This window comes from Sylvia atricapilla, chromosome Z, assembly GCF_009819655.1.
Source record: "Sylvia atricapilla isolate bSylAtr1 chromosome Z, bSylAtr1.pri, whole genome shotgun sequence".
Taxonomy (NCBI): Eukaryota; Metazoa; Chordata; class Aves; order Passeriformes; family Sylviidae; genus Sylvia; species Sylvia atricapilla.
The window spans coordinates 50,011,440-50,083,528 of NC_089174.1; the positions used below are offsets into that span (position 1 = coordinate 50,011,440).

Consider the following 72,089-nt stretch of genomic DNA (forward strand, 5'->3'; position numbering starts at 1 on the left):
TTTGACTCTGTCAGTGTTATTGTCATGAGAGAGAGTGGAAGTTAAAAGAAAGAGGAAAGTGGCCTATGGCTTCAGAAACATCCTTTTTCTGCAAAAAGGACTGAGTATGCAAAAACAAAATAGTAAACAGTATGCAAAAATAAAATAATAAACAGTATCCCCAAAAGAAGATTGAACTCTGTAATCTTTTTTTAAATAATACTTGAAAAGGTAAGAGAAAGGGGGAAAAAAGGTAGAAGCCAAGAGCGTAAGTGCAGAAGGGCATGGTGGGATCTATTAGGAAGGGAAGAAACAGTGGCTGGGTAGAAGCAGTGACTAGGAAGAAACATTGGTTTGCCTTCCCCGGGCAACTCTGTACTCCTGGAAATGCTATATGTAAGTACTGAGTTAGCACGGCTAGCACTCTCACCAACCTGGGAGTCCTGTCTTGGTGGCTAAAGGTCAGCCCTGTTGTTTGGGGGGTACAGTCCCACTCAAGGAGATGTATAAGGGGTATAGTCTATATTTCTTGCTTGGTAGTGGAACAAGATGTTTCTCCTCCCTAAGCGGGAGATTGTATGAAGCCACCATCGCTCAGGACCTCATGGGCTGGTCCAGATCTGTCTGGATAGGTGGAAACAGGAGACAAGGAAGGAAATCAACCCTCAGACAGACATGTTGGCCACAGCCCTCTCGTACATGCGCTCCAAGATGCGGTGGATGCTGGCAAAGCCTGGCCGGTCAGCAGGCAACTTGCTCCAGCAGAGGCGCATCAGGTTGTAGAGCTCCAGGGGACAATTGTCTGGGCAGGAGAGGACATTCCCATCCCTCACGTAGTAGATGACCTCCTCATGAGCCATCCCGTAGTAAGGCTGCATGCCATAGGAGAAGATCTCCCACAGCACCACTCCGTAGGCCCACACATCAGACTCCGTGGTGTAGCGGTTGTAGAAAATGGACTCGGGGGGCATCCAGCGGATGGGGATGGCATCGTTCTCATTTGCTTTGTAATAGTCAGCTGAATACATGTTCCTCGAGAGACCAAAATCAGCAATTTTCACCACCATGTTCTCCCCCACCAGGCAGTTCCTGGTGGCCAAATCCCGGTGGACAAACTTGCGCTCAGAGAGGTAGGCCATGCCAGCAGCGACCTGTTTGGCAATGCAGAGCTGGCTGGTGCAGCACAGTGCCAGGGGGTTGGAGAGGCGAGGCCTGGTGTCCAGAGCGTCCTGCGCCAGGCTGCAGAGGTTGCGGGGCGAGCGGTCACGCAGGTACTCGTTCAGATCCCCGTAGGCCATGTACTCGAACAGCAGGCACATCGGCTTCCCAACCGCACACACGCCTGGGACAGGACAGACCACACAGGTCATTTGGGTAGCAAAGAGAGAGAGTTCTGCTGTGCAAAAGCCAAAAAGTCCAAAAACACTCACACAAAAGGGAAACTTTCAGTAATGCAGAAGGAGAGGTGACCATGCAAATGCCATTCGCTTTGCATCCATCCATCATGCACTCTGCCTCTTTTGAAGTCCTTCATCAGAGATCTAATGCTGAGCTCCATGGGTGATGTTAACAAGCCATGCGCATGTCTACATGCAGAATTTTTGTCAACATCCCAGGTAAAACACAGTCTTTTGGAGCTATATTTAATTAAGAGCCCAGTCCTGCTTAAGCTAGCATTAACAAAAACATTGCTTCTTCCCAGGTGCAACTGCAAGGACTTACAGGAAGTAACCTTTAAAGTTATGATCATGTTATTTTTAATTCTTTTATTTGTTGTGATCATTGTATTATTACAACAGTAATATTGCTGTATGGGTGACACATAAGCAGGAAGGCTTCAAAAGCATTCACAAGGGGCGTGTTAAAGGGTTCAGTGGAACACTTGAATTGCAAAGAAAATCATGGCCTTATGGATTTCTCTGTTTTTAAACAACTCATGCAAAAAATATTGGTTGAGGAATTACTTTTGGCATGGCTGATATTCAAAAATGAAAGAAAGACAAATCAAAAACAGACAGCAGGAAAGAGACTTTTGCCATATCTGTTAGATGCAGAATACAGTCCCACTGAAGGGCATATGCTTGGCTCTTCATCAGCTTTATTGGCGAGGCAGCATTAACCACACTTGCATACACTTCTGTTCATAAAGTTATCTTAATATCTGTGTGCCTGTCATTAAGCTTCTAACCAGCTAATGTCAACATTTAAAATGTACGTGTTTTGCTTTTTTTGGGCCATCATTTACCAAGCAGTGATGCAAATTATTGTGAAATCTGAAATTCTGGTTGATGACCTAATATTTGAATCTTTGAGGAAAAACAAATGGCTGTTCCAAATCTGATGATATCAGGATATGACAAGCATGACAAGTGTATGTGAGAGATTCATCATTTAAGCTGTCTTCAATTATGTGGCTGCTTCTCCACAGCCCCATGATGCAACATTATTTTGTGCCCGCACCTTTGCCCTTTTCTGGCCTAAAATGTGTTAACTATAAACACAAAATTTAGTCCAGCTTGGTGCATTTCCTGCTTTTCTTTTCTGTAGCAAAAGTACCTGTATTAACCCAGCTTCCCCAGAACTGTGTTTTATCAATTTCGAATGTTGTGGAGCTTCCTACTGAAATAAATTAAGATCTCAGATGCTCCTGTTCATGAGAACCAGATCTGCATACAACAACACAGAGCAGGATTGCCAGATAAAGGTGGACAGCAGCATCTACTTCAGGCAAAAAATTACAATTTTCTAAAAGAATATTTTTGGTCAGCCTTAATAGTTAAGCCACAGTGCCAAGACTTTCTAAGAAAAATCCAACAAAGAAGGATGTCCTTTCAGATAAGAGTGGAAGGAAAGGAAGAGACCATTTTTGTGGCTGGTTTTTTTTTTTTTCATTTAATTTTGTTTTTGTTTTTTTTTTTTTTCAAGGCTATTAAGTATTCAGACATCACAATAGTAAGTGGGACCTATAAAACTGACAAGGCTTGTGCTATTTCTTTTCAGTACCCACAAAACCCACAGTTCCAGGGTGTTTTGATGTGGTGCACCATCCTGTTAAGGTAATAGATGCTTCACTGAGATACCTAAAAGTTTGACAATGTTTGGATTGTCAAATTCTGCCATAAGAGCTGCTTCCCTCTGAAAGTCGGCCTGCATGTCTGCAGATGCTTCCTCCTTCAGCATTTTCACTGCTACCATGGTGAAAGGTTCACATGGCAGCAGCCCTGGCGCCCTGCAAGGAGAGGGAAGACAGGAAACCATCAGTGATGAATACATGCACACTAAATTTAGATTCTGTTTCTGATGCAAAAGGAGAAGCTGACCAAGAAAAAAAAGGTTGGAAGGCCTCAGAACCAACAGAAAAAGCCTTAAAAGCCAGTTTCATCTCTTGGGACTGCAACACACATTGAATATTACAGAGATATTTAATTTGGTTCAGGAGGGGCTAAATTCAATATAGTTTTATGATTACTGGTCTTGCTGCTTACAGACTCATTATCGTGTCTGGTAAAGACATAAATAAGTAACAGGTTGGTAAGAAGCAACTTCTCCATAGGCTGGAGATCACATCAGAAACTTAATGGAGGAGAGGATGGACACTTCAGTCCAAAAAATTCCCTTTTGGTGTGTAATGGTGGAGTTAAAAATAAACCTATTTTCTATGAAATTGATGAGATCCTCCTTTCCCACACCTGGCACAATGGCAGCTTCGGTATATCTGGCTACTGTTAGAGTGAAAGTAACAATTAGAGTAAGTGTATTCCCTCGGTTTTTAAGGAAAATAGCCTTTAGTTACTGTTCTCTGAGCATGTGTGTGTGGCATGTTTGTACCTTTAACCTTGTGGTTTGTACTTTTAATTCAACAATTTATAAAACCATTAGGTAATTTTATCTGGATTTAATGTAGTGTAGCTGAGGTCTAGAAAACAGTTAATATTTCTACAAGATTGTGGAAACACATGACAGAACAGAAGGGACAAAGCAAACCTGTGTCTTGTATGAAGAACAAGTTAATATGTGAATACGCAGGTTTTGGCACTGGTGAATCTTCAAGTAAAACTTACAGACACAAATCCTTAGGAGACAGAACCCTGACTTAGAGCAACAAAGTTGTTTTCTTATGCACAGGTCCCTACACCCTCAACAAGTTTAATTAGATGGCTTGCCAAAGATTATGGGGTAGCTGTTGCCAGAGAAGAGTAAGTTTCCACTCTTCAAACATCCACCAAACCTCAGATGTACATTTTGTTTCCAGTGCAAATTCTTCCCAGTAGCCATGCAGCTAAAACACATTCTGTAGATGTAGCCAGCCAGAGCCTACGGAGCGTGGTGCCCATTTATATGTCATGTTACTACACCAGCCTGACTGGCCTCCCATTGCTCGAATGACAGGTTATTTTATTGCTCAGTAGCAGCTAGAACAGACTCCAATTTCCAAAGCAAACTTCCAGCTACCTTGTCTTCTACTTCAGACACATGGCAGTTGCAGCAGTTGCACTTGGATGCTGTAAATGTCAAATGTCACTGAATGGCAGGGTGTCCATCAAGAAAGGAAGCACAGGTGGCTAAATCACAGCTGAGACACTCAGGCAAGGAGGTCTGGCATACCAGCGCAGAGGATCAGATCCCACACTTGTCTGCTTGTGCTGCCTCCATTACAGCACAATGTCTTCCTTCTCTTCCCCTGTGCTGGCAGCAGTTTCCAGTCTTGTAGGAGGGGAGGAGTATGAGTAACTACCACCTGCTGTCAATTCTCAGCACTAGAGCCAGCAGCAGCATCCTGAACAAAGTAATTGAGAATCTGAAAGTAAAACTAGGAGGCCTTTATGTCTTCCAAATAGTCTCATAGATTACCACTCCCCTCTAACTAGCAGACCCAGCAGAGTGCCAAAGCAGGGGTAGGCAGAGCTCAGTTATGCCTACTTTGGAGACAGAAACTCACCCCAGGCTGACGTACACAAAACTACTCCATTTCACTGAATCTTGTAATGTAAACCCGCCTAAATGTGACCAAGTGAGGTTAAGCACACAAAGTCTTTTAACTGGCCTTCAGGCAAAAGCCAGAAATTTCACCTTTGGTAGCTCATGGTGATACAGTACAGTTCTTAACAGACCTGGGAAACTCACACTAATCTGGCACAGAGGCAGAGACTATCTGAAGTCTTGGCAGACAGCTATTAAAGCTGACTCCTTTCATGTCCTGAAGACAGTCTTTGCACCAATGACAGGGGCACATCTGCAAGGTAGCAGTAGGAAACTGCTGCCTCTGAACCTGGAAAATTCAAATGAAGAGCCAGAAAGGGGAATGGTTTTTTAATAATAGGTCAATTCTCTTCTAGAACAGGGAAGCATCAAAAGAAATTACCTTATGTAATCTCTCTTGCAAATAATTAAAAGCTGAGGAGAAATTTACACTGTTTGTGCACAGGGTGGGTGGCAAAAATCCTTTGCCTGCTTCACCACCAATGGATTTGTGCACCAGAGGCATCAACTGGCATTTAAGTACACACTGTTAAAAGAACTAAGCAGTGGTGCAGTTAGGAATTTCACGCCGAGCCTATATAAAAAATGTCTGATTAAAGCTCCCAGTTAGGTTTTCTTTCCGAAGAAACTATGTAGTTTCTATGTCATAACTGTTTAAAAAAACAAGGAGCAGTCTGAATCATTTGTTTGAGACTGTGTTCTGCTCCCGTCTTGCTCACCATAACAATCAGGTAGTTTCTCTTAGATCATTAAACAATGCAATTAACATCTACAGAGTCTGGTGGGAATCTACCTTTACCCCATCCTTTGGTTTAGTTAATATGTGAGCAGGAGACTGTTCTGAATCAGCAGTGGCGGCTTATTGAGGGAGTTGGGGAAATTGGGGTTTTGTTAATTAACATCTACACTATTTTTCAGCTATATATGAGCCAGCAAGTCAAAGAAATACCCTTTGTAGATGGAGAGAACATGAGGAGCTTCTGTCAAGAAACTCTGACTGTAGGGACAAAGCTGTCCCTAAAGAGTGACAAGTTGTGCATTTGTAGTGTAGGTCTACCAGCCTACTAGCAAAGACTCCACATCCAGGCCTTTAGGCAACCCTGATCTTTAGGCTTAGCCTGGACCACACAGCTCCAGCTCTGGGAGAAAACTTGTGTGCTGGTCTGCACTGAACTGCCTGGAGCTGGTGCTCTGGTGGATTGTGGGGCCAGCATGGTCCTCCCAGAAGGAGAATCAGCCACAAGGACCCAGCTGGAACAGACCTGAGCCTGAATTTTGTTCTAAGCATGGTTACTTCCTTATCCTTCCAAGTGTAAATCCGTTCCTGGTGAAGACAGCAGCCTTTCAGGAGAAGCTAGTAAACGATAGCTAGACACTTCCTGTCCCAACATGTTGCTTGACCCAGGAGTGAGTAAACACTGAATCAGTACTCACAGCAGCCAACTGGCAAAGACATCTCTGGCACTGAGTGCAAAGCTTTGTTTACAGAAGAGTGAGAAACATGAGAGCAGGAGAAGTAAGAAAATTGCTAAACTTAGCTTCAGACGTCCATTTAACACACACAGAAAAGTACATTTTATCCTTCTGAGATGGGAAGGCAATAATTTGAGTTTTGATCGTTTCAGTAACCTGGATAAATACACAGCTTGTCATAGTGGATCAGCAGTCTGCATTGATCTGCCAGCAGTGCACAGAAATGTCCATAGCTTACTATAAGGAATTATAAAGTCTTGGAGGCACTTTTGATAAGAGATGGTAATAAAAAGAGGAGGTCCCTCAGAAGTAATATTTCTGTAGCTCCTTCCTTGAGCCACAGAGAGCAAGCGTCTCTCAGGATGTGGTACTCCCTTTGCAAATGCTAGATAAGGTGTGATGTTTTCTTTTTTATTCCCATGTCTTTTTCTCTCAGTTTCCACTGACAATAACAAATAGTCTTAATTGAAAGAAATTACAGAGCTGAAGTGGATGAAATCCACACATAACAGGTCTTCATACCACTTCGGCACTTGCTTAACTAGCACTTTAGTAATATTTGAATGCCCTTCGAGAAGTCGTGCTTAATATCCATGAAAGCGATTTCAAGCTCAGAAAGGTCTGTGCAGCACTCAAATTGTATTAGAACTCCCAGAGCAAGGCCAAAGCAGCACTTGACAATAAGAATGTCTGTTCTGCTCACACACAGCTGAAGTCACCTGCAGCACAAGCAGGAAGGTGCCCTGCACCTCAGGGCAGCCCAAGTGCTGTGCTGAGGCTGGGACAAGAGCTGCCCTGTGCCGTCAGTGTGTAGTGCCCCAAGCACAGCTCTTGTACAGTTTCTATAGCTTTGTTCTTGTTTCAAGCTCAGATATGTTTGGTCATCCAGGCTAACAATTCATCACAGGCTAAGCATCTGTGATGATCCCACTGCGTGCCCTTTGAATTTTGCTATTTTTAGTTCTCTCTGTAATAAAGAAAAGTATGCCTGCTTCTCTTCCATTAGAAAACAATTTATCTCTTCATTAGAAAAAAAAAAAAAAAAAACAACAACCATCACAGCTATTGAAACTGTTCCCCAGCTGTAACACATTTAACCTGTATGGAACTAGTTTTCTAGCAAGTATATTAACTGCTTAACTATAAACATTATGACTGCTTTTTGCAAGGATAGTCCTCTGCTTTGTCAGTCAACAGAAGCATTTCACCAACAGATCTTGGCCTATGGTGGGACTCTGGTCTTTCCCTAGGTTTTTATCATGTCAGCATATGCTACTCCAGATACAGGTACAAAATCAGCCATGCCCCATACTTGTTAACTGCAAAGGACAAAGATAACTACCCTTACTAAGCAGGGAACTATACAGCCTGTACACTTTCTTCTAGGAATTTAGGGATGGGACTTTTGGAGGAAACCGTTACTGACCACGGATTGTCTTGCAGAAATTATAGATTCTGTCAAGAAAAACTAGACATTTTCCATCCTCCTCATTTGTCAATTAAAGATTTTTCATATTTGTGAACGTGCACAATCTCAGCTCCCATGATATTGTCAGAACTGAGCTATCATGTGATATCTCAGGTTTGAAACAGGTAATGATGGCTGCAAAAATCCAAAAATAAAAAGTGAGAAACTAACTAAAGGGGACACTGTAGAAACCTAGAGATAAGGGAATTCGTGTACATTACTCAAACACTGATATCCAGATAGCCATGGAGCCAACAAAAGATTGTTATGGCTGGAGAAAGGGCCCATACAGAGGTAGGGCAACATTTTTCTGAAACAAATGTCCTTGTTCTGCCTCCTGGAGATAAGGATAACACTATACACCAGAGATGCAGGAATGAGGACAGAAGAAGGCAGGAAATGCCTTCTTCCCCTGCAGTGGGGGATCAAGAGCACCCAAGACCTTCAAAGCCCCCAAACGTTGTCCAGATAGGTCTGGAAGAAGGGGCTGCCCATAATAACTCACTTGTATAGAAAGTTAGCTTGAGGGCACAGAAATTTTACTATAAAAGGGTATCCCCACAAAACCTGGGCACATATATGCCCCAGAACCCTAAACCTCCTGTCAGCAGAATTGATGGTGGAGGCAGGACAACTGATTTCTCTTTTTTCCCTTCTTCCTTTCTTTCTCTCCTTCCATCTTTAATCCATCTTTAATCCATCTTTCATCTCCCTTCCTTTTCACACTACCCCTTTATTCATAACCCACTGCCCCCTGCTTATATACTAGGTTAAGGACTATAAAATATCTATTTGCATGGCAGGTGTGTAATTTACTAATAAAAATTTGTACACTTTTGCAGATACTCTGACTTTTGCTTTCCCTTTCACCCATGAGCATCTACAAATTTTGAGTGTGCATTTCCCATTAAAGCTGGGACACCACAGATACACAACTACCCCCCATGTCCGCATTGGCCTATGCAGGGAAGTTTTTTAGGGGATTTTTAGTTTGGCTTGATTTTGCCACTGAATCAAACTGAAATTTGGTTGGGATTGAACTGTAGCAGGACACAATGATAATGTAATCTGTGGTAATTGCACAGATCAATATTGGTGTTACAGTGGAGATCACCATACACTAACAATTCAAAAATGCTGGGAAATTCAAGAACTTCACTATAGGTCACATGTCATAGGCAGTACTTTTGGCTGAACTTTTACACCAGACTTTAGTATGAGTAAGGCATTACATCTACTCAAGAGTAGAAAAGAGTAATTTGTGGCAAAAGTTTAACAAATACTGACATATAGCAGTGGACAACAAAAACAATTATTCAAACCTAAGGGTTGTGTACCACTTGGTGCACATGTATTTGAGTGGATGGATGGATGGATGGATGGATGGATGGATGGATGGATGGATGGATGGATGGATGGATGGGTGGATGGATGATTTCCAATGCCAATTTTTCACAAGTACTTTCAAATAAAGAAGACTCACAAAGAGACTGCTTACCTGGCTTGGAAGACTCTACCAAATGCTCCCTCCCCAATATCTCTCACATATTCAATATTGTTCCTGGGATACTCCAGGCTAAGCAATTTTGGGTTGAGCAGAAGAGGCATGCGCTGGTACATGGGGTTGGGGTGCAGCCGGTCCAGGAGCAGTTCAGAGGGCAGAGTGGTGAGAGTTGGTGTCTCTGACTCTCTGAAACAACAAAGTGATTTTTGGTCAGTGTGAACACAGCCCTTAACCAGGAGATGACTAGATACATCTCCTCCTGAGCTTATGTCCTTCAGGATGGAAAAGGAAGGTGCAGCAGAGCTACTTGATAGAGCTTTGCAGCAAGGTGTCATGCCATGTCCCTAATCACCAGGCCACCTCCTGGCACTGGAGTTCAACAGAACTTACACTGGGCTGCCACAGGCAAAGAGAGGGCTGCTGTCCCCTACCAGATGTTCACAGGACTTTACTTTTAGACAGAAGAAAGCCTTTTTTGCTAAAGCGGCATTTCTTGCACTGAATTAGCAATATTGTAGCAAGTTCCAATCTTTACCTTTTCTTGTTTTTCCACTGTTTTCGATGATGGCAGCAAACCAGGGTGATAATGCCAAAGATCACTGCCAGAGCAAAGCTGGAGATGATCGAGATGATAACGGTCATGGAGTATGTAGGGGAAAATGGAGGAGGAGGGGGGAGATTTAGAGTCTCTCCATTTGGTTTTCTTGTTCCCAGTGATAACAATGCTGTAATGCAAAAAAAATCAGAGAGTTATGCCTCTTTTAGATTATTGAGCTTTCTCTAAGAGGAATTTACAGAGTTAGCCTGTCATTCCAGGAATTACTGACACAACCATATGACCACATGAGAGGACCATACTAGGCAACCTTGGTTTGCAGGAAGCAAAACCTATTGGTGCTTGCCAGATGTGAAAATCCAAGATCTTGTAAGACCGATATATAACTTCCATTAAGCTGGCAAAACAGTTTTGGTATAGAATATTTGAAAGAGTTACAAATGGGAGGTCACATCTCATAGTCTCAACAGTACTCAAATATAGTAATGTCTGCAGTAGGAAAGATCAGTGGTGCACAATGTAAACCACTATGTATCGTGTGTCCTAAAAGGAATCTGCAGGGAGGAGTGTAAGACCAAGTAAGTACAGTGTGATACTTTCCTAAAATATCCTCTTGTCCCCAACAATCTTCATCTCAGTCTCTCGAGGGGGAAAATATGGAAAACTAGTTTAAAGCACTCTTGGCTGTATTATTAGGGGGAAAAAAATCACATAACTCTCTGTAGAGTAGTTTCCAAGACATTCTAGAAAATGCTACTCTCTGCATGCAATGACTGAAAACCAGAAAGAAGTTTAAAGTCTTCTTCTTCTTCTTAATTGCCGACTAAACTGAAAATCACTTGTTTTCACTTATGTCCATGGAATCCCTGTTCCCTGTGCAGGGAGTTTCCAAATGCAGTCATTATTTCTAAGCCCTGAAATCCAGAACCTGGGGATCTTGGATGCAATATATTTCAAAACATTGGTCTGTTCTTTAACCAGAAATAACAGGAAGACTTAGCTTCAACGTCAAAGAACAAAGATTCAAACTTTTTTAGGTTTATATTTAGTTAAAATTGGGGGAAGTTATTACTGAAAAAATCACCCTAAACTAAACAACTTTGGAAAGCAGCCTGAAACCCTACCTTCTAAACAGTCTGAAAAATAAATTTTTAAGAATTCCACAGGACATTGTCTTTCATCTTTGGGATTTATATAACCTAGTGCAAGGTGCTTGATTTGCCTGTCTTCATTTTCCCCTCTTCATGGGGCACATTAAACTTTCTGGTTAAAAGTGCTGAGAAGACCCAGACCTAGATGAATCCAGAAGACAGAAGATTGGTGTATTCAGGATGTAAACACCTTGCACGGCTACAAAACAACCACAGTGGCAGAAATTACAAAGTGCTATTGCCTACCATCTCCACAGGGAGACACACTGCAGTATTCCCAGATCACAGCTGGATCCTTTGTGTAGCACCAGGGACGCTCGTTCTCACCTCCTGGATTGCGGCAGTAATTCTCAGCATCAAACAGCTCAGGGAAAACCTGGGGAGTCCTTCTGTGCATATGGGGGGCCTTGGGGGGGACAGCAAATTGTATTAGTGTTTCAGCATAATTTTCTCTACTATTATTATTAAAACAAAATTTAAAAAACCGCCAAAGGAGTGAAGAAGGCAGAGCCTTGAAACAGCCTTTCAATCACCTAGAATGACAGAGAATGCATTTTGACACAGTAAGGGGAACTTGCAGACTGATATACGATAAAATTGTAAAACACCAGTGAGCTCAGGAATTAAGGCAATCTGTTCACCACTCATCCCTTTCACTGAGACTGGGCCGCCTGACTCTGAGAAACTCCTTGGAAAAGCAAACCTCGAGCACAGTTCTCCATTTGGTGGATCTCATACTGACACGCACCTGATCACTCCACTTCTGGCAGGGAATTCCAGATGCTGTGACATTGGCTGTGCCCTGGTAAAACTGGCCATTGCCACTGTAGCAAGTCCCTGGGAGAAAAAAAACCAAAATAACATGGGGTCAAGGCATTTCAGACCATGTCCTTCAGCAGAGATTCACAAGGATAAAGCTCATGTCATTACAAGAGACCATCTGACAGTATCAGATCTGAAGCACACAGAAGGACTTGACAAGACAGGAAGGGTACTGCTTAACCTCTTGTTTACACTGTAATGGATTTTGCATTCAATACATACATGGAAATCTGGTAAAACTTCAAAGAGGGCACTGCAGCTCTCTCAGATTGAGAAAACAGGCCATGTGCTGGTGATGGTTGAGCTGCCACTACCTAGTTCACAGTACATCATGCAGAAAGTGCAGGGCAGAACCACACTGAACCCACGCAAGTCAAATCAAGGCAGAAAGCAAATCACAGCACTGGTTGCATGATTCACAGCCTGTGTTCTTACTGGGGCACTAATTGGAAGACACTCATGTTTGTCAGGTTGGTGGCAGGGAGCTGAGATTCATGAAGGTGCCCTTCTCCTGCTTCTGTACAGTGCTTATCCTCTTTGATTATTTGGAAACAGTCTTGGGTTTTCAGTATGCATGGAAACCATACCCTGAAGTATGATCTGAACTATGATCTAAGGAATGGTATCAGTATAAAACAATGTTCTTTATAATGAAGATAGTGTAGTCACTGCATACACAGAGCTTGTTCCAGCTGCAGAAAATCTTGAGATTTTACTGCAGGAATATGCATTCATGCCCTCATAGGACATATGTCTGCACATACACCTGTCCTCATAGGAGAGTTTAATGCATGCTGGCATAATCTAGGAAGCAGACAGCAGAGGGGATACAGCCTTACACATTTCAGTACATAGTAGTTAATCTCTAAACTCAGCTGAGCCGAGGCTAACACTGGAACAGATGGCATATATTAGGGTCCACTGCATTGTTAGCCTTGGTAGAAAAATTAACAAACCAGGAAATTCTTTTGTCATAATTTTGTTTTCTATAATTTTATTTTCTAATGTGTATTTCCTTGACTAATACATAAATACAATTTATGACTCCCATCAGCAGTACAATAGCAGCCCCCACATGATGGCAACTGTAGTTCTGCAGAGGTATGAAATCTTGTTAAGCTGTCCTGGAACATACTTGTGTACCTGAGCCCAGAATTTTATTTGTTTCATATTCAAAGGCGAGGAAAGCAGTGCCTGACACATGCCTCTTGACAGAGCTACTAATAAACATGAAAAAGGTTTCTTCCAAGATCTGAAATAAAAGTCAGTGGGACACCTTAATAGATGAATGTGGACAGCTTTAGGGGCAAGAGCAACACTAAGAAAGAACCTCTGAATCCTTCATGCTCTGAAAATGCTTTCATAGACTGTCTTGCTACAATCTAGACAATCTTACTACAAACAGGACAGAGGGAATAATATGGCTGGTCCATCTGGGCATTAATGAATAATTTGATAACAAGCTAGAAAACAGTTCAGTTCATGCTCAACAAACCCTTGTGTGCGTAACAATAGGTCTAAAGTAAAAAAGAGGGAGAAATATTACTAAAATCTTCCTGGTTCATGACTGAATATTGCATATCTGTGCAATGCTACTCTGGGAAAATGCTGTGGAAGCTGAACAATAAAGGTCATGCATGCACAGGAGACAGAGGATATGTTCTTAAACATCTGTGGGGAGACTGATGTCATCCCATAAATGCTCCACTCATATGCTGACACCCCTCCCTTGTTGTCCATCCACGAGGGCAGGGATGGCTGCATTTGGAGGCTGTAGGCATTGGCCCAGAGGGTGCTGAAGCCCTTGTCTCCACATATCCATCAAGAGGCCCCTAGGTCTTGGGTTGTCAGGTGGAGCCAAGGTCATTCCATGAAAGAATATTCCCCAAAATCCTTGATATTTCTTTTTTTAAACTTTCCTTGTCTCTCCATGAAGAAGGTGCCTGACACTGCCAAACCTTCAGACCTCACCTGCTTGGATGAAGTTCAGTGTCTGAGCTTAAAACTGCAATTGCATATGCGTGGAAGAGTTGAGTGTGCGTGTTTTGGCCATGACCAGCAACAGGGTGGGAGCCTGATGGAAGTCAAAGCAGCACTGCAGGGAATGTCTGGGTCTCACCACTGGTCATGGGAGGCTTATACAAGAAACTGCCAGAGTTCAGAGGCGATTTGAGGAAAGCGCTGGGAGCTTAAGGTCTTGCAAGGCCAGCCTGACATATGTTATGTTAATATATAAGGTGGGGACAGCCTCAGAATCAGAAATGCAAATATGGATAGAAGGGAATAAGAAGCAATGCATAGAAAGAAAAGGAAACAACTGGAGGGAAGGGCACCACCTAAACCACCATGCCTCTCTCACAGAAGTTACCAGCCCATTGTCTCCCCGACTCCAAAGAGCTGGAAATGTGTTTCCCCATGCCTTGGACAGGGAAACCCAGGCATTTCTCAGTAATAACCTAAATTCAGCCAGCCAGTACCAGCAGAAAACACAAAAATATTGTGCAAATGTCAGCTTCAATGAAGAATATCATGTCCATTTCTAAAAGCATAGTCTAGAGAAGTCTACTTACTGGTTATGTTCTCCTTCTTAAAATCTGTAAAAAGACAAGACAATGTGTAAGGAGGGATTGTCCAGGATGCAGTATCACTGGATGCTCACTTAGAAGCACATTACAGCAAAAAGTTCCCTCTCCTCCAGTGCTTCAACAGCTTGTTTATTTGCAAAGACACTTGAGTGGAAATTTTGCCATCATTAAGGCTGTTTTTTGGAATTGTTATGGTCTTCTAAATAAAGATCCAGGTTTTTTTGCTTGAGGGATTTTTCCCACACCCCAGTTGCACAAGAGAGGCAAACAGCCAAAGCAGCTGCCAGTTTCCTGTATAGGTGCTGACAGGACACACCATTGCCTTTTACTTTAGTTGTAAATTATGGATTGTAATCTCTTTACCCTCTCCCTTACCAAGGACACAGCTCTCTAGACAATCAGCAGCCTGTCCACCTTACCAAAGAAGGGGATGCGGGTGCAGGAGCTGGGATTCTGGTGCAGGCTGGGCAACCTGTTGCATTCAGGAAGAGCGAGCAGCATCAGCCCTGGCTTGTAAATCCCCTTCTGAGAGTTCTCCTCCATTGACAGCCATTCCTTAAAGCAGTAGAGATCCTTTACAGCAAGGCAATTCTCTCTACATTGTTTTGCAAAAAACAGTGAAATACAGCTGTCAACGGCTTGGAAAAAATAGCTGCACTTAGCAGTGATATGCAGGGGTTATGCAGGCTCCATTAATGGGGTGACACTTCTTTAAAGCCAGTCTGCCTGGCTCATAAACCATACAGGAAATAGCATGAAATTCAGTGGCTTCCTTTAAGGAATATACAAACCTACATTTTTAATGAAGCAGGGTTATGCTGATGACACAACACACACCAAGCTATAAGGAGTTCATTCCTATCTTTTTCTACAGCTTTTTTGACATCTTCTATTAATAAACATCATAGAATAATAGAATGGTTTGTGTTGGAAAAGACATCAAAGATCATCTAGTTCCAGCTCCCTCCCATGTAGAGGGGCACCTTCCACTAGATCAGGTTGCACAAAGTCCCATCTAACCTGGCCTTGGACACTTCCAGGGATGAGGCATCCACAACTTCCTTGGGCTACCCATGCCAGTGTCTCACTACCCTTGCAGTAAATAATTTTTTCCTATTATCTAATCTAAACTTATTCTCTCTCAGTTCTAAGATATTCCCCCTTGTGCTGTCACTACATGCTCTTGTAAATAGTCTCCCTCCCATTTCTAGTGTTAGAATTTTTCAATATGTTCTAAAAATCTCACATGATTTCTATAAATTGACACAACTGAAGTGTCATCTACTAAAAGCAAGAGATGAGCTGCAATTCTTAAATTTCTTTAATTAAACATTTGCATATACTTTTGATCTCACTGAATAAAATATATAATTTTTATTGAGTCTACCAGCAACTTTAAATCCATTTTTCTCTGTAGATATCTGCAGTAAAAGCTTTAGATTGCCTGGTAAAAAGTGACCTGTCTCCCACCTAATGTATTACCTCCATAACAATGTGAAACATTCACTGACAAGAACTGCTTTAGATGTTTAAATGGGCCTTATATGAGAAATTATTTGTGAAGAAGGGTGAGAAAGAACCTGCACAGAAAAAAAAAAAAATACACCATACTGGGAAGTTTGTGGGTTTGTTGTATTGGTCAGTTTATCAGTGATTTGCTTATTTATAACCTTTCTTGAGAGTCTAGGTTACAAAATCAGCTTTGAGGTTGTGTGCTGTGCAAAAGAAAAGAGATTTATTTTGCACAACTCAGCTGAAGCCTTTCCCAGATCCACAACTTTTCCAACCATCACACGATGCAGAAAGAGAAAGATACTTCCAGGGTCTGAGGTGAAGGATTTAGCCAAATTCACTGCCTAGTGGGTTGATGCAATCTCTTTAATTATACAACTTTTTTGGCAAGATTAGATGGCCATGAGTTTCAGCAATGGCTAACAAAATTGCAAACCCTCTAAAGCACCTCAAGGATGGAGGCCATTGAGAATTCTACCAGAGCAACAGCTTTTCTGCAACTGTAATGGATGCTCTTCAATTCAACAGGCTGAAATCATCAATGCCCAGCTGCTCTGTGCTTGGTTTTAGTCAGTCTTGGTTTATTCTTTCCTCCCTTCCATGGAAGCCAGCATGCAGCCAGATGGCAAGTTTATCTTTTTTATGTTAAACAACACGTGAAACAGGAATGACCTTGTGAAGTAAAGAAATATGTAGATAAGGAAAAAGAAAAACTTGCATTTGAAGCATTGTCTGAGATTTGGGAGATCTGGATTGAATTAGCTCTGTTCATTCCTGGATCCTGCGCATCCTTAAATAAGCCCTTTATTTGGTGTTCAGTTGCAAAACACAAAAGACCATTCCTCTGCAATGCTGCCTGCACCAGGGTTAAAGAAAGATTATTTGCACCCTGGAAGAATGGTAAAGCAGCCAGGGGGGCAATGGTCAGGCACTTCTAGCTGGGTTCATATGGTTGTAGCGCCTGATGCTGAGCAGGGAGAGCTTGCTGAGGTCACATTGCTTTAGATTATTGTTAGAAATATTATGTCATGTAAATGACAGATGGACAAAGAACAGTAATGGCAGAAGACAGCAAGTTTGCCAGTAGTGTTTCTAGGGATCACAAGAGACTATGTCAGAGTAGGCGGGGACACACAGACCCAAACAAAGAGAGACTTTCCCAACACAAGACTGTTCCCTACAGCCTGATCACTTCCTATCAGCAGTGATTGAAATAGAAACTGGGGGTACTTCTGCTATTGCAGTAACAGCCAGCGACAAGAAGCAGATGTAATCAAGAATTGTGAGACAAGGCATAGCTTTCCTTTAAGAATTCTATTCTAAACGATTTGCATCTAAGTTTACATTAAGTGAACTTCTCCCATGTGGTTTTCTTCTGTTTCATTTCATCTTGTTTTACCCCTCGTTACTTTCATAAAAGCTTTACTCAGCTTATCAGTTGCTGTTCTTGACAGCTAGCTTCCAAACCTACCTTTTAATGTTCCAAACGAACATTAAAAAAAAAAAAAACAAACTAGCATGGAAAGAGAAAAATTGGTGCAGAAGATAAACAATAAGATAAAAATATATGGACATACCTGGAGGGAAGTATGTCCCTCAAAAACTGGGAGAACTCTCCCACATATGAAAGAGTTAAATTCTCACTCATTAAGTATTTCAGCTGAGAACTTGTGTAGTCTAGCCAGCCTCTGCAGAAAGCTATAAAGTTGTCAGTAAAAATAAGTTAAGAGAATTGGAAAGTAACCAAGACCATGTGAAATCTGTTCAAGAGCCCCCAGATCTCAGCCATTAAGTAGTATATATTAGATGTCTGAGTTATCAAAAGGAGTATTGGGCTCTGGAAGAACTGCTGTCCAGCTGAAGTTCTCTGAGGATGGGAATTGGGAAGGATGCTATTCAAGGACTTTTCTTATGAAGGAAGCTGCATGAAAATTGAGGGGGAAGGAGGGAGAAATAATTAATAAAAACCAGCATTGACTCAGGGAATTGAAGAAAAATGGTTCTAGACAAGCCCATTAACATTTAGGCATGTTTGCAAATGTTGTAACTGTTCAGGTGCATCAAGATCAAGCACATATTTATGTTGGTTTATATAATTCTGACTTTAGTAGTGCCCCAGAAATACAGATCTTCAGTTAAATCACTGTGGGTTCTGGTCCTGCAGGGCCAGTCATGAGCAGAGGTAAATGAAGCAAGGCTGAGATCTAACTGAAATACCTCGAGGAGCTTTGTGCAAAACCCTCAGCTGACTAAAGAGCTATGCATGTGTGGCTGAGATATAAATACTGCCACAGATCTTGAAAATAAGGCAGAGAGATCATGTGTTTAAGGGGACAGTCACAAAGCGCAGAATAGTGCCGTAGCAGGGAGGAGCCTGCCAGCAAAAAGCAAATGTAGGACTTGGATGCAAGACTATCTCTGGATACTAACACATAATCTTCTTTTGTAGGATATAAGCCACTCCTGTGTTGATGGTAGAATACTAAGCAGCATAGGTACCAAACAAAAAACTAAATGTATGGTAAACATTCACACTGAGGTTTTCCTCTGTGCCTTTGTTTTAGAGATATTAAAGTAGAAACAACAAAAAAAGGTCCTGACTACAAAAACAACATGCTGCTGATTGTCCTAAAAAGCCCCTACATAACTAGAGAAATTACTACCATTAGACACCTGGCCCAAGTCCAGCAAGCAGTGTGCTTGCTATGTCTGTAGAAAAGATTTGTATTTTATTTGAGACAGTAGAGTCTGTGCTGCTCTTCTACTAAACAGAAATCTGAAAAGTGTTTAAAAATGTAAATAAGGTCTTCTTTCAAGGAAGACAAGAATAGAGCAGTGCACTTTAGGGAGTGATGTCAGCTGCCCATATGTGAAATGGGTAATGACTAGTTTTTAGGGGCTGAATATGTCAGGGGAAAAAAAAAAAAAAAAAGCTTCACTCTGATGTATGTGTTTGGGGCTGTCCTCTGCAAAGCACACCAAGGAATCATAGTTACATTATAGCTAAAAATAACAAAACTTGGACTGGGCAGAAGAGCAAAAGCTATGTGCAGAGCTTCGAAAAAATCTGTTTTATTCTAGTCAAATAATCAGGGAAAGAAATAACATTTCATTGCAAAGAGGAAAGAAGGAAAGTTTTCCCCATGACCATGGACAAGGAGGACAAGGTACAACGAGGGAAGGACTGCTTGGGAGGTTGCATACGGAGGCAGAAGTGTCTGTCACTGGGATGTGGTTACAAATACCTGTCAACAGTAGATTAGCTATAGTAAGAGATGTTTTGGGCTCCTCAGGGTCCCTGTCAGCCCAATTTCAATGCACATTTCTCTGCATATAGAAGGATACAATAACCACATTGGAGTTTTGGTTTATCAGGTATATTTACACAGGCAATATGTCTGGTCTCATCATTTTTTTCATAATTCTGTCATAGCAGGAAATACTAAACTATTGGCATATTGCCTTGGCCAGATTTGTTGCATCTTCTGAAGCCACATTTAGTCAAAATTCCAAAGAAGCAATTACTCTTTTCTTTATAGTAATAAAATATATACATACTGGCCTAGAAAGAGTTAACAGATAACAATATGTTAATTATTGAAACTATTTATGTAATTCAAATGGATATTCTTTTCAACACTGTCCTCCAAACGCCTGATATAATATAGAGGTCTGGACTTCAAGTTCAGACCATACCCTAGCAATGTGCACAGTGAGAGCTGAATCAGTCTGTGTGTGCAGAGAAGAGAGCAAAGGGAAAACCTGTGCAACCCTAGAGGGCCCAGCTCCCCTCAGCTTCACTTGCTACTGCAAGCCTGGACAGTCCCTCACCACTCCCCTGCTGCGTACACATCCCCATAAAATGAAAGTGAATATGAGCATGTTTTTCTTCATTTACCTGCACACTGGTTTTGGAGCTGGCCCAGCTCCCGAGGGATTGCACTCTTGGAAGATGTAGTTACACAGCAGAGACTCAGCAGCCGGTTGGCAGAATGAACTCACCATTTTCAGTTCAGTCCAGGCAGTGTGCACAAGCAGCTCTTGGGTCTCCTCTGGGTCAGCATACGAGGAGTTGAAGAAAACAAGAGCATTCTTCGCCAAGATAGCACTACACACCTCACCTCTGTATGTGCTGCAGTAGCCTGTGTCACCCTTGTACAGTTTGCTGTCAAGGACAAGAGCACACACAGAGTAAGCTCACAGATCTAAACAGCTGCATGAACACAATGGCCCTGGTTTCTGAATAAAGTGGTATATGTAAGGCTAACAGAGGGCAGAGGAGATGGTAAAGGTTTATAGCCACTCAAACCAGCTAATATAATCCAAGAATGAAACTTCTGCAGGGTACCCTGGTGCTAGCAGCGGTGAGCTCCAGGTATGAGGGTCTGACCAAGAGTTGTTAACATTGTAAATGGACTAAAGACTGAGTGAGCACATGGAAGCACGACCTAGCATTGTCCCTCACCCTGCCCCTCAGCTCTAATGGGAAAATATTTTACTTTCCTGCTGCCCTGAAGTAGGGATCAGCCATGCTGCTTGCTGCAGTCCTGTGATAACTTAGGATTTTTTGCTCTGCTGTCTAACAAGAGTTAGAATTTAAGGTAGACTTGATGAGCAGGAGCCAGGTAAGTTCAACTCATCACATGCCAGGGAATTTTTCACAAGATCAGACCAAACTCCTGCCTGCTCTTCCTCGGCTTCTGCACCACTCCTGACCCTGCCCCTCTGCCACACATTTAGCTAGGGAACTCAGAGACAAGGAAGAAAGAAGTCTCTGTTCTTTTCTTCCCAGTGTTTCTCTGCAAGGTGCATTTTCTCTCTTCACCACATCTCCCATTTTGCGAAGTCCTGCCATATAGCATGAAGACTGAGCAAGAGCAATAAAAGCCACAGTAGGGTCATCTTCTTTGAGGGCCGTTTGTTTATCTTTCCCATGTTATTTGCATCTAGAAGATCTCTTACCCACTCCCTTCCTCCCTTCCTCCCCGTGGCCATCAAAAGGGAGCAGCAGGGTAAGAGCAATACACAGGTCAGCTGTGCTTCCAGAAGGTCCCAGGGGCACCCAACAGCAGCCAGGTCTGTGGGTGAGAAGGTACCCTCTGCCAAGACAGCCCGTGGGATGCAGTGTCCTTGGTACGGGAGGCAAAGCTGGGAAAAGAAAACAGGCTCCCTGTGTGTGGAGCATGGCCAAATCAGGGCAGGGAGGAGGCCTGGGTGCAGCTGTCCCCACTGCTCATTCGGTCAGTGTAACTGGGGTCAGAGAGTTCAATTCACAACACGCCAACCATTTGGAGCAGTCAACAGAGCTATTTGTATCTTTGCCTTTTATTTCTTTCCCTTGTCCAAATAATCACCCATTGTTAACTCTGGGGTTTCTTGCTGGTTTTTTGTTCAGAAAACTGGAGGTACATGGACAAAGGATTACACATTTCTGTTCTTCAGATGTTGTTCTCTGCAGATGACACTCCCTGGCTCTATTTTAGCTGCTCTATTTTGGGCTTGGTATGATTTTTTTTTTTTTTTAAATGTTGCCATATGAGATAAAAATACAGGGAGGCACTAATCCCTCGAGGTATACAAAAATCACTGTGATGCTCTTACACTGCATCATCCCAGGCTCCATGAACACACGAGTCCACCGGCATGCTGCACTAGTCTCATAGTCCATGTCATTTCTCCAGCGCACAGCAGTTTCCCCCAAAGCAATGCACTGATCCCAGAACCCTGCTAGAACTGTTCTTGGCATGGCAGGGGTAATGTTATTTACATTTTCCTGATGATTTCCATTGTGCTTAATCTGAAAGTTGCATCCTTCCTGTGCCCCAGGGGCTAAAGCAGACAGGTATGCATGGGGCAGATGTGCTGTTGACTTCAGGGGCCTGCAGAGGCAGACTGAGAAGAGCTAACAGTGCTAACATTATGTTTCCTTGCTTTTCTAAAATATGCAAGGAGACACAGACCAAGCTGCAATGGAGAAGTAGTAAAAACATGTTTCTCACAGCAGTTTGTCACAGAAAGGGAATGTCATTCAGCAAATATTAAGAACAACTATGGGGACAGTTGGGCTGAGCACCTGATCTGTGATATGTGTCCCCACGCCTGTCATACCTGCATGGGTGCAGGTGTAAGGCATAAATCCGCCATCATCATTAGATGATCTTAAGTGATCTTATGTGATCTTAAGTGACTTAATCACTTTCAAATTTCCTGAATCAACGTTGCAAACTCCTGCAATGGAGACAAGCCTTTGCAGGGAATCTGTGTCAGCAAAGTGGCAAAGCCATTTGCTCAGACTTTCCCAGGCTCTGCTCTTTTCTATGATGGCCAGAAGGCCCCAGCCCATCTCCCATTCTCATTTTCCTTCCAGACTAATCAGCCAGTGCAGCATGTAGAAACATGAAAGGATTCTAAAGAGAAAAAGCCAGCTAAATAATTCAGTCCTGGAAAAATTACTAAGCAGAAGTTCATTTCTCATCACATGTAAGTGGCTTTACTCATCCATAACTCTGCTTGGAATAAATATAACCTTCTCTTGCCCTCATCTGGTGAGCACCAAACCAAATACATTTATTAACTGTGAACAGGCAGGAGTTTAACTTGTAGATAAGTGTTGCCCTGAAAATTTATAAGGTCAAGGGAACTGTGGATCTGTAACTGAATAGAATTTCCTTCAGAATATTCTCCCCACTACCATATTTCAAACACCCTTACTGCTGGCTTGACTCAAAACCATCCTTATCTACCCTAGCTTAGTCTCCAATTATGCCTCTGTAAAGGAGCTTAGTGATCCTTTCGGGTGAATGTCATCTGGACAGTTGGTATGCAGAAACCCTACACCTTCATTTAAGACCAATTAACCAAACCCTCTTGGTTCATAATTATTCTTCTTCTTCCCTGACAGAAAGAGCCTCCACAAAACCACAAAAAGTCATTCTTACCTCCATTCTGCCAAGAGGCACCAGATCCAGGAATTGTGATGAACCAAGAGAAAGAAGAAATGGAAAAGACATCAGTGACAGTTAATTTTTCCCTCTGAGAAGCATAAGTCAAGATTCCCATGCTAAGAAATATGTCTGAGAACCGTAAGCTGTACGAAAAAATGCACCTAAATTCTGTTCCTTCTTTTGTATCTTCTTATGGGGAGGAAAAGTTGGCCAACACAGAACACTGTAAAGTGAGAAAGAATGAGGAGGAGGAAGTGGGTTGTTGATGGCAATGCCAGCTGATGAGGACTCTTGCACTGTAAACCCACACTTTTATCCTGATTTTTTGGGTCCTATGTAACCAGCAGGTAGCATCCTCTGTTTAAGCTACATAGATATCCATTACTTCAGGCAGCAGCTGTAACAAGTAGGAGAAGCCAGGGCTGGAGATGCAGCACTGGCACACAGCAGTGGCCCCAGTTTGCAATACCACAGGGAGCTGAGCAGAGCCAGCACAGGGAGGAGGCACTGAGCAACAGCCAAGGGCCAGGGCATCTTTTGTCCTGGGAGCCTTGTGAGCTGGGGCAAGGCCAAAGCAGACTCCTGCTCAGGTCTAGGAGGATGTTCTCCTCCTGCTGAGGACACACAGCCTAGAGGAGTACAACTTCCACTAGCCCAAAGTACCTGTCCGCTCCACTACATCGGTAGGACACAGACTTGCCTGGGCTAAAAGCAAAAGTAGGAAGTGCTCAGCAAGAGCTGAGTGCCTTATGGGGCAGAGTTTCTTGCTAGGTTTCAGAGCCCAGTGTAAGAAAAGGCATGATTAATTTTTCAAGAAAGCAGAAGCTAAGGCACAGAGAGATCAGCAAACACCTGCCTGGTTAAAAGCGGGATTAGGGCTCCCATCCCATGTCCTGTGTGATTCCTCTAACTTAAGCCCCCTGACTTTCCAAAGAGAGATGGGACAAGCTTCCAACTTTCTCCCTGTATGACAAATGCTGTTAGTTATCTCTGATAGAGGTATTTCTTCTCTTTCGAAATTCATATTGACATCTGGGAGATGTTCCTGAGAGAAGAGATACTCTAGACAAGGCAGGGTACTACTCTGACAGCAACTACCCCACTTTCTGGATGCTAAACCCTTGTGAAGTTTGAACTGATTGAAACTATTTTCACATTGCTGTTAGATGATACCAGCACTGGGCCATGACCACAACTTCCTCCACATGGATGAACTTACCACTGTGCTTCTGGGACACAAAGTACAAGACAACATCAAACATTCAGGAAATGATAGCTATGCCAGTCTCCAAAGTGTAAGAGTATATGAGGAAATAGCCTGGTGGAGGATATACTTGTACTCTAATTTAGGCCCCCATACACTTTCAGCTCTCCAAGGCTTCCCCTCTTCCTCCAGAATACTCCACACCCCTTTCCTCTTCTGCATCAGGAAAGGCTAAGAACTTAGTGGCCTCTTCTTTCCTGCATACCTGAAATGCTGATGGTAGCTGCTGCTTTTGCGGCTCCAAAAGTTTTGCTGTGCTTGTTTGTGGCAAGACAAGTGAACAGGCCAGGTCGGGTGACATACACTTGCAGTCTGGAATCAACCACTCTGTCCTTGACGCTTTCTGCTGTAGACCCCGCAGAAACCTAAAAGGGTGAAAGTCCAGCACAGTAATATTAAAAAAAAATTAATAAATTAATTAATTTTATAAAAAGATGCAAACAAGCAAACAAAGGAAAAATCTAAGAGACAGGAGTCCCAAGCATTTAAATTAGCAGAGGAAGGTGTGGCAACGAGACAAAAGTGGTAGAGTGTTAAAGTTGCTGGCATTACTTTGGTGCTTTCATAGGAGCTGACCTCACACACAAAAATAAATGTTAAAAGATCTCTCCTATTTCATACTTCAGCAATATTTCTGCAATTATGTTTCAGTTCAAGAGAGTCATAGTCATAGTCTGGTTTATGTAATTGAGCTGGGTAATTACTACAGGGCTTCTTGTAGTAGATTGTTTACCTCTTCGTGCCTTAGCAAGGAATGGCGCAAGATGACTTTGTGAACTTCCGCTATACAGAGGAAGAAAGGAAAGTAGTCTGGAAGTCATTGATTCTGGATTAATAGAACCACTGCCATACTCTCAAAGCAGCCATGAGCAAAGAAAGTGCTGTGGCTGCAATACTCCAGCAGATGTCTGGTAGATATTCTTATCTGGCATCTGGAAATACGGAAGGGGCTGCAAATATGATAATTTTGGCAGCTCTTTTCCCAGATCAGTAATTCCCATTTAAATGAGCTTGAAGCTTGCTGGTATGGGCCAGTTCTGCTTGATTTACCATCAGGTTTTTCCTGCCAACATGGCATTCATTAAAGGAGGAGAGCATGGTACATACAGACTCTATCCTGAAAAGGCAGTAGGAAGGAGAGAATTGCCTGCTCTAATCTTCATACTGATAGGAAGCATCAAACGTAATTCAAGTGAGATATGCTGCCTGTGGATCTCATAGGTGCGACCTGACTCTAAGGACATTGCAGATTGTCTCCCTGGATCCACTCCAGCAAAACACTCTACCTACACATGTAACTAAAACAGAGATATCAATCTGACCTCCCTGGAGGTCGGTAAAAATGTGCTTTCAATGAGATCTTTCAGTGAAGTAAAATACCCGCAGGTATTGACAACAATAATTGAAAAAGCAAGAGGGATCTTCTCACTGTTGTAACATGTCTTGTAAGCAGATTGGATTCTCTATGAAAAGAAAATGCTGAAAAGAATATATTTGTTTTGTCTCACTCAGAGTCAGCTTGGAGTTGGGGTGAGAGAATGTTCATGGGAAGAAATCACTAAATAATAAGACCAACACAGTTTTTAAGTATTGCATCATATATGTCAGAGGGATCAGGAATATTTTTTGCTTTATAACATGAAATCAGTTCAAGAGGGTTGAAGCCCAGGGGATATTTTTTCACAGATATCTCTTTTGTTGCAGAGCTGCTCAAATTTCATTTTAGAGTCCTTTTCTCTCCAGAAGCCACTCAGCACTATGGTGCAGGGACCTTCTCAGTGGGAAGGAGGTAGTTCCTATAGGCCACTCTGCCTTCCAGCATCTTGGTGATATAGGTGGCTGCTAGCTGTGAGCATCTTGTGCTAATCCAGTCTTCTGTCCCCGCTGGCTCCTCAGGCCTCAGGTGTAGCCCTTCTGGCAATGCTGGACTGTGCCTGCTGAGCACAGATAACTGGGATTGTTCCTTCTGGCTTGGGACGCAGAAGAAAGAGGTAGCTCAGGTAACTGCGAGCAGTACAAGTAGTGCGCACCATGTACAGTCGAAAATCACAGGCAGTGGTGCCTAGCACTTCCACACTGGCCATCTGTTGTTTTCTTTACTGGAAACTTCAAGATGTTCCCTTGTGTAAATTGATTCCTTCTCCTTTTCAAGAACATTCCTGAGATTTTATTTCCAGGAGTTCTCTTTTTAGCCTTTAAAATATCACCTCAGTCACCAGGAAATTAGAGACCTCTTCATATCTTCACACCTGGCTCATTTATTCCTGGATATGTGGAAAACTACATTATAAGGTCCATGATGTCCTGTGGTGCATAGCAGGAAGAAAATGAATTGTGTTTCTATTTAGGTAAGGCAGGCAGCTGCTGCACAGAAGAGTTTCCATACTCCTCTTCCAGGGCAGCTCAGTAAGTTCAGCAGAGCTTGTCCTGTTGTTTGAGCCTCAGGACAATTACAGATCAGTGTTCAGAGACCATAATGCCACAGGCATGCTGCATCTTCAAGTGACTCACCACTGCTGTGAACCAGCCCTCAAATTTGCCATCTCTAGTCCACTGGCTTCCTGCTGACTCTCCCAGAGACAGGCTCTCATTAAGGTTTCCTTGCCATATTTAAAGTGAGGCAATCTGGAGCACTATCCTCCTGGGACTGTGCTACTCTTTTCAGACAGGAATGGGGCAGAGCAGATATGACCAGTCAGGCAGTGTCCCAGGAAGAGGCTGAGCACAGAGAGCACATCTCATGTACCTCTGCTCTCTGTGGGACCCATGCATTGGGATCTTGGCAGAGCTCTGGAAATACACTGCTCTTGCCAGGAATTTCAGACTCTTGGAAAAGGTTTCATTCACAGTGGGGAAGAACTCTTACATAAATACCTGCAGTTGTCGCAAACTAAATATTGTCAGAAATCACTGAGCACTCCTCTAAGGTATAGAGGAGGTGAGGAAGGCAAGACAGCCTGCAGACACGCTGCATGAGGTCTTAATAATGCGTTTTAATGTATGGAAAGAGGACTATACAAACCAGGATGGTGACAGCCAGCCTCCATTTAGCAGACACTCCGCCTGCCTCCACAGAATCCCTGAGGCTCACAACCTTTAAAAACTGTCAAAGACCGAAGACACCTTAAGCACATAAAGACTAAAGGGAACCCATGGCAGGCTTGGGCTGTAGAGCTGCCGTGACTGTGGTGCCCTGCTCAGTCCCACACTGACAATACTAGGAGTCAAGCAGGCCTTCAGTTCACTGAAACGAAGACATTGCAGTAGCTTACATACAGGCATGAAAGCCAGACAAATTGAAAGCAAGCACCTGTTAAGTGGTCAGGATCCTTATACCAAGGAATCTTTTCTGTGAGACACACTGGATTTGCATCCCTTGGTGCCTGCCACTGAAGAGGGTGCGTCTTTCTCGAGAACATGATTCTGGCCAGAAATAAATTGATGACATATTTCACATCACCTAGGTCAGTCTAGAAAATTTCAGATCTATTCTCTTCTTCAAATATGCTGTGCATAATGCTGTTCCACTGGTATTTAACCTCAAGACAGTTTGCTCTATCTAATTCCTTGGTTTGTGTTACTTTGTCAAATTCGCAGTTTTGCCTTGTTATTGTCACAACATTATAAAAAAGGGAAGGAACGATAGCTGCAGAAATACACAAAAAATCCTAGAAATTTTGGCTTGGAGGAAGGTAGGAGTCTAAAGCACTCTTCATCTTGGGCTTTCCGGATCCTAACAAATGAAGTCTACAACAACCTGAAGAAGGGGTATAATGCTTTTTCAGAGGAGAAAACTGCAGCAGAGAGATGAGCTGTACTCAACCAGTTTGAAAAACCAGCTGCTAAGTTAGCAAGGAATAGAAACCACTGGTGCTGACTACCAGCCTTCTTGTGCTTCCAGCTGATAGCAGTGCTCCAGAGCCAAAAGTATGAAAAAGAGGCACTTACAGCTTTCCCATTTTCCAGCCAGGTGACAGTAGGGACTGGAAGGCCAGTTGCTGTGCACCGCAGTGTCACCACAGACCCAAAAGTGATGTTTTGGGATTCGGGAGCCTTCAGGATTCTGGCAAAAACTGCAAGAGAAGACAAAGGTGCTCGTTGAATGACAATGTAAAGCTGAGGCTGATGCTGACATGGGAGTACTCCCTCCCCAGTGGGTCTTGAAGTAAGTCACAGCCCCATGAATAAAAGCAGAGCATAGAGCAGGCTTCCCAGTGAGTGACTGTGGGGAAAGATGGGACAGGAAGGGCTTATGGATATGACTGTCTGGTAAGAAATACTGGAGATGTAAAACCTGTGAGTGAAATAGAAATGAAGGCCAGCTTTGAGATGTAGGCATGGCAGGCAGGAAGACAGTGATTAACTGGAGATAGGTCAAAGGACAGAAAACAAAAGGACCCAAGAATGCAGCCCCTCTCCACCCTGCCAAAGCATCAAGGAAAAAGTAGATAGGAAGAGCAGTCTTTAGAGTTTAGAATATAGGATGATATGGTAATTTAGTAGTTCTCATAGGTTGCATGCAGTTTGTAGGTTTTGTATCTTGCACCGGTTGGTCACTGTAAATTAGAATATTCAACACAAAAGGAGACAATGTGTTGGAACAAGGTCCTTGCTCTCTTTTCTTCTCACTCTTTTTTCCTCTTGCCTCTTTGCCCCTTCTCTTGCCTGCTCTCTCTGTCTGCTTCTTCCACCTTGCTCTCTCCTACCGCTCTTATCCTAGCACTCTTCTTACCTCTCTTACCCCTCTTAGCTTTTTTACCTCCCTTACCTCATACTCCCCTCTCTCTCTCCCTCTCCCTTTGGGGCTTCCCTTCAGCCGAGGCTGGTGGCTGACAGCAGCCCTCTTTCCCCACGACCCTTGCAATAAAACCATGTGTTTCTAGAATATCTCAAGTCTGCAGAGTTCCTTGTCCCTGCTGTCCACAGATGCCCCTACAAGTTGACTGCCTTGGGAGAGAGATGAAGAGGAGGAAAAAAGTATCTAGTTACGGTCCGCACCTTACAGACCAGGAGTTTACCTCTGGAAATTTCTGTCAAGTCCAAAGCCTCAGAGGAGGTAATGTGCAAGAAAAGCAGGAGCAAAATCTTCAGTAGCATGCAGATGGAACAGCTTACAGCAAAAACGCAGCAAGCTACCATGCTGCCCTGTCCAGAATGACCTCCTGTGAAACTTTTTCCAAACCATTAAAGACTACCAGTGTAGACATGTGGCATGAAGGTTAAGAGTCAAATAAACATCTCAATCTGACTGTAGTTATTAAGGTTTGCCACAGAGTGCTGTAAACACTGGCATTTTCCACACAACAACAAGCTGCCCTACAGGAATATTGTCTAACATCAAGCATCAAGGTATGAAAGAATGGCTGGCAAAAAATTTAGGAAGATGAAATTATAATGGAAAAGTAGATTTTTAAAGTGGCTTCTCAGTTCTACGACTCTTGCATCTTTTGTGGAAATATGGTTACTGGGCACCACTTATCTGCACTTTGCAAATAAGCAAAATAAGCATTCTCTTCACCCCTTTTCTTCCCTCTCCTTCTTTAGTTGTTGGGGGGTTTTTTGTTGTGGGGGAGTGTGTTTTGCGGGGAGAAGGCAAAGGAGGGTACTCTTGACCAGAAATAACCATTGAAGTATTTTTGCTGAAAGCTTATCTTGATCCAGAAACACAAGCCTAATGGTCTTTACAAGGTGCTGTACTTGGACCACATAGAGAAATGCAGAGAAGAGAAATTTCCCACCTGGAACATTTGAATTTTGACCTAAAATTTTTAATGGAAATGCCAGAATGTCTGTATGGAAGCACGCTCAATAGCACTGCCATTTCTTACTCAAATTTCTCATGCTTGGTGAATAACACTTTCTGGACCACACAGCAATGTCTAAAAGTCTCCATCAGAAACTTTAATAAGCAGGGAATTTTCTCTTGGACCTGTCAGAAAAGCCTGAGATCTTGTTTGCTACTTCTACCTGTATATTTCTCCTTATCAACTTACCTCACCATGTCACCATCTTCTGTTTGCCCTGTTCAGAATTAGAACATCTGTTCCCACTATTTGTGATGGGAAGGCTTTGTCTGCAAAATTGCAGGTTGAACTGAAAAAAAGTATATGCTTTCCACATAGTGCTTCCACCCAGTTCTGAGCTGGTATGCATCGGAGATTTGTTTTGACAAAGAGCCTGATAACAGCTTTTGCCCATAGATAAGTAGCAGTAGAGTTAATTTCAGCATGGAAATCTTTTCATCATTCAATAAACTCTTGGGCAAGGGCTTTTAGGAAGATTAAGTTTAATGTCAGTGAAGCGAAAATGGTGAGAGCATAAATATTATATTGAGCTTCTTAATTTTTCTGTGCGCTCCAAGCAATCCCTCTGTCTGTGCTCAGTGTCACCTGCCTAAACTCAAAGCAGAGCAGCATCAGGCTTCTGCACCCCCCTACCCCTCAGCGAGGTATGAAACTCCATCAGTAATAAGCAAAGCTGAAGTCACTGGCCCAGAGGCTTTTCTCATGAATGATAAGTAAAATGAGACCTTTGTCTGAAGTTTCACTTTAGGCCCTCAACACCAGATGGTTACAAATTCGGACCCAATTCTGCAGGCTAAGCTCATAATTATTTTTTTACTTCTTTTGGAGAAATACTAAACTTTGGGGCCTGTCCTCTGGCAGCAGTTACATTCACGTGGCTCCTGCTGAAGCCAGTATGTTAGCTTCCAGGGTCAGAATATGGCTCTTAGTGTTTTCCTAGTGCTGCCCAGTGTGCTGCCAGGACCCTTGCCCACCTGATGCTGCTCTATGACCCTGCTGCTCAGGTCCTGCCCAGTTAATACCAGTGACAAATTACCAGCACCCAGTTACCTAATGCTGGATGGTGGCACATATGTCCTTCTCTGTACCAGCTGCTCTCCCAAAGTCTGCTAGGATCTTTCAGTCAGGAGGAAAAAAGACACACTTTGAAAATGGCAATAGCACAGGCAGGGTGCAAAGCCACAGTAAGCGCTATGGCTGGCCCAGCTTCTGGCTGGCATGGTGCCTATGAGGAGGTCACAATGCTGCATTCCTCTTCCCAGGGTTGAGCCATCAGCAGTGATCACTGCTCTTGCTTTAGTGGCCCAGCACAGTGCTAGGTAAGCAGTTGTCTGCCAGCATAGGGAAGGCCATTCTTAGAATCCTAAAACACTGTATATAAGAATAAAAAAATCTATTAACAGCTCCTAAACATTCACATGTTTCTGGTAGCAAGTACTGCAGAGAGAGATAGCTAAATAAAATTTGGCCTATAAGGAACTAAGCTGATTTCCAAAGTGTGGAAGAATTGAAATTCTTTCTATTCTCAGTGCTATCATGTGCACATTTCAATCCCTTTAAGATTGAAGTTACAGATTTAATTCTTTAATGTTTCAGGTACTTACATTTGCATGCTTTCAAATATTTTACTTAAAGTTCAGCTATGTACCTAAAGTACATAGCTGTAGATGGTATTACTGGATAAAATGCAGAGGGGGGATTAGATTAATTTATTTTCAAATGAGAAATTTCCTGGGAAAAGGGCCAGACTTTCTGGGTCCCAAAAGATTTTGGAGCATGGCTGATTGGCCGATCCAGGGACACATTTTCCAAAGGGCTTTTTATCAGTTTGGGAAACAGTATTAAAAAAATAGCATCAGCTATTTCTCAACCACATAATCTAAGGATAGATGATCTGATGTTGCTGTCAGACTTAGTGCTGTGGGACAGTCAGCATGGATTGCATAAGTGCAGCCAGTGTCAGTGTCACCTTCCACCTGTGCAAAGCAGGGCAAGAACAGCAGGATGAGCTCACGGTCCATTTTGGCAACTGCATAAGCAATGAAACCTGTCTGCATCTAAATGGCGGAACACAGTCCCCACAACTATGATTTTTCTGCCCCCTCCCTCACCCCCCCCTCCAATTCCACAAGTAAAGAAAAGAGGCAAAGACAAGGAAGAAATGGCAAATCTGGTGGTGGTATAGCTGGCAAAAAGAGGTGGGTGAAAGGCAGGAAGAGGAAGAATCAGGAAATAGCAATTAATGTTCATAAAAGTAATTTTTTTCTAGTGGGCTCAGAACTCTGTCTTGTTCTCAGTTTTCCTCAGAGTGAAAATTTTCAACAACCAGGTGATTTCTAATACTTCTGTCACTTGTCTGCCATTTCCCACATCCTCCTGAATGGGGATTTTGCCCTTGTTCCTTTAGCTACATTGCCATTACAAGGTTAGCAACATTCTCATCAATACCCCTGGGCTCTCTGCACTGGATTTATCCACAGGCATGCCAAAAATCAGTTAGAAAAAGTGAGCAAAGACAGCTTAATATATTTATTTATTTTAGCAGAAAATGAAACGGAGGAGCTGTAAATGAAATCCAGACAGCTAAAAGCCAAGCCAGCATGTCAAATTTCACTCCCAAGCCCCTCAATAAATGTATTTTTTTTACAGCCTTGATAAATGATGTTCTGTGCACTGCAGGGCTTGCTAGGCCATCTGTACCATGGCCAGCTGCTCTCGTTTCTGAGAATTACGTAACATCATCCAGTCCAAACAGTAGGGCTTTAATTCAGTCACAAAATTCTTATACTATAAAAAGATTAAAGCAGCATGTCCTCTCCCCTGCCTCCATGCTGAATGGATAACTCTTTCCAGGTGACTTTTTTTCCCCATTGCCTTTGACTGAGCTATGTTTCATTTCCCAGGTTTGGGGTCTGGTTCCATAGTTCTGGCAGATGCCTACCCTCAGTCTGGGTAAGGCTTATTTTTTTGTTAAGTAAGGCTGGATTTGTCCAGTCACAAACAGGCAGCTGTGTAGGTGGTCTGGGGCCATGCTGCTGCTTTGGGGAAAGGACAAAGTGATGGCCCAGAGCACCAGTGATGCTGTTTGAGTATTGCCTTTTTTCTTTTATATGTTCTCTGTATTCTTCCCACATATATTTGTAGCTCTGTAGTCTATTGTATTAGTGACTACTTCTCCCAGTACTTTTCCCTAGGCAGAAGGACAAAACAAACTCCAAGCCCTGGGAAGTGTAGGGCCTCTGTGCTATCTTGGTTCCTCCTAAGAATCAAAGCAGAGACCAACTTTTTGACACACATTCTCATGGACAAAGTACAGGTGGTGCCAAGAGAGGGCTCTAGAGAAGGAGCTTTACCTGACGGGGTGGAATTACATCACCACTTGTCCTCTTAATTGGTGCTTTTTATCAATTGTGCTAATTTCCTAAAACCTATAAAATGTACTCATCCTTGGGGGGCTGGGCTTTTGTGGATATCTTTCCATAACTGCCCCTGAAGGCCTTCAAATAAAGATCTGCTCTTTTATTACCTCTGTACTAAAACTACCTCAAGTTTCATTTCCAGGGAAAAAGACAACACCAGGACCATTCAAGCACTAGTTTTGGAGCATGGGGTAGGTTGCTTTATATCCAGAGGCCACAGTTGCTTTGGTGAACCCTGTATTTAAGAGAATATGAGCAACACTTTCCCATGTAAATTAATTAACCTAGCCTGTCAACATCCACAGGTGTTCACATCCAAGAGTTTGTTGCTACTGGCATACTGTAAAGCATCTGCACCCCCAGTACTCCAAACCAAGGTAAGGCACCAGGAGATGAATTTGTCTTGGCAACCACCTGGCAACATTCCCTTCCCACTGCACCCAAAGCCTGCCTTGACACATGAACCAGACCCAGTGTGCACATCCTGCCAGATCTGTTACCTCAACCTGCATCACTTTCCCCAACTGCTTTGTATTTATCAATGAAAAATTTTGGGTGACGGAAACCAGGTCATGCATATTTTTTTGCAGCTAAGCTGCAGAACACAGTAAAGGCAAATCTTGAGTGCATGATATATTTTCCTTCGCATCCAGTGTTGTGTTGAGATCCAATGTGTCTGTATTGCTGCAGGAACTGGTAAACTTCATATTGTCTTGGAAGGTTTCCTGACATAAATATCCTATCAAAGACTTTGCACTGTGCAAAATTCATGTGTAATTATTTAGCTAAATTGTTTGTGTTTGCCAGTGTTCCCATAGCTCTTTTGTTCCTGAAGTGTGAAAGGTCAGAATTATTTCTTGTCTGCAGAGGTGTGTCTGGGCTTGGACTTTGCTTACAAAACCATTTAAAAAAACCAAAAACATTTCCACTTTCCAGCTGTATGCTCTGAAGAACCAAGAACTTGTGCTGCTGTGGTTTTTGTGAGTAAGAAGTCCATTTGCCTAACTCCTTGTTCAAATTCACTTAGCCCATAACTATTCACTCTTCCTGACAAGCCTAAACTAGGCAGTCAAGGAGAGATGATTTGTAGGGGGCCTACCATTTCCTTCAAACTGGTGAGAGACAAGGAAAGGTCTGACAATACATTCTCAAATATATATAAACCTGCAGCATTTATGTTTTCTAACAGTACCTGCATGAAATAAAAACAGTGCTTGAAATGCCAGAACCAAGAACAGGCCACACATAAAGTTCATGGACCAACAATCACAGAGACAGCCACACCAAGCTATGTGCAGCAGCTAATCACATTCCAAAAGCCAGGGCTAACCAGGCAAGACACAATCTCTGCTGCTGAATCCCACCTTGGAGAACAAACAAATTCCCCAGCAAGAACAATCAACCACTCCTCTTGCAGCAGTAGGTTCTGTGCGTGGCTTAGCACTTCCAAAATGGGGATGGGTTGATAATTAAATCCCATGATAACTGCAAGGTCAGTTTCCCTTTGATCTCCAAGTATTTCTTACCTAAGTTCTGTATTTAACTCTTTTTTCTAAGTAAATTCTTTCTAAGTAAATTCTTCTACCAAGTAAATGCAAAGAGGAGCAAAATAACTCAGAAAAGCTGATATGAGACACTTCCATTTATCTCTATCAAATTGCTTATCTAATTTATTTAATCTATGTACAAACATGCTTATTGCTAGAGAACCGTGTATATACAAGTTATCAAAACAAACAAAAATTTACAAACATTGTAAGAAATCCACACAATCACTGTATTATTTTTCAAGGAACAGCACTATTATATATAGGGCCCAAAATAGCAAGGTGAGGAAGAGCTGTAAGTAAGCTGTAAGCAAACAGCTTCATCATCCACTGACCCTCACTCTGTTGTTTGGGTAACTGAGGAGGATAAGCCTCCAATGCATCAGAAATATCAGTATTTTATACAAAATTGCAATATGCAAGCTTTTCTGGCTCCTGATATTTTAATTGGGCAACTTGGGTCCTGCTGTAGTCCTTAAAACATCAGCAGCACAGGCTAGACTCCACAGCAATGCATAGACACTCAACCTGGAGCCTGAGGCTATGATATGGGCACCAGGGACAATTCAAGGTCTCTGTGGAAGTAAGATGGAGCAAAGCAATCTACATCCTGAATCATATGCCTTCAGATTCAAAGCTCTAGTGTCTGATATCAAAGCAAATTTTTCCTAGCAAGGCAACAGCTTTCCAAGGCAACTTTATTTTACAGCGGAGTCCTAGATTTATGGCTGGTAGGACAATTTGCATTAGTAGAAAGACTCAGTGATGGTAAACATATCAACCACTAACTTCTCATCTGTGAAAGGCTTTACACTGCATGTAGATATCTCTGGAATCCTAAAAGGAGACACCACAAATACGCAAAGATGTAATAAACAGGAGTAAAATGTAAATAGATAGCTTACATCCTGTGTAACTATATAAAACCTGTTCTGTACAAGTGTTCATCTCTATATACAGAACAAACACTAGATTCAAGGACAAGTGAGGATAATGTGTTCAAATTACTTCCCAAGGAAATGAATGAGGAAATTCTTTTCATGTCAGTATTGGTCTTATATATGTGTTTGGTTTCTTTGAAGGAAAGACCCTTTTAAACCTCTCATGTTCTGTCTTGTCTATGGTACAGTCACATCAGGAGCATTTATCTCAGCCTCTACCCACTACTGCCTGTGAAACTGGAAAAGAAGTTCCCAGACTCCCGAAGTCAAGGAGCAATTCCTTTGCTTGTTCCATTCATGATCACAACCCACCATGACTGCTACCAGTCTGTGTGCATGTATTGAAATCTTCACAGCTACACACAAGTCTCCCACTCTAAAGAATTGATCAAACAATTATGGGGAATCACTGGGATACCCAAAAATTAGATAATTCATGCATCATCCTGACATCTGATCTCTGCCACTGGGTAACAGCAATGCCATAAATCTAATCACACGTCATGCGAAAAGTACTTCCTTTCACCTACTTTAAAGTGCTGCTAGCAGTAGCTGCTAGGATGTTCCTTGTTTTGGGGGATAGCAAGGAGCCTGTTCTCTGCTAACCTTATTCATCACTCATGCTTGATTTTTGGTATTGAAAACTCATCTAGTTCCTCCTACATCAGAGATCCATCTTGGTTCCAAATTCTCAACCCCCTTTAGATATGCCCTTTTTGTTGATGGGCATATCTATGAAGGGCTCCAGCCACTTCAGAATACTTGTCTCAGTTTGCTCTGGTCCCCTTTGTCTGATAGCTATGGGTATTCCTTCCCCTCTACTCCCTTCTTTATTGTTTTGTGGGAAGTTCATGCTTTCTAGCTAGCCAACGGTTTACAAGAGAGAGGGATCCTAGCTGCCATATCTTTTTTTCTCTTAAAACCACAATTCATGCAATGATGTGAGAAGGTCATAAATTTTTCAAGTGCATTCCCAAGGTCTTTTTAGGGGGAAAAAGTTTTTGTGAAAGGAAATAACCGGCTCAAATGCTTCTTAAACGAGAATCTTGCCTTGTCTGAAGCATCATGCTTCCCAGGAGGCCTTCACTGCAGCTTCTCAATGCCAGAGGCCACCATGTGATCATGACTCAAAGGCAGCATGAACCTCATGCCAATGCCACAGCATAGCAAGCCTTGGGAGCAAACTGAATAGCTCACCCCTACTTGTCATTTGCTGAAGGTCTGAGCCTGTTTTCTTCCCTCTGCAGCTGTAATTAGGGCCGTGGTTGTTGCTGCAGCATCTGAGAGCCTTGGGATGACTCTGGTGGATGCTGCAGGTAGGAAGAGGTTTAATGAGATATTCTGGGTTTTCAGTTATGCCCACCCCACCCCACTGAAGTCAGTCAAATACTTTGGTGTAATTACAGGCAAACTTGCTCTTTCCCAGTAATGCTTCCATCTCCATAACATTTTGCAATTTTTAAATTCAAACTTCTGCATTCACCCTTTACTGTCATGGGACATTGCCTGCAGGTACATACACCAGCACCAACACAAACAGGAAGGCCATCCTTTCACAGAGTTTCTGCCTCTACTCAAGGCAGAGCCAAAGATTCTTTGTCAGTGTTGGTATTAGAATTTCTATGAGGAAATTTCACCCAATATGAAGACCTGCAAGCTTCCTTGCCAGTTTGCTAGTTGGCAATTCACCTGAGCCAAAACACTCTGGCTCAAAAGATGATACAGATAAAAACTCAGATTTCATACTGAAATCTAGTATGTGGGAAATGCAAGGTAACAGTGCTGACTGGCGGCTTCAATGGGTCTCTTAGTATCTCCCTTTCCTACACCAACTCTGACAAGTGCAGCAAGTCAACATAAAAGTGTAAAAACCTTTCTGGATGACATATCCAGAGTCAGCTTTCATTTGAAATACAGATCACCTCCAGAATATGGTCTATCCAAATTGATAGAATTGTCTGCACTAAATGCATGCATTCCTGTTACTTAAATTTTGGTGTGACTTGCTAGTCTGTTGATTTATCTGTGATGCAAATTTGTCCCAAGACTACATATGATATCCAAAAAAACAGCTGAAAGAGGCTAGCGGTTTACACTTTACAAGGACAGTCTCTTAACAAAATAGCAATGGCATTTTTTTCTATTGTCAACTAGTCTGCCATCCCCTCACTGGAACACCAATTAGACTAAATGATTAAAATAAAAATCTGGACCAAATATGTCAGGTCCTTTCTTCTGAAGGGATAGTTCTCCAATTTCTTTTTTTAAGAAAAAAAGGAAATTCTTATTTTTAAGCTTAAGGCAGTTTTCAGAAGTGGCTTACAGGGGAACATTTTTGTGGCCTATGGCAGGGTATTATTTTGGTAGCTAGTAGTAAGCAATAAAACACGGCCAGGAAAAGACTTCTATCTACCAGGGCTGGAATGCAAAACCAAACAACATCTAAGCTGAGGGAGTGTAAGAATCCTTGCTTCTACCCTTGTTTGGATTTGATTGTTTTGTGTGCTGTCACATAGTAGCACAGAATGAAGTGAAGCAGCAACATTTCTGCAGAGACATAAATGAAATGGCCTAATTAAAGAAAGAGTCAGTAGTCCTCAACCAATGCCTCTTCAGACAGTTGGAAACTGCAGAGATTTGAACCAAAAAATGTTGATAAATTTATGGAGAATATAGATAGTTTTTTGTTAAACACACTGCATCTTCTAACATTTGCCCTGGATAATTTGTTTGTTTCCTTACAGATCTGTGATTGTTAATTTCTAGACATGTGTCTGTAGAATGATGACTTCAAAACCAGAAGTTATCACACAGTATACTACTGAATTCCACAAGTCTCTAGTACTATGGACAGGAGATCAAGCTCAGTTTCATGTAAATCACAAGATGGAGTTGCATCTAGCTCATTACATAACCAATAGGGTCATCCACATAGTCTCTCCTCCCACATAGCAGTCCCTATGTTTATTGCCTTTTTCTATACTTTTCAACATTAAGAATACATCACCGTGCAAACTGGAACTTCAGAAGTTTCATTAGGTGGATGCAACACCTAGAAAGACAGGAAATTTGTTCTTTACCCACAAGGAAAGAAAAACCTTTTTTGCAGAGCAGGTTCCAGTAGACTATTCACACTGTCTTCCTACATCAGAAGACTGCCATTCACATGCTGCTGTTGGATTGGAAGGATGCCTCTTGGAAAAATATTTTACCTTCTGTTATGTTAGTGCCTAAGTCACCAAAACCCTTTGTACATTTCAGCAACAATAATTCCATTAATTTCCAGAAAAGGTCTTTCCATAGTTAAAGCTAAACATAAGGTTAAGGCTGAAATGTGGTTTATGGTATTTTTCCATTTGCAAGCAGCTGTTACTTCAAAACTGTCAGAAATTATGGCTTTTCAATTTATTTCGTGATTTTTTGTTTTGAAGAATGAAGAAGGACAAGAGCCCTTCTTCATGTGAATTCTACCAATTTACAAAGTGGCCTTTTCCTTCCCCCAAGGAAGAAGAAGAAACATTCTCCAAAACAAAGAAAAAAAATGAGCCCAGGTCAGGCAATGACATCCCTAAATCATCACAAAATTTACTAGTTTGTGGCTGTTCTGCAATTGACACTTCTTATTTGATGCAGGAATTACATATAATTTCAATGCTGGCTATAAGGACAATATCTGAAAATGATGGTGAGGGATTAAAGCAAAACCATCCAATGGAATTTATTTCACATATTAAGAAAAAATTAATGAATCAGCTTCATTCTGTGTCAGAGTGATAAGCACATTCATAACAGGAATATTGCCATATCTCTTACCACACAAGAGCTCATGGCTTTAAATATATTCTTTCAGTATCACACAGTTCATACTTCATGGATATGGAGAATACCATTCTTAACTTACTTCAAATCTTGGAGACTGTACAGTTTTAGGCAGCAGGCTGAGAAGTTAACCTGAAAAGTTCTTGCATGGCTTTTGTGGAACTGGTCCTATTAATGGACTGGATTGATGTCAATGCAAATACCAAAAAAAACCAAAAATTCCTCCCCTTCTGTGGCCTATGTACCTAAATAGCTGTCCAATGTATAAAAGAAAAAAAGACAAAGGTCTTACAGATCCTACTGATTTCAAATGTTCAGAGGAGGCTCAAAAAATACCTTCTCGGTACAGCTTAAATCTTTATACCCTGCCCTGAGTTTTCACTTACATCAATGGGAATTTCTGCATTCGATGACAAATCTCAGCACTGTTGATGACAATAGCTGCTTCTCTATTTTCAAAAGAATGATTTCATATTTCAGATAAAAATGGAACATCATAGCCATCTCAGTCAAGATCTTATCAATAAACTTCAGCCTTCAGGTATCTGTGTGAACTACAGATCAGATAAGAAAGCAAATGCTTCTATTTGACCACAGTTCTGCATCTTGGATTTATCCAGGAACCTTTCAGTCAGATATTCACTTTGTGATCAATACCACAAACAACAGGAAATTTGTGGAAATCCTTTGGCAATATACTGCTTCACTGAGTATATGAGGTTTTGCAGAAATGTACATTATAAAAATTTATAATGCAATTATTAAAAAGCTAGTTAGCAAAATGCTTATGACGATAGAAACTTAATACAAAACTGCAGGTCAAAAATGTTGCCTCCAGGAAATTAAAAACTCATTTCTTGGAAAACAGTCAAGATTATAATGTTGCTTTATCTCAATGCACGTGTTACCTTCTGTAGACATCTATGGATGTACAGTAGCAAGAGGAAGTAATCTATAAAATGCCAGTTTTAGCAGACCCAGCAAACTCAGCATTTCTTATTTGTATGGCTTTGCACAGTACTGTGGAAAAGGCTTGTTTCTGCCTATTGCACTTCTGCTTCATGCCAGTACTTTTACTAGTTCTTTTTTTTTATAAGATGAGTAGGCTGTAACTAGAAGAACCAAGTGAGGAAAACACCACCATGCAGCTGTGGTGCACAGCTGTGAACCAGCTCACTAATGAGCAATCAATTTATAATGACCTCAGCAGACGTCAAAAAGAACCAACCCTACTCCTTTGAGACATTCTTCAAAACTAAACCAAAGACATTTATCATTTTACTGCTACAGGACACACCAAGATCATTGTATGTAAATCTTTTTCAGGAGTGACGCCTATCTTGCATAGCCACTCATAGTCACTTGGCCAATGCTTGCCTCTTTTATCCCTTCTTCATCCCTCATTTCCAGAGCTTATTCCCTGATGTCAAATCAAGGGGATGCCCCTATTTCTTTTTTGATGATGGCTTGTTTCTTTTCCTAATACCCTCCAGGCACCCCAGGCAGACTTTCAGTGAGAGAAGTGCTGTCCATAGACTCAACACAGTTCCCAGTAAAGAACTCAGCTCTTCCCACAAACCCAACAATTAGGTCCATTATGACGATGTGTCTACCACATGTGGATTATGCCTTTTAAGGAAAAAAATTATTTCACCATCACTTGTCCAAATTCATCTGGGTTTGCCCTAGATTTGGAGAAAAGATGCAAAAAAGGCAATATTTTTAATCCTTTTAATTAAAATCCTGACCCAGATTAATTTATTATAATTCATGATCTAAGGTAATGATTCTATAATTCATGAAACATGTCCTGGGAAAGTGAACAATCTGCCCTAACTTTGGACAGGTCAGTGCAGAGTGAAAAACCCACAGAATTCTTATCTCCTTCACCCCATTCACTGATAAAAATCAGGAATTGAAAAACCAGTTTCACAAAGAGAGGCCTTCAGTGCTTTCTTTTTCCTGACAAGAACTGCCCCTGAATTTTCATCTAAAACCTATTGCTCAAATTATTTCAACTTTGCTTTTAAAATCATAAACCCTTAAATATATTTAAGCTATAAAAAGTAATAAATATAGGCCAGTATTATGAATATTGAGGAAAGCTGACAAGGAATAGAGGAAAAAATATTTGGAAAATCAAAATAGTAGTATTTTTTTAAACAATTCTGCCTTGGACCACTGAAACCAGACAAGCAGTACTCTGAAGTATCTCAGTAGTGTATACATTTGGACCGAAACTGTTGTCAGTTTGAACAAATGGATCCTGTGCAGTTCACTCTATGTACTTGTGACCTGCTGTAATTTCTGGGCCAAGCTGAGCAAGTGCCTGACCAAAAGTATATTTAGGAGCCTGATTGCCTGCAGAAGACAGAGAGTCATTCTTTCAAGAACATCTCTGCACTTTGAACAATGCCTTAAACTGATTACATGATGTGGAAGCCCAGAAGATAAGGGGCTAATGTGAATGTCTCAAACACTGTTAGCCACATAGCTGTGGAGCCAACCAAGGATTATTAGTAGCAATGGCCGATTACCAACCATGACTGGAGAAAGGGGCCTTATGGAAGTAGGGCAGTACTTTTCTGGGACTAGTGTCCTTGTCCAGGCTCCCAGAGCTAAGTACAACAGAGTACAGCTGAGGCACAGGAATGAATGTAAAGGGGGATCAAGAGCACCCAAGATCCCTGAAGGACTTCAACCCATTTCCAGAAATGGGGTGCACATGACTGGTTTCATTTGCTGCACATGACTGGGCTGCACATGACTGGTTTCATTTGCATAGAAAGTGAGAAACATTGCTCTAGGGCATGGAAAGTTCACTGTAAAAAGGACTACAAACCCTGGGTACACATGCGTTCCAGGGGCCTGCATACTCCACCAGCTGGATTGATGCTGGAGCCAGGACTGTCCTCCTCCTTTCTTCTTTTTATTCTTTCTCCTCCTCCTTAATCCATCTCTCTCTCTCTCTCAGTCCCTCTCCTTTCAATCTAGCCATTTATCCAAAACCCACTCACTGCCCCATGCTTATATAGGAGGTCAGGGATTACCACACACATTTCCATGCCAAATGTGTAATTCATTAATAAAACTTTGTAAGCTTTTGCAAGCCTTCTTACTTTTGTCATTCCTTTCAGCCACAAGGACCTATGATCCTTGGGTGCCCCCTTCCATATAAGGAAGGGACTAATGCCACATGGGACTAATGCTGGATCCATTAAAGTGGAAGCACATAATAAATCAAGATCCATGTGATCCAGATCTAGCTAGGCATAAACAATTACACTGCTCTTTGAATGGACACTCGCCTTGAATGAAATATTCATAGTTAACCAGCTATGTTTATTCATTTTGTTTTAATATTAAACCACACTATGCAGGCTGGGGACTCCAGTAAATACTAGGACCAAGATTTTTTTTTTAAATATGTTAATGTTATTACAGAGAAGTGATAAACAACAATTTTCATAAATTTTGTGAACACAATGAATGCTCAAAGAACACTGGAGTGTTATTTTCCTGCTTTGAATAATTTTAGGATATTATTTATTTGGAGATATTTTAAAATGCTGATACTAGTGGGATTGGGGAGGTAGGAGGGGAGGGATACTAAAAATAATAAAAGAGGCATGTGAGGGTGATGTGTGAGAGTACCTACTTGCAGATGTACACAGGTATGCACACATGTAGTTATGCTAAACATCCATGAAGCTTACTAAGCAAATGAGGACCCTTCTCTATTTTCTGCATTACAGTCATCCTGAATCAGAAATAAAAATTAGTTCACCTACTAAATCAGTCATAGCCCCACCCACTCCACAAACCCTTGCCCAAACCAAATTCTCTTACAGGATTCAGGAAGATAGAATGCCTTGTTGCCAACATCTGGGTACCCTTGTCTACTGTTATCATCACTTTGAAACCGGTGGTGGTTCACACCACAAAGCAAATACTTTCTGTACATAAGAATTGGACACAGAGTACATAAGGACATAAGGACCAGAAACTGAAAAATCAATCTGGTATTCATTCAGTGGTTGACTGGGTATGCACAAGGGTCTGGCACATGGAGCTACAGCCTGGTTCAAAAGTCACTCACCTTCCACCACCACAGTTGCAGGTTTTGAATAGGCTGTGCCCAAACTGTTCTTGGCCACACAACGATACTGTCCTGCATCTTCTCTCTGAACATTATGTATCCTTAAATTCCCAGAATCGAGGACAGCAATGCGAGTAGTCTCCTGCCAGAGGAAGGAGCAATTGAGGTGAGGACTCTACATGCAAGATGCTCACGAACAGCATCAAAAATCTGTTTACAAAGTTTCGGCTTACATGCATGAAGACTATACAACTCAAGGATTTAGGGCCAGCTCTTCCTGTTCAGCATTGTCATGACATACTCACCCATTGCTACTTTTGACAGATCAGTGATTTAGAGCTTCAAAAGAGATCTTATTTAAGAGAACACTCACAAGTTCTTTCCTCAGTATTTGGCCATACTTAGTATTAACAAGCATATCTCACATAAAATATAGATGCAATAGAGAGAACATTTGGTTTGTATGCAGAATTATTGCAGATGAAGATATTTATGAGATGAGCCCTGGATTTTCCAAATGCTTCCTTTCTTGCTACTAGAATTTACAAGTATTATAACTATTATATGTTATTACTAGGCACAGTACCTTTAGCAAATAATTATCATTATTGAAAACCATTCTCTACTCACCTTTACAACTGCTTCTCCTTTGACCCAAGAAACAGAAGGTTTTGGATTCCCCATTGTTGTGCATGGAAGAACAGCCTTCAAACCTTCTATTATTTCAACATTTATAGGTGGACGGGTTATTTTGGGTCCTAAAATTTTAAAAGCCAAAACTAAAATTGAAATGAAGCTAAGAGATAATAGAATGAGACAAATTCAGAAATTACATAAAAAAATCTACTGCTTTTTCTGTATATTGGTAAAAGATAGAGCAGTCTTTCCTGGTTAAGAAGTGCTTTGGTAAGGAAAAACATTCTTCAGTACAGCATTCAGTTTCAGTTTATGGATGCAAAAGCAGCTAACTAGCGTGGTTTATTTGTTTTCCTGAGTGGAGTTTGACAGTCATTTGAATTAGGGCCTAGGCTAAAATCCAAATTCAGATAAGAGTATTTCCAGTATTGAAGAATGTTAGCATTCCAGGTTCTGACATTCTTCACTGTATAAACACTGTCTTGACTCAAAGCTCAGATCTGGGATTGGATTGATTTCAAAAGTGTTTTAACCCAGGCTTGCCTCTAGCTCAGCAAGAAGGGCATGTATACACAATTAATATCCTTAATTGAAAGATTTATAACTATGCTAGTGAAAAGGACAATCGATCCTTAAAGAATAAGCAATCAAACTCCCTTGAAGTTAATGAGGGATCAATTTAAATTCATTTTTCTCAAAGAACATGGCCTGTCTTAACCTGAGCTGAGAGTTTAAAAGATCATCATCTCAGTATTTTGGGAGATCTGGCATTTTAAGGCTCTTGCATGATAATGAACCAGCAGAAAAGCAAGTTTCGGAGAGCATCACCTCCTGGCCACCACCTGCAAGTGACTGGGATGATGCAGAGTTCCAGAATTACCAGACCTTGAGAGTTATCTCATTAGCATAGACAAATCCTTTCCTGCAAACAGATGCTTTATTCAGAATATACCTCTGCTCTCCTTTAAAGTATTTGTGTAAAGAACTCTAGCTGTGTGAGTCCAGCTTTACTGAGTTTGACACATATGTAGCTTTCTGCAAGAACAAGTATTTTGCCTTCCATGTGAGATGCTGAGATTTACAACATGGTGCTTCAGACCGTTCAACACTGCTATTGAAAACATCTGAACATAATTTAATTGATTTTGCCATCCTCAGGAAGAAACCTATTAGTGAAATTTTACATTTAAAGTTCACCAGGAATCTATGCAGTATTTCCACAGAGGTCTAATCTATCAAGCTGTGCCTCTTTTACAGCACTTTGCACAAAGGGCATTATTCAAAGCGTCAGTTTCTGTCTTCTGATCTTAGAACAAGCGTGTGTTATTCAAAGTAAATAATCACAAATTCAGTAAGTTATGATCCCCTGTGCCATGTCTCTGACCCAGCTTCACAAGAACATGAGTCGGCCCTGAATGTAGATCATCAGGCAGCATACATGGGAGTCTGCTCAGGTTTTCAATCAAACACTCACGTGGCCTCAAGAGGAAATTGCATTTCCACTTACGCATTTTCACCTGGAGAGCCCCACAGCTCTGCGCAGGTGCTCCAACTCCGTTGTCTGCTGTGCAGCAGTACACCCCATCATCACTGTCCTCCACGCTCAGGATGGTCAGGAGCTGCCCGTTCCTCTGGATGCTGTACCGTGTGTCAAACAGCCTGCAGGCACAGCACAGATTGTCAGGGACAACCAGGGACAGAGAATGGGAATTGCATTTGAATACATACACTGCTCATGTCACTACAAATGGCAATGAGATTTACCTTTGATTTTCAACCCACAAGCAGAAGGGAAGGTGCTGAAAATCCTGAGTTCAGCTTTAAGATTCCGTTTCTCACTACACCATGCAGTTACTGACCATCCCTAGTATAGTTGCAATTCTTCTTCCACCCAGACATTGGTAAAGTAAGTAGATATCTGGGGTTTTGACTGGCCAAAACAGGCATGAACACAAACAATCCTTTCCAGCCAGATCCTGTGTAAGCATAAGTGCTCAATGTAAGAGAAAAATGTTTGTATAGTAACTAGAACTGGCTGAAATTGTTTAAAGAAATCTTGTTCAGGAAAAACAAAACAAAACAAACAAAAACAAACAAACAAACAAAACACACAAGATTTTTTTTTTAATTAAACAGATGAAGTTATGAAAACATTTTTACAGTTGTGAAAAATACACTAACCAAAAAACATGAACTATTGTGTCTACATCCTGGAGTGGTTTTGTCTATTTGTTTTGAAAAAAAAAACCAAACCAACAAACAAGAAAAGAAATGTGCTGAAGCCATCTGAAAGTCAGAGGATTCAAGGATAGCTGTAGTTTAATGACAGCAGGCTTTAAGCTGGATATTTCAGGGAACTGAATAAAGCCCTGAAGCTGAAGCAACAAAAATATGGGATATTGTAGCAAAGTATGTGGAGAAAAGACCAATTTCATATGTGAGAATGATGAGAGAAGTGTAATATGTGAGTAGGTTAGGGGAGATGTGTGTATTCAAGAGTGAGAGCCAGGGAAAGCAGAAAGAAAGATGATGAGAAATCAGAGGGATGAGCTATTGATTTTCATTGCGAAATTGCAGAATTATAATAAATATAAATGAATAGTATAAATAGACACAACAAATTGTACATTTCTTTGTGCTTTATTTTCCCACCTTTCTTAATGCTTTTGCATTTGGACTTTGATTCTTATGAACAGAGGCAAAAGGATTCTGACCTGAGGATTTTGTCCCAGGCAATCAAACATCTGACCACTACATATGTCAGGTTTTGTCTTTAACTGTTAAAAACTGTACAATAGTCATTGACTAATTTAAATGTACCATTTATGATGTTTTAGGCATGTATTTCCTTTCAACAGCATTTCATCATTCAGTATTGCATCCCCCTCCTCTTTTTCAACATGGGAAGAAAGAGCACCATGAAGTCATCTGTAGTGTAAAAGACATGCTTGTCCTAAGGAAGGCTCATTGTGGGCAGCCCTGTTCTGAAAGATGGGACAGGTAACCATTTCACTCGGCACAGGGCACCTGCTGGTTTACTTGCACAAGTTTTGATGTCAAAAGGAAAGGCACATCCAGAAGACTACTGCTGACTGTATTCTATGTCCTGGCTCTATTCCCACTGAAGTCGATAGTTTGCATACTGTTTTGTTTTGAAGGTTAATATTGCTGTCTGCCCAGGATGCTGGGACCTTGGCAAGAGAAGAAAATTTTGGAAATGACATAACTGATATTAAATGCTTTCAATAACTAAGCCCTTTGAAGTTTGATATGCACATACACACAGAGGCACAGAAATACATTTATATGGTTTTTTGGTTTGGTTTTTTTGGTTTTTTTGTTGTGTTTTTTTTTTTTTTTTTCAGAAAAGGAGTCTTCTGATCTGATGCTTTTCTGTTGTGTAAATATTTTCACCTGAGTTTTTAGAAAGTAACAAATATATTCATCTTATCTTTTTCCTCTGTCTTTGGTTTGAGCTTTTGTATCCAGCAGTAGTGAATATAATGCCTTGTGAAAGTGAAACACTTCCTGTTATTAATGCTGCTTCAGAAGTCCCAGTAAAGGAATGAAGTACCTGAGCTCTATGGCCTTACGAGAAGAAGTGATTTTATCTTTATTTTCCATTTTGGTCAAAGCGCTGTGTCTCAGAGACAGAGTGGAATGGCTTTAAGAAAGATGTGTTGGGCTTCTAGAAGAGGGTATTGAGATGATAAATCATCTGGATTACAAATTACCTTAGAACACATGGAGAAGGATCATATTAACACATGGGGAGAGAAAGACACAGTTCTTCATGGATGGCTTTCTCGCCCTGCTTTGATTTTCAGCCACTGATGGGGAAGGAACTAGGAGAAATACGACCTGATTTGGAAAAAACATCCATATATTTCCCAATATTTCCAAAGGGCTATATTCATCTTTGTAGCTTTCTGCTTTGTCCTGCTCTAAAGCAGTTTTCCAGGCAGTGAGACCTCCTTTTGCTGCTGACTTATTTGAAGTCTCCTATGCCAATGGTTCAAAACATTTTTGAATGCTTGACCACAATAGGGCCAACCATGCTTCAGGTGATCATCTGCCCAACATGGACATCTCCTTTAGAGGACGGAAATCGACTATGTTACACAAAGGTTGTGCTGCATTTTCCCTCATAGAGGAAGTCCCTTACAGCCATGTAGAATGAGAAACTGATTCAAAGACCTGTGGTAGATGTAATGTGATTTCAGAGCTAGAAGTACATTTTACTTTGTAGAAACGTGTCAACAGCAAAAGAACAAAAGCAATGGCAGCAACTTCCATAACACATTTCCATACTTCCAGAAAGCTGCCTTCTTTGTTGACATCTTGATGCCTTGTGACTAACATCTGACAGTGATAACAGAGAAGAAAATTTCTAGATCCAAAACAAGAAGCAAAAAAGAATGGCAGAGCACAATCTCTTCCATACATAGTTTCCAAGTACATTGAGACAGACAAGTCCTGCTAAGCTCCTTTTAAATATTATACAGTGTTCTCCTCCTTCATAAATGCATAAACTGAGAAAGAGAGCAGACTGAATTGTTTGAAGCTAGAGAAAAATCTCCTTGCATAGCTTGAAGCAGAAACTATTTCTCAGCAAGCTCAGGTGTGTGAAAATGCAAGAGCAAACCCCAAGTGCTCTTACCACACCCTCAGAAATACAGAATCCTATAAAATTACAGCCACTCATTATCTCTCCTGCCACAGACCCATTTTTATATTCCCAGATATCTCCTGTATCATGAAATAAAGCACTTCCATTTTTGGCAGAAGGTACTGGTGAGGGCTGGGGCTGATCCCTACCTGATCGGAATGCTGTTGCGTGTCCATGTAATCTCTGGCTCAGGATATGACTCCACTACACAGACAAACTTGGCAACATCTTCTACCAGGGCATCCACTGTTTCCAGAGGAGTGTTGATCAAGGGAGCTGTGTGAAGAAGAGAAAATGAGAACATCTTCTAGTGCCTACTGGAGAGTGTTACACAACCACCAAGCATGTTTGGTGGAGGGAGCCAGGTCCCTGCAGTGTCACTCAGTGGTATTTTCCCTTGAGGTGTATTCACAAGGTGCAAAACAGCAAATCAGGCTCCAACAGGCTTAGTTTCTAACCCACCTTTTCCTCGAGACTCACAGCAATAGGTTAGCATACCACAAGGACACAGGTAAGGCTGTCCCCCTGCTATGAGAGTGCCATTACCTAGGCTGGAAGTGAAAGGGGCAGCACACAAATTGAAGCCAGGCTGACCTGCCCCTGGAGTGGGAAGAGTCCTATTTATTAGTGCATGAGATCGGGGGGGGGGGGGGGGGGGGGGGGGGGGGGGGGGGGGGGGGGGAAGGGGGGGTGTTCTTTGTTACAGGATTTATTCAGTCAATGGTTTACCTTTAAAAAAACCCAAACAAAAAAGTCCCCCAAAACAAAATAAAACCCCACCATGTTTGTTTGTATATACAAACACCAAATCCATTACATGGCACTATATTTTTCTAAGCCAGGCTCACAAAGACAATTCAGGTCATTCAGATTGTCTCATGACAAGGACACGCTCTTTTTCTCAGAGTTTCTAACCAAGTAGCATGAGGGTTAGAAGTTGAATGGCTATGTCTAATGCTTATTATCACAGATCTGTTGTCATGCATTACTCGAACACATCTTTAGAAACATTTGCGATCACTGGTGAAAGACTTGAAGCACAGCTGGAAGGGATCAAAGCATAAGCCTAGCCTGTCTCTTTCCCTGCTCATGGTATTCATTACAGCCACTTCCTCCAAAAATACTTGAATGTTTTGATCAATGGCTGCTAGAGACACACATCCATATTGGTTGGACTGAATTTCAGTGAGACTTCTCCTGAGATAACTAGTTTTCATCATATTCCTGAAACACTACTTTGAAAATATATCATGGATTCTGGAGTCTTCCTGTTCCCCACTGAGTACAGCAATATCTGGCCCATTGTTTTTTTCACAGAAAATCCCAATTGCTGTGTATCTACTGGTCCTCCTTAGTACAACAAGATTCAAATTCAGGAAAATATAAGCTATATCCATTTTATCCTTCTCTCCCTAAGGAATGGGCAAAAGAGAAGACATTCAGATTTAAGTAACTGAGAATAATAGAAAGTCAATACCTTAATCCTTTTTCAATTTACATGGAAGTCAAAATTAGAATGTCTTTAGAGTTCTGACAGAAAGAAGCTAGAAGAAAGAAAGGGTCAGCTTCCACTATCACGTTTATGTAAAATTCTAAGTGGTTTTGATATTTCATTAGAATGGACCTGCCTCGATAATATTTCTAGATTATATGACTTCGCATTGTATCATTGATTAACAATAATAACTATACTTATGTAAGTCTCAAAACTACATCTAAGATAGGATCACTGCTTCAAATTGTCTCATGCATCACTTTATTAGGTCATTTTAGGTCACATTAAACAGAAATAATCATCTATATTGTTACCCAGATGAATCCCATGCCAGTGAAACCAAATGGAAGATTTCTATAAAGTCTTCATTCAGCTACTACTGAAGGTTGTCTTAGGAGAATAACCCTCACTGATGGTTATCCTATCTACTTCAAAAGAGACCCTGCTATTTCATGACAGAGCTTATTGGGTTTTGATGGCATTAACCCCAGAGTCTTGTAATCTAATTTTTACAGTGTGTTTTTGTTGCTCTTGTCCATATTCCTCAGTCTCTAGAAGGATGTTTTTCTAACTCTGGAAATATGTAAATTTCTACAGCAACAGTACTTCAAAGCAACCAGTTTTATAACTGTTGCAATGACACAACAGCCACTCCAACAAGTAATAAGGCTATATTTGTACCAAGAGCTGGTATGCATGACGACAGTATTTTGTTCTTTGGGCAAACAAGACCTGTCGAGTTTCTATATTTAAAAAAAAATCTTGAGAAACAGTTACATACTTTTAGAGTGTGTCTTTTATTCAATAGATGACAGAATATTGCATAGACATGGTCTGACCTGGTACCTTTTGAAGGCCAGAATACAGCTTTTTGGGGCAGAATCAAACCTCATACTTGCAAGAAAATAGTGTCCAAACTGACAACACTACAGTAACAGGAAAAGAAATTATTTTAAAGCTGTCGTCCCAAATTCTACATCCTCAGAGGGCAACTGTGACAGCAACAGGGACATATAATTTTCTTGTAAGCTCTTTTTTACCTTTATGATATTTAACTCAAGTTAGGACAGTGGGCAGTGGAACATGCCATCATTTTGTGAGGCAGCAACGGAGTCCCAAAATGGCTGAGATGATACTTACATCTAAAAGCCATCCAAACAGCTTGGGCGCTGGTGCCAGCCCATGTTTGCTCCAGAAAAGACTCTAAACCTATGATGTGTGCATTACCAAATTTTAACATAGGAAAATACAATGTGAACAATATACGGACATATCTATTATCACAGGAAATGGAGCCAGGCCTTTCCATGTGCATATACTGGGGATTTCTGATATTTTAAGGTATCCTTGTGGCTTTAAATAAATTGAAAATAAATTAATTTATGTATGTGTAAAGCCACACAGGTGCCATTTTTCTGGATGTCAGCTGTAGTTTCCAGAGATAGAAAAATGACCCAAGGCTGGTCATGGGACCATGAGAAAGCCAAATCCCCTTCTATCCCCAGCCCACCAGAAGCTTCCAAATGTCTTGGCTTTGGATTTGGATTTACACTTTTGAAACCAGACAAACAAAACAATGCAGAAACAGAACCAGTTTCTCTGCAACATTACAGACACCTTTAGAAACTGCAGTTTCTATGGTTAAAAAAGCAGCTCAGCTGTGATGTCCTAGAAAAGGGAATGTATCTGTTCATTACACTGTGACACCAGAAAAAAAAAAAAATCTATCGCTGTCCTCTTTGTTTTTCTTATCTCTCCAATATCACAACATTCAAAAATTACCACAACATTCAAAAATTGTAGAGTTCAAAAACTTAACTTAGTACCTTAGGAAAATTCTAACATCTTTATTTCGAAACATTTTTATAAAGAAAATAACTTTTTGGGGGGGATGGGGAGAATAACCTGACTAACAATTGTAAAAGCATAGCCCTGCTGTAAGAGCAGCAATGTTGGCCTAACATGCGAATACTGGCATTCCCCTTAAGATTTTGTTTTGTTTTCCTGAAACTGCAAAGTTTCTAATGAGTGTTGAATTGCACTGGACCATCACCATTCAGCAACAAATTGTTGTCCACAGGTTTACCAAATAGTACGTCCAGAATGGTACCACAGTTGCATTTTGTACCTCAAAGATATTTTCAAACAGATCTTTTTACCAATTCTTTTGTTGGCTAAAAGTACATGTGCATAAGCCCACATGCGTGTGTGCACTCAAGATAGAAGGTATGATAACTTGTACGTAATATGCTATAAAAAACAGTGCATATTTGTACTTATATACATATTCTTTGTAAAGATATCATAGATATTTATTTCTTTTGAAGCTTTATATAATTACAAAACTACACAGGTGTGTTGAACGCAACAAATCTTTGGCTCTGCAGCAATTGGTACTACCAGCCATTAACTCTTCTGAGCTTCCTTTCACATGAGAAATTTACTTTCCACCCAGGTCGAATCCAAAGGTCTCCCCTGCCTATTACAATGTGCTCTTCACAGACAAAGAACCTTCAATTCCAAACACAAATATGAGAATATTTTCACTGCTGTCCTTCTAAAAGCAGAGAAGTGACCATTGGAAGCAGACCATTTTTCTATTTATTTGGAAAGCTACAGCACCACTCACCCCACCATTACCAGAGACACCTTCCCCTTTGAAAAACCTCCTTCAACAAATGGCAAGAGAGCAGGGGAAAAGCCCCTCCAAGCAAACCTTTCAGAAGTGTCTCAGCCAAGCTGAGGGCTGCCAGGGTGAAGACGTGCACCAGGGACACCTTCAGCAGGTCATTCATGTTTGATCCAGAAGGCATCCAGCTTCTTCAGGCAAGGCGTGCAGACATCCCAGCCTGCTGCATGTCGGAAGCAGTGTGCAAGCAGAGCTTCTCTGCGAGTGACAGAGTGGGGTCTGAGGGATCTAAGTATAATCAGGAATTCTCCCACCCAGTGGTGGTGATGGACGTGGCCAGCTGCTGTGTATCCACTTTGGTCAGTGTGAAAGTGTGGGGCTCATGAAACAAGAGAAAGCAAATCCCTTTTGAATTCCTTCTAAGCAAACAGAGAACAGTACAATGGGCAAATGTATTTCCAGGGCAGTACCCTACCCCAGTGTTTCAAAGTCACCAGAAAACTGTGTTATTCCAGCACACTAACTGCAGCAGCATGAAAAAATGGTTGCCATTGTCCTTTCCTTCATCTTAGTCCCTTTCTTTTCCAGTTATTCTCCTCTCACTCATACACACTCCCTCTTATTATAACCTTTCAAGATTGGCTGTAATAGGCCACCTGTTGCCCTGCTGATAGTATTTCTTTTCTTAACAGATGCATTTGCTGGAGCAGAAGAGGTTGGCATTTGTGACTAGAAGTGCCTTTCTGTAGGGAAATAAGACTGTGGGGTTTAATCTCCAGAAATATCTTGTTAGCCAGCAGGTCTCTGCTTAGATGAAAGACTCAAAATGTCTTAGAAATCAACACTCATTTTCTAGGAAGACTTAAAGAAACATCAGAATCAAGATCTCCTGACTCACTGTGTCTTGCCCCAGTCTACCACAAAGGCCTACGTTATATTTTCCAAAACTGTCATTTGTATTTCCTGTTTTTCCACCATAAATATTTATATGAAGAGCAAAGAGGCTTACCAGTGTGGAAAGGCTGATGCAGGGGCAATATCTGCATGAGAAGGGAAAAAATGAATAATCAGTCCAGGAAGAACCTAATTGATGATGATCCTCTTGGAACATGACTCTGCATACTCTTCATAATTTTATCAGCAGAGTGGACAAGAGCTTTGCACTAAAATACATGGTTTGAGGAAAGTGAATGTGCAGTCATAACATATCACACATATTTGAGATCTCTGGAATTTCCTTTATTTGCTGAAACTCTTGACTCAAACTGCTTCTTAACATTTTTTCTGCAATGAATGGTTCAGCAGTGCTTCTTCTGAGGACCAACTGGAGCAAAGCTTACCAGTGCTGTGAATGTGTGAATCTGCATGGTTTGCTACGGCTTCATAAAAGCAATGTTACTTTGGAGACATGCCATTGCTGATTAGAAACAAGGATCTCTAGACAAGTGTTCCTCTGAAGATGGATAAAGGCAGAAACACTCTCAGAAGATGTTAAAGATGTTCCAAAAATTCTGGAGCTAGCAATGACAATAAAGCAAAATAAGAAGGTGATGATGAAACAACAATAATCCTACCAGGGAACACAGAAATACTGATTCATGGCTGAACTTACAAGTATTTCTTTTGTGTAAGTCCAGACATATTCAATTAAACTGCTCCATAGGAATGTGACTTGGTCTTTTAGGGTAAAATTCTGTTCATGAAGATTCTTGACCAAAGACCTTTACATTGCTGGATTCCCGTTTGAAATGTGTTACAAGGGCTTTGAAACTGCAACACCCAAACGAGTGCAGAAATTAATATTTCCCTTTTATTTGACAATTGCAGCATTTAGAAATTACACTATCAGCAATGGCTGTTACATGTTAATAATGCCTTTGGTAATCCCCAAAATGCTCTTAATCTCTCATTTCCTCTACTTCATATACATCTACTTCATATATTTTTATTAATGATCACAATGATCTCCACTGCTCTAAACTGAAAGGATCTAAATTTACAAAGCAAAAGAGAGTAGAGAGGATACAGGAACAAAGGTGCACAAGCTCCAGCTACACATGCCACACAGCTAACTTAGAATATATATGGGAAGCTGGTGATCATCTGGGATCATCTTTCCCAGATGATCTGTGCTCATCTGGGAAAGATGATTCTATACACAGTGAAATCAGTGAAAATCAAACACCAAACCTGCTTTGATGCCAAGTATTTTCCAGGCTTATCCTATAAAAATAAAACGCGTCTTGAATTTTTACTCGTGGGGTTATGAGTTTGCTGCTTATTGGCTGTTGTGTTTAGGATTTTCCTAACAAAGCTGAGATGTATGCAGTTTACAGATAATTGTATTTACATCTGTTGTTACTTACAGCCATGCCCCAAGGCTTCTGCTGAGATGAGCTCCCAGCAGCCTACACAATAATGAGAAGTCCAATCCCCAGCTTTCAGACACTGAGGATGAAGTTTTGATCCCACAGATTTCTGCTTATCTCTCTGCACTTCCAACACTGCAAAGAAGTCAACTCATGAAGTTCAGTACACAAGACAAGGTGTGGAGCTACCATTTTTTCCTACTGCAAACTGCTTGTGAAGTGACAAAGACAGTAATTCGAAATAAATGCATAAATACAAAAAAGTAGTAATTTGTTAGTTGGCAGAAGAGATAATTGTTTTGCAGTCAGTTAATTGCTAGGCATCTCACCACTGTGATGGGTGGAAGCTGTTTGCAGGACAGAACCACACTAGACCTTTTTCTGCACACTTCTGAACACTCCCTCCTTCTTCCAAGTATTCTGCTGGAAGCTCACAGTATTGAATGCTAATGTGACATAATTTGACCACTGAATTATCTGAAAACTGACTTTTCTCCCACATCGCCCTCTGGGATGTCTTCTCCCTGGGTATTCCCAGATGTTCATCCTGGTAGACAGGCCAGGACAGGTATTTCCAGCAGAAACTGTCCAGACACAGAACAAAATCATCCTTCACAGAGACTTAATGCAATTGCTTTGACAGTGGCCTTAACCACCCAAGCATCTCGTGATTCACACTGAAATAATCCAAGCCAGTATTAACCCAGCCTGAGTAGTGATTGACTTGCCTGACCTCAGATTGAGGTGAGGTTAACTGGCCGGTAGATCTCTGGATCCTCCTTGCCCTTTGACTGGGTGACATTTGCTTTCTTCCAGCTCTCAGGCACCTCTCCTGCTCACCACAACCTTTCAAAAATTTGTTGTGGTATCAGTCATCACCTTCTCCATCTCTTGTATGAGAATGTTATCATCAATACTTTCCAAAAACCTCCTAGATTGTTTGTATCTTGCTGAAGGCAAGACAGAAAATGAGTACCCTAATCTGCCAAGACAGCAGATGTGTACAGACACAGAAGACAAGTGGTTTTCAAATCCCAGGCTGCCATTTCACAGCTCCAAGCCTCTTCCAGCCAGCAGAGAGATGAAAAGGATCTACTGTGTGGTCTACCTTTCAGATAGACGCATGCGCATGTCCCTGCATGCACTAACCTGGTGCCTGATGCACCCATGCTGCTTGCTGGCTCACAGCTGCTGACCTCTTAGATAGAGGCATCCTCACAAAACATTTGACAGTGAAACTCACTTGGGGGCTGCACATGTGCCTTTCAATGCAGAAATTACTCAAGGTCACGTTGTCATAGGGTTATGGTCACACCAGTCCTTCCACTCCACCCTGCCCATTTTGCCAGCAGTACCCACTGCTTCTGGGGGTCTGGCATGGAAAAAGCATTTTTAACAAAGCACACCAGCATTAGAGGAGGAGATAAACATCATTTTAGTTCTTTTATTACACACTGCAAGTCGCTACTTTACAGTGATCCTGAGTGGAAGCTGCTCATATAACCACCAACTACAAGGGATTCAACCCAACCTCCAACACAACATGGCCAGTAAGGTATTGTTGCTTGTGTCAGAACAGCAAATGCTGTACTCAGGGTAATATATAATAGAATGAGTTGTACAGCACTTGAGACTTTTTTGTGTAGTGTTTTAAATTTTAATTGTCAAGATTAAAAAAAGGCTTTTCTCTAAAGCAAATTCTTTAAGAAACACAGACCCTTCCTAAAGCCCCACTTCATGTTTAAATTCAGGAGTGTCAGACACACTTGGTTTGGCCTCTACCTTCAGCCATCTGGACCAATCTCTTGTCTCCTACTAGTATTTCAGTACTTACTAAGCTCTGATGCCTGAATCTAAAATAATCCTCTTTTATTCTCTTGAGATTTTGTGGCAATTGGGAAACTCAAAAGTTGCATTAATTTCTGGCTATCATCTTGTTATAAACTTCCCTGTAATTTTTCACCTCACAGGATCTGACGGTACTAAGGACAATCCAAGATGTCATACTATGTTTTGTGGCAGGGCAAAATTATGTAGGGTTATGAAACATAATTAGGGCAATGAAATAATGTAAACATTGTCAAGAAAGAAAAATAAACCTTGTCATGCACCTAGCTAGCTGTCCATGGTATACATAGCAGAGAGGAAGAAATGAATGCAATTATTTCATAATATATAAAGCTAATTCCTATGCTGGGAGATCTGCCTCCTGTTTCAAGTGCTGCCAATGTTATCCAGCCCAACACCACAACACAGGGAAAGACCCCACCCTCAATAACCCTCTCCTCTCAGAGGATAATGCTGTCATGGTGCTGAGCTGGAGTAGGACAGCCCTGTTTCCCAAAAAGGGTTGCCACAAAAAATGTATGATCATTGTTCCTCAGCTTCTGGTTTCAGTCTTTTACCCTGTGATTGCCATTGGAAGAGTGCAATCTTGGGACCAGGATATCTGCTGACACACAAAAACTGCTCTCCATCACATTGTATGACAACCCAGAAAGTGAGAAACAAGACCTACATTTAAATACAGTGATAGCAGAGCTCTTACCGACTCTCTCAGGGAACTGGGAAAGGGGGGACTTAGTGCGGATTTCCAGGCTGTGGAAGCCACATGAAGGAGCGCATCTACCTACAGAATCCCTTTTTGCAGAAATAAGGAGGTGTTTCACAACAGGAATACATTAGGGATTTAATATATCCCATTGATTTTGATCCCACAGTACTGCACATTCTCACCAAGAAATGCATAAAATCTCAGCTTGATCTGACAGTAATATTGGCAGTTATTGCACAAATACAGTCACTACAAAATAAAATCTGGCTCTTTCATATCAGAACTCCTGTGAGTAATACTTTAATTCTTGTCAACACCTCTTTAAAACAATCAAAGCTAAAACCAAAGAAAAGCAGAATGAAATAAACATATATGATATCTTGTCATATCAATAGATTTTCAATATTCAGGTTTTATCTGTCATTATTTGCTGCTCTTGGTTGTTGTTCTAGATTGTGGAGGAGCAAAAAGCAAGCAGAGGAAGTTTATAGTCATGCCAAAAGCAAATAACCAGCTTGGTTTCAACCATACAGCGTCTAGCACAGCTGGCTTCAAGTGAGAGATTTTGGTCCTGGACACAGTGTAGAAATCTACTGTCCTGACTGATCATAGAATCATAGGCCTGTAAATACCTTTTCTTTCCATCACTATAACACCTCTGAAACTCACAGCACCTCTCTGCAGCCAGCTGGGATCCAAGAGGTGTTACAACATAGGGGTGTGATATGAGGATGCACTCAAATTTCAGAAGTACCTGCACCCATGCAATAACTTGTCTGCCAGTGGAATAGGACACTTGAAATGGAGCTGCTCCATCCTGCCAGCTGATGGCAGGTTGCCATGAGTGGCTGCAGGAGGTGTGCAACACACAGGTCCCAGGGGCATCCTATCCCCTTCCCTTGCACTGAATGTGGGCAGCGTGCAGCAACATGCTAAACAGTTTAGCCCTCTTTTTCCAGACAATATAGCTTTTTTCTGTTGCTCTGATAGGAAGAAGAACTTTACAGCATGTGTCGCTGAGAAGTTTTTAGGCACTGTGCTACATGCTGAAAGTCATTTGGGGGGGTTTTGGCTATACATATTAAAAACTAGAAAATAAATTCTGCTCTGAGCTCACCCCAAGCAACCCCATTGACGTCAATGGAGTGTAACTGAGAGCAGAATGTTGCCTGTGATCTTTTTTACTTAGAGTTCACCTGCTGCTCATTTGAAGCCATAATCCTTGGTGACATCCCAGTCAGAGAGAGGCTTGTACAGCAGAGATCAGGTCCCAGTGAAATTCACTCAATGAGGCATTATTGGCTATGTGTTTTGGATCATCTCAATACCTACCTGCTACAGCAGTCACATTGGCAGCTATCTAAACATTGCTGTGTATTACTTGAGAGCACCATAATCAGCAAAGCAGTAAATGTGGGTACGTCTCCTTAATCAAATGGCAGATCATGGCCCAAAGATGCATCTGACACATTCAGCACATTTAAGAGCAAACACTGCAAAAGTGATATGCAGGTGACATGAGGGAAGAAATGGGAGGATAACCAAAGACAGAAGCCTCAAGGAAATGTCCTTAGCAACACACAGTTCCCCGTGGACAACAGGCTTCCACAGGGGGCTGCAGCCAGGACAGTGCTTTCTGCAGGAACCACAGTGGGGTTCTATGTCACTATGCAGATTTAACAGCCCAGCAAAAAAAAGCATCTGAGACACACAGGGTGAGAGGAGGGTGTTGAAGACCCCATAAGATGATAAAAAAAGGGAGAGGTATGGAAATTTGCACATGCCCTGTGAGCGTGGGGAAGAAAGCTCAACAGTCAGAGGAACCTTGCCCGGTAATCTTCCTTAGGTTTGTTTAATCTTGAAAAAGAAATAGGAAATAGAAAACCTGATCTAAAACAGTGGCATATCCACAACATTAGTCCCTTAACTTCATTGGACTTGACCTGAGGGTCCTGTCCCTGTCTGTTGTCAACACAGCATCATTAAATACGTTTGAAGTGAGGGCAATGTGCACAGTTTGTGGGCCTACCACTACAGCCCGGGTGTGCAGGATGTGCTTCTGCCATTTACTGTATTTTGACTAACTAATGAATTGTGCATTAGCTGTATAGCTGGTCGTGAGATAATAAAGATGGGAGTCAAGAGTTTGCACCTAAACTAAAATTGTGTTGTGGCTAACTAAAGCAAAACACTTTCACTTGAAAATCACACAGGGCAGAAGCCATTTTGGGTAACTCCACAAGAGGCTAAGACTAAGTAGGTAGGCTTGGAGCCCTTTCTAAGGGCCCTAGCTACCGTTGCCGAGTGGCAGTGACACCTCCTACATACATCTGCCCTGACATTTTGTCCCCAGATGGCAGCTAGAGAGGGATATTAGCCTGGGTGAGGGCCTTTTCTCCCCTTCCTTCCACTCTAAATGGAGAAGGGGGCTTCTGGTCACTGCTTCAGCACACCTGCACCTTGGACCAGATTTGCTGTGGGGAGACGGTCACTGGGGAAGAGGTCACATTAGGGAAACCTGTAAGGGCTCAGGGATGTAGATGTTCCCCAGGAGTAGTAAGATACCTGAGCATCTTTGCAGCTGTGGCCAAGGTTTCTTGCTGTCTTAGAAATCATATCTGGCTAGCAGCACTGATTTTCAGTCCCCAAAATAGCTTATAACCTAATCAGTCAATTCTTCCAGTCAGTGCTTTCGTGGAGAGCTTTTGTCTTGGACATTTTCATACTATTTGCTTTTTTTCCTCTGAGTAGCAGTAGCAGCTCTGGAGCATCCAGATTGTCCTGCGTTGTAGTTTAAGATGTATTCTATCACCATCTTCAGTTAATGGCTCATCAATGCCTTTTGCATGACTCAGAGATAACTCCTTCCGGGAGTTATCTCTTTAATGGGCCATCAAGGCCCTCTTCCATGACTCATCATCCCGTTGTGAGATGCTCCACCCATGGGGAAAAGCCAAGCATTCTCACCTGGATATAAGCTGGGATTTGGGACAGTAGAAGCAGCCCTCACCCACTGGATTCCCAGAGGACTGGAGCTACCAGACCTTTCTACAAGATTTCTGTTTCAAAAAGATCACCTCATCTGGACTGTTTCCATCACCCTGATCAGGTTGTATTCTGACTCTGTCAGTGGTTTTTCTTTTTGTATTTATTTTATTTTATTCTATTTTATTTTCCTTTTCTTCTCGTTAAATTTTATTTCTGACTTAGAGCTTCTCATTTGGTTTGTTTTCAAACCACAACACAGATGAATAAAAAATTCACTGGGCCAAATTCATCTCCTCTGACCATTGCAGCAGGCATGCAGCAGTTGGATTTCCCCCTGCTCAACACCAGTCTAATGCATTGCAGCTGCTGAGCAGTGCCTACCGGTAAGTCTGGAGCAGGTGGGGTTTTCCCATGGCAGGATCCTTGTGTGGTTGCAGACTAGGCCTGTCAAACTGCAGAGTCATCCATACTGCTCAGTCAGGCCACACAGCTCCACAGGATGCAAACATCTGTGCTCTGCAGCCCTCTCTGTCCTGCATCAAGGGATGGATCATTGCATTTCATTGCATTCCAACTTCATGACTCTTCCCCAGCCATCTAGAGACACAAGGGATGTCCATGAGGTACGCATGGAGACCCATTCCTCTCTTAGCAGGAGCTGGAAGTTCCAGTTTCATGGACACCAGTGGCCCAATTTCTAATGGTGTTGACAAGATAGTTGAAGATGCAAGACAGGAATAGCAGGATGGACTTGAATTTCAGCAAAATGCCTGCAAATTTCTGAGGGCGTCAACTGTTATAATTCCCTTGGCAATAGTGAAACTATGCCAGTTTGCCTTTCCTTGAGAACTTCATATTTGATTGGTATCACTAACAATTCAGCTCTTTGTCTTATCTGTACCTCAGAGTTTCCCTGTGCAGCTGCTCTGCTCTGTGAACCACTCTCTCTCACACCCTTCCTTCAGCTGAAAAAGAAGTTGCTTAGCCCATGGACATATTTTAAATCCAGTCTCTGTGAAGACTTCTGACACAGACACTGTGTGGAATTTAAATTAAAACTTTAGTGGATGTATCTTCCTACTTGAAGCCAAATCAGAGCAGAAGCCATATTCTGCATTTTGAATATGAAGTTTCTGTAAAAAAGTTTCTGAATTGCTCACTTGGTTAGAGCATGGTGCCAATAACACCATAGTTGTGGTTTTGATCCCCATGCAGTCCATTCACTTAAGGTTTGGACTTGATGATCCCTGTGGGTCCCTTCCAACACAGAATATTCTATAACTCCTGTAACTTTTTTATAATGTACCATGTGAGGCAAAATGCAGTTTCTTTTTACCCAGGTTAGGATGAGAAGGCTTTATCACAGCAACTGCCACCCACCAGTCTACATCCATACTGTTGAACCACTCAAGGTGGACAGCCCTCCAGCCACCTTCTGGTGAGGGCCTATTCTAAAATGCAAGCCCCCTCTAAGAAATATTTTAACCTAGCCCAAGACCGCATAAATAGTTCATAAGCCATGGAGTAGTATGCACCTTGAGCTCCTGGGACCATTTACAGCTGCAATCTACAGGTATACAAGGAGCTACAACAACCAACCAAAGTCAAGGACCCCCTTTCTAAGAGAGCTTATAATTTTAGCCTAGACCAAACAAAAATGTCTTTGGGATATGTGGGTGTTTGGCCATTCCTCAGCTTGCATGGCCCCAGAGTCGCTGTGCCCATTCATGCCAATGTGCTTTTCACATCAACAGCAGTACTCTGGACAGGCCTTTCACAAACAACCATCACTTTCTTCACCCAGCTGAGCTGGGCAGTTATTGGGCAGCTGTCTACAGCTCTCATGTAGAAACCACAGCCCTAGCTCTGGTAGCTGTTCTCACCAATGCCAGCTGGTGATTCTTGTCCCAGGCCTTGTGCTTATCCCTGTAAACTCCTCTGGACTAGGCACTCTAGGCACTGTTGCCTACCCTCTTTCTCCAGAGCTATAGCACAAAAATTCAGCTACACTCTAGTGGAGCCATTGTCTTCTTCCCACTCAGTTCTCTCCTTTGCCTCCTGTGAGCGAGGAACAGCCTTGCAAGAGGCAACATCACTCACTGACATTGTCAAGGGTCAGACAACACAGGATGAATTTCTTTAAGTAGTCCCCTGAGGGGGATGAGAGCATGAGTGTCTGGGTAACACATAACTTTATCTCACCAGATACTGGGCCAGAAAAAGCAGGAATCAATTGTACCTGTAAAGTGACAAAAGAATGTGGGATGGCTGCACACAAAGTCATAGTGCAAATGAGGGTGCTTTACAGCAGTTGTATGTCTGCTTTCAGACATTGGAAAAGGAAAGTTATCTGCTTTCCCTGATGAAATTTACATCCTGAAGTGTCATCACAGAAAGATGTCAAAAGTGACATCATTCCATATCTGGAAAGAACATGGGCTTTTTTGGTTTTTTTTGGTGATGTTTGGGTTTTGGGGGGGGGGAGTTTGGGGGGTTTTTTTTCTGTGTTTGTTTTTGTTTTTGTTTTTTGTTTTTTGTTGGGTTGTTGTTTTTTTTTTGGCGGGGGGTGGTAGTCTTTTATTTAGTTTGGTTTCGGGTTTTTTTGGTTTGATTTTGATTTTGGTTTTTCATGTGGACAAGCATAATTTTGTATATATTAATGTGTGGTATCACGCTTGTCAAGGCACCTCCAACAACAGATGCATGGCAGAGGCTCCTGGGAGCTTGCTTCTGGAATGTCAGAAATGCATTACAGAGCTACAGTGTTCAAAACATCCAGAGAAAAAGAAATTCCTGAATTAGGCAATTCTGTCAGGCCAAGAAAATAAGATATCAAGCTGGAAAACTGAAAAACAGTTGGATTTTTGAAAATACAAGAGTGTCCCTCAGGCATTCAAAAATCATGAGTCAGATCTTAAAAAATCATAGTTGGCTTAAAAATGAGATTTGGAGGGTTAATAACCTTGCATAGTCTGCACTATTAATGGTCACATGCCTAAATACTTCTGGAAAAAATGGAAATTAAACTTTATTTTGTAATAAAAACAGAGATTCTTACATAATCTACCAGCCCCAGGGGCTGAGGCATTTAGCAGAACATCAGATAATATGACAAAACCTAAACAGTTGACAATGCTGGAGCTAAACCAAATTGTGTAGCCCTGGCAATAAATTTCAAGGCTGGTTCAAGAACCCACATCCACAGGAATGGTGTGCTTTGGTGGTGTCATTCACAGACATAATTTTTCTAGGATGCAGTTTTTGGATAGTGGCTGTCAGAAATTATGTGGTATCTCTGTTTCATTCAATGGAAAAGGTCTCTCTGAATAAGAGAAAAGAAAAGCCCCTAAGGGACAGACTTCCGCAGTGTCAAATTAACTAGCAGAACAAAGCACAACATTTCAAAGGACCTTCTGAGGTTTTAGGGACTTTACTCAAGGTGAATGTCTCCCATTGTATTTCAATATATGCACAGTGTTCTTCTAAAACTTGTCCCTGTATATTACATTGTGATGACATTCATGTGTAGCATTAGGTTTGGCTAAAATACACTTATTTATTTGCTAACAACTTAACTTTAAAGAGCACCCAAAGTTTGATTCAAAAGGAAGAAGAACTCTCAGCTTCCAAAACTTCCAAAAGCCCTTGCAGATGCCTGGTCTCTCCTAACATAAACCAGAGGTTTTCCAATTGTCAAGATCCTCATGCTGGGAGACTACCTCGGGTTCCTGAGTCTTCACCATCACACTGAGAATGGATCTGGCATTCCTAGTCTTTAAGCATGTCACCATGCACTTTGCACTGGGAGAAACACTTCCCACATTTGACAGGGGAAAAATCCATACTTAGAAACAATTCTAGAATCACAGATTTACCCTAAATGTCATATCCTCCACATGTTGGTGTTGCTCCTGAAACACAGGTGACCATAATCCTCTGTCAGACCTTTAATAATCCTCTGCCCAGACCTTTCATTCACCCCATCAGATCCACCCAGCCTTGGTTGTTGCCATACATCACACAGCGACCAAAATGTTTTTCAGAAAACATGTATCAACATTTCCAGCAAGAATGCTTCATCACAAGTTCTTTGCCAAGTGATGCCATATCTGGCTGTAGCTCTGCTACAAAAGACAGAGCATCATATACCTTTGCTAAGAAAAGAGATGAGGCTTTTCCTCATCAGCCATTGTCCTCAAAAGCAAAGGTGCTGCCAGTATAGCACTCTGTACTCAAGCAATCCTCATGGGCTGCTCCCCGCCTGTCAGAAGCACAAAATTACACAATCCTTTCTCTGCAGCTGCTATTTGAGCAACTGTAGTAATGTCTAGGCTCTCTTCTCCCTTACATGAGCTCACAGGCATCACTTTGCCCCAGTCCAAGCTTGATAAAAAATCTGTGACCCTTCTTGTGTGCCAGCCAAGAACGTATCTGTCAATGTGGTCCTCCAGCATAGGAGAATTTAGACGCCCCCATACAGCACCTTATGTTGAATTAGGTAAGAGAAGTTTGGGCTAATGAAGACCTGCTGTTTTGTGGCAATGACTCTGCTGTTCTCTGAGGCTGTAGTACATGTCTGTGACAATGCACAGTCTCTGTTGATGTCTGTGTGGGATGAGACACATTCCTTTGCCTCCACGCTGCAACTACTTGCCTCAACATCAGTGCTGGTGGAAAGGAAGCAATAACCAGAGATGAAATTGGGTGCCTCACTGGTATAGCACATATTACATGTGGCAGGAAAGGAGGCAACAGTCAAAAAAAGGAAGTGAGAAACAAGCCCATGCATAGCAGACAGAGAAAGTGAAAGAACCTGAAATGTGTGGAGTTGACCAAGGATGCGGGGAGGAGTCAAGTTTGGCCTTGAAAGATTAAGGCACTATGTAGGTTGAAAGTAAGTCTCAGAAAGGGGGAATTGTGCAAATGAAAAAAAAAAAAAAAAAATCTGTGCTTTATGGTATTTGGCTGGTACCAGAAATTTTTTTGTAGTGATACACGTTAGTTTTGAATTTTATATGTATTACAAGTGTATTAAACAAGTAAAGTAACACTTGTAATAATTTTTAAAAAAAGGGGTTTTTTGCTCAGAAGTGAATTACAAAGATTGGTCCCCTTCTTTGCAGAGATATGGTTTAATTTCACAAGATTTTGTATTACTACTGGGAGTCATCTACAGAAGCCTCTACTGTACAGGTTTTGCTGTGCATCAGATTCTACAGAACATCATATAAAAAAAACCAGCAATGAATCAAAATTTAAGGAAAGTCTCTTGATTTTAAGTTGGATTCTTATTCACTCTTCAGATAATCATTCTGTAATACTGTGTTAAGTGCCTGAATTTATCTAAAAGCTATTACTTTTTAAAAGTGAGTTAATAGGGATCATTGAACACTGCCAAGTTAAACTCTTCCAAACACTAAGAAAAATAAGTAAGGCCTTAAAAAGCAAAATGCAGCATGGGACTAATTCCCAGGAGGTTTTTGGAATACAAGGCCTCAATTATATTAAAAGTACTGATAATTCATAGGAATAGAGCATGGATGATCTTCCTCTTTAATTACACTTCTATTTAAAATAGCTCAAATCTAGCTTAGTTTGGACTATGAAAACACCTGCAGTGAGTTTTCAGGTTTAAGGAAAAACAAATGGGATACAGTGGTGTAGTGAGTGTTAGCTGATATGAAAAATAACCTCACTTGGTACAAAATACAGCTTTTCTTTTAAAGCATAGTCCCTGGCTATGGTGACTACAAAGGCTGAAGTGACTCACTCTGTATGAAAATGAGACACTTCAGGCACATATCTGAAATTGTGTACCTTCTTTACCTTCAGTGCAGTCAGTCTTTCAACAAAACACTTCTGTGGGCCATGGCATCTGAACTTCCAGGAAGAGAGGCTCATAAGAGCAATCTATTGGGTTGTGTGCATATTACTGAACTAGAGATCATTTTGAGAAAGGTTGAGGATGAGCTTGGAAGATAACAACCAACTCAAGGGCAGATAAGTTCAATTGTGCTATAAGTTCATTTTGAAAGGAAAATTTTATACTGAAAAAGAGCTATTGCTGTGTGAGTTGCCTTCTGAGCCACTATTCTTGCTAAGGACACATATACAGAATTATCTGCTTCGTTTGCACACATACTCACAGGACAAGGTCTCAGATGTCATTTACTATTAAACTCTCAGAGACTTAGGCATCTATTTCCAATGGTGTCAAGCTTGCACTGGCAGAAGACATTTCATGGAGAAGACTAAGACTTGGCCCCATTTTTGTCTCATGATCACAGCTGTTAAGAAATATCATTTGGTAAATATGAAACTACATGCTTTGAATCTCTACTTTGAACATCCAATCTTAAGACCCACCGATAGCTCAAGAAACCAGTGCCTGGAAACTGGACAACACTGGGCATTCTCAACAAAAAGATTAAATCAAAACTACTAAGATAATTGGTCTAGGGACTTTTTGTTTTGTCATTATGAAGTTTCACTGAGAAAGTGTTTTACTGCAACAATTTTTTTTGTTAACGCCTGCTCTCTTTGGGTTTTTTCAATGCATGATCCTGAATAGTCTGGTATGAAGCCACAAGGAGATCTAGTCACAAGCTTAGGCAGATAATGATGTTCCTCACAGCTGAAGAACCAGGACACTGATAGCACAACAAAAAATGTGAAAAAATTAACATAATTCAACATGTCTAAGAGGACAAGTCCTACCAGTCTGCCATTTTAGTGACACAGAGGAAACTGCAGAGTTTACTTGGACTGAATGATTCCTACTCCTCTAATCTTCATCTGTGGTGTGCCTGTGAAACAAAGGACACAGCCTTTCTGACACTGAATACCATGCTGCTAAAAGCCTTGTGCAAGTCCTCACTGGGATTTTTCATGAGCTGTTTTCATGCCTCCACCTCTGACTTCCTTTACAAGGCACGATGCTGTCTAGGCAGAGATAGAGAAAAAGTCCATTCTTTCCAAAGTAGTGAATCTGGTTTGTTTCTGTACTACTGTTTATTTTATGACAGTGTAACAAAGCCTGTAAATGTTGTTAAACCAGAATCAGTATTAGCAATGGAAATAATTACTACGACTTTAACTGACGTTTTGTTAATGTTACTGTAGCACTGTCTCATGAGTCATGACAGGATGGAAATTTATTTGTCACTGCTGTAAGTCTCTTTCTTTACTATAAAGCAAGTTTCTCCTCCTATATTCATCTGCTCTAGTGCCTGTAGTAGAACTAATAAACCAAAAACCTTGAACATTCTTGTATGTACTGCCTTCTCTATGGCCAAAATATTTTAAGTGTTGTTTGCATAGGTAATGGAACAGTCATGTGAAATTGAGGCCCTGGAGAAGGAATTTTTGAAAGCCACACGAAGGCTTTGGACTCCTTCAGCCTTTCAAAAAGTATATTTTAGTGTCTTCACAAAGAAATTTGCTTCTGAGGACTTTGTGTTATAAAAGTTGTGCCTCCTATCAATCGACACCATAGCCAGCTGTCGTCCGTCCAAACTCAGCTGACAACATAGCAGTGAATGGAGTGCTGTCCCCTTAGCAGCCAGTAGTGGATCTTCATTTCTTCACACCCTTTCCAGGATGTCACCTCCTTCAAATGATAATACAGGGAAACCACATAAAAAATAAGCAAGAAGATGCATATTTTACCTGATGACCAGAGAAGGTCCTTGCAGTGGTTAGAGCTGGAGCATAGACCATATGAGGGATGGCAGAGGATAACTGGGCTGGTAAAGCCTGGAGAGGAGGATGGGAAGGATGGACTTTTTGTGCAGTCATTATGTGGTGCACAAGAGGAAAGAGGACATGATTTGCAAGAAGGTTAATTTTGGTTTACTTACTAAGAAAGGTTTTTCACCTTGAGGGTGGTTATTCTCTGGAAGACAGTCATTGCAGATCTCCAGCCTTGGGAATACTAACACTTTGATAGCACAAAGCACACAGTAACCTGTTCTAATTCGTCCTGCTTCATGCAAGGGGTTGTACAGCTAGAGGTCTCTTCCCATCTGAGTTATTCCATGAGTTAATGAAGTCTTTGGAAAGATTTTTTTGTTTTATTTCTTTTTCTGAAGAACGAGCTTCGAATCCCTGTTAAGTTTTTCTGCCTTGAATTTAGCAAACTCACAAGGTTTCAAACAAAATCTTATACCAGCTTTGCACATAAGCATTTTTATTTTAAAAACCAGTAGGAGAAAAGAGGTAGATTCTGATATAAAAATATAAAAGAAAATTCATCTTCACATTTTCTTTGCAAGTTAAAGCAGGAATTTGTTCAATATGTGCAACCATTTTGCCTTTATCTCTGGATATGTTCAGCTATTCTTCAATGCATCAAGTCTGCAGCAGCCTGGTCAATTTATAGGTGGTGGCCTAACCTGCATTTCCCAGTGTGGGTTATGACTGAGACAGCTGCAAATTTAGCTGACTTCATTTGGCACTCTTCAGCTATGCTTCCAAACTCTCTGAAGAGCTCAGAATAAGAGTCCTAATGTTAAACTCTTTCTACTGAAGAGATTTTTCTCATTTGCAGAGCTCAAAGAAGCCTTCCTCCATTGTTAAGGGATTTTTATTTCAAAAATTAAATTCAGCATTTACTGAAATTTAAATCTTTTGTAAGTTGGAGGCATGTACTTCGGAGTGTTTTGTGATATTTTAATGTCTGAATGTGATGCAGCCAGAAAAACTGTAAGAAATTAAACTTAAAATGAAAAACAATTTTTCTTGAAAACAGACTCCAGCAGGGAGGAAGCCTAAGGCTCTCATCCACATGTGGAGGAACCCAGCTTTGTCTCTGGGAAAGTATGCCTACTTTCTATGACCAGTGAGGAATTATAGCCAATAGCTTATCTGCCTTGTACTTCAAAAGTAAGATCTGAGTCCAATGCACACCTCCACCTGCTCCCTTCACCCAGGCTGGTGCCTGTCCCAAGCACCTTTGGGAAGGTGACGGGTCCCTCTTCAGCACTGGGCTTACGCTCTCATAGCAACTTGGATGTGCAGCATATTCATCCAGCTGTGAAAGGATCTATGGACAAAGGAAATGTCAGTCTCTCTCAGAGACTCCAAATGTAGTTTAACACTTAAATGTTTCATTATGCCAGGATGTGCTTTGACAATACAATAGAGGAAGCAATGCTGGGCTTTCCATCTGCAAACTCCATTTTTTTCAGGTGAAATTTCAGCTTTTGAAATCAAATCCTATTGTGAAACTCATTCCAGAGGGCTTTCTGTGAGACTGATGCATATTCCATAAGTTCTGAAAGAATACAACACATGACACAGTCAAACTGCACCATTTTCCTCATTTCACCATGGGTGTCTAGTTTTAAGCACTGCAGAAATACAGATGCATATTTCAGACTTGATTAAAAACAGGACTTCTGATAGTCTACATGATATATTGGTCTACAACATGGCTCTCTCTTGTGTCAGGTAAAAGGACTTATCAAAGAAGGACCTGAGGAGGGAAACAGGGGGCTGGAAGGGGTTGGCAGGACTTCTTTTCTATCCCAATAGCAGTTTCACTTAATTCAGTTCTATTAGAAAATGTTTGGACCTGAGGGCTTGTTCTCAAAATACATCATTTCTCTAACTGCTGCCTGAGAAAACCATCACATCAGCATGTTACCTACAGCATATACAGTGCTCACATATGTGAGCTGAAGGCCATTTTCTCGGATTTACTGAACAAGATGCCAAGGACTTGGTAGAAAACTTGAAAAGATTCTGTCTAATTTGTATCATGTCTAATTTGTATCTCTTCCTCCATGTTTATAATCTTCAATTTCCTGACCCACCGCTTTTGCAGTATATATTTTCCTAACTGAATTGGTCACAACATTATCCAAAATAACACAGAACAGAAGTGAAGTTACCATTCTCTTTCAATAGATATTGCATTTTAGCATCTGCAGTCACCACGTGTTGAATGCTGTGTTGCTTTGCTGAGGCAAACCAACAGTTCACCTACATAACACATGAAGATTTGCTCAGCTAAGTGAAAAAATCTGAATTCTTCTTGTAGATTATACATGATCTCTTGGGACTTGGCATGAACTGCAACAAAGAGCTTTAAAATAAACAGAATTTGGCTCCCCACAGGTAATTCAGGAATACATTATCTTGCCTCTTTCAAATACAGAGAGAGAGGTTTAGCCAGCCTTACAGAATGAACAAGTAGAGCTGAGCACATGCAGCCTTAAACAGTTCCTAAAGCTCTTGAGATAGCTGTCTTTCAGAGTGGCTTTCCTTTTTCATGGGTCTGTAGATTCTATCACTGAATGACATACGGAAGCCTGTCCAGTGCATGGTTCAACTTGAGGAGAGCTCTTCTGCAAGTCTGACGATGCAAATAATTAAGTTCTATTGTCATCTTTGACCTTGTCAACTTAGTAAATATTTTTCTGGGTGGGAGAGAATGGGTTGACTGCCTAAGATACAAACAAGATTTAAGATGATCCCTATTGCTTCCTTAAGTTGTCTGTTTGCAAGCAGTGCACGCTTTGTGAGTATCACTTCTTGGTTTCTTTGACATACTTGCTTTGTGTGTTAGCAGCATTGTTTTATGGCATGGGGAAGGTCTGCTCATGAGCAATTCCATGGAGGTCATTAAATCAAAAGCACAAAACATTTGTCAAAGGTTATCAGCATTCAACCAATAAAATCTGATACATGGCCATGACTCAGCAATCTAGACGTCATGAGCATTTTCAGTAAACACCAGGCCTGATTTTCATCTTTTCTTCTGGTTTATCTTTATTTGGAGCACTTTCATGGAATATAATCTAGAGAGGGCACAAAAAATGCTAGATTCTAGAAATAGTATGGCCACTGCTTGATTCTGTCCATGAGTAAAACACAGGTG

At 41.4% G+C, this 72,089-nt stretch overlaps 1 protein-coding gene across 1 annotated transcript; it reads right to left on the bottom strand.

The window, feature by feature from the left end:
* Window positions 1–586: 586 nt before the first annotated feature.
* On the bottom strand, window positions 587–53,534 carry MUSK (muscle associated receptor tyrosine kinase). Its single transcript, XM_066339821.1, has 17 exons — window positions 53,384–53,534; window positions 49,322–49,448; window positions 46,011–46,162; window positions 44,498–44,625; window positions 43,868–44,009; window positions 28,187–28,311; window positions 24,444–24,603; window positions 22,969–22,975; window positions 19,929–20,195; window positions 14,938–15,113; window positions 14,504–14,527; window positions 11,860–11,948; window positions 11,358–11,517; window positions 9,940–10,129; window positions 9,399–9,590; window positions 3,060–3,208; window positions 587–1,321 (listed from the first exon to the last, which is right to left on the bottom strand). The coding sequence occupies exons 1-17, from the start codon at window positions 53,478–53,480 to the stop codon at window positions 645–647; spliced, it is 2,862 nt and encodes a 953-aa protein (XP_066195918.1). The 5' UTR covers window positions 53,481–53,534; the 3' UTR covers window positions 587–644.
* Window positions 53,535–72,089: the final 18,555 nt, after the last annotated feature.

Bases quoted from the DNA above. Each gene is read 5' to 3' on its own strand.
- MUSK (XM_066339821.1), bottom strand. From the start codon at position 53,480: ATGCCTTCTGGATCAAACATGAATGACCTGCTGAAGGTGTCCCTGGTG. The intron at 44,626-46,010 runs GTAAGTGGAAAT...TTAAAATTTTAG, and splicing joins GGCTCTCCAGGTGAAAATGC to GACCCAAAATAACCCGTCCA. The intron at 9,591-9,939 runs GTAAAGATTGGA...TTGTTGTTTCAG, and splicing joins CAGTGGAAAAACAAGAAAAG to AGAGTCAGAGACACCAACTC.